Source organism: Oncorhynchus gorbuscha, linkage group LG15 (assembly GCF_021184085.1).
Source record: "Oncorhynchus gorbuscha isolate QuinsamMale2020 ecotype Even-year linkage group LG15, OgorEven_v1.0, whole genome shotgun sequence".
Taxonomy (NCBI): domain Eukaryota; kingdom Metazoa; phylum Chordata; class Actinopteri; order Salmoniformes; family Salmonidae; genus Oncorhynchus; species Oncorhynchus gorbuscha.
In genome coordinates, this window is record NC_060187.1 from 37626627 (window position 1) to 37698065 (window position 71439).

General features: G+C 43.9%; 3 protein-coding genes and 1 pseudogene across 7 annotated transcripts in view; 3 read left to right on the plus strand and 1 right to left on the minus strand.

The window, feature by feature from the left end:
- Nucleotides 1–3647: 3647 nt before the first annotated feature.
- Nucleotides 3648–33715, plus strand: LOC123997071 (histone-lysine N-methyltransferase, H3 lysine-79 specific-like). Of its 3 annotated transcripts, XM_046301054.1 has the most exons (29): nt 3648–4041; nt 13867–13910; nt 14030–14104; nt 14497–14560; nt 14749–14977; nt 15119–15213; nt 15321–15383; nt 15482–15537; nt 15680–15759; nt 16158–16226; nt 19379–19485; nt 20356–20397; nt 20572–20658; nt 20762–20984; nt 21124–21237; nt 21332–21423; nt 21695–21796; nt 21908–22045; nt 22177–22302; nt 22474–22883; nt 24168–24273; nt 24399–24548; nt 24903–24945; nt 25046–25605; nt 26574–26776; nt 26880–26953; nt 27076–27747; nt 28476–29175; nt 29463–33715. In XM_046301054.1, exons 1-28 carry the CDS (start codon nt 3961–3963, stop codon nt 29030–29032), a joined length of 4662 nt encoding a protein of 1553 aa, XP_046157010.1. In that variant the 5' UTR covers nt 3648–3960; the 3' UTR covers nt 29033–29175; nt 29463–33715. The 3 variants fall into 3 exon arrangements, with proteins under 3 accessions (XP_046157010.1, XP_046157012.1, XP_046157011.1); XM_046301056.1 differs by lacking the exon at nt 28476–29175 and having other exon boundaries at nt 3652–4041; XM_046301055.1 differs by lacking the exons at nt 3648–4041; nt 13867–13910; nt 14030–14104 and adding an exon at nt 14115–14255.
- Nucleotides 33716–35235: 1520 nt separating this feature from the next.
- Nucleotides 35236–38595, plus strand: amh (anti-Mullerian hormone). Of its 2 annotated transcripts, none has more exons than XM_046301057.1 (7): nt 35236–35429; nt 35794–36120; nt 36224–36393; nt 36716–36827; nt 36915–37023; nt 37131–37564; nt 37655–38595. In XM_046301057.1, exons 1-7 carry the CDS (start codon nt 35288–35290, stop codon nt 38074–38076), a joined length of 1716 nt encoding a protein of 571 aa, XP_046157013.1. In that variant the 5' UTR covers nt 35236–35287; the 3' UTR covers nt 38077–38595. The 2 variants fall into 2 exon arrangements, with proteins under 2 accessions (XP_046157013.1, XP_046157014.1); XM_046301058.1 differs by having other exon boundaries at nt 35797–36120.
- A 25974-nt stretch (nt 38596–64569) lies between these two features.
- On the plus strand, nt 64570–69427 carry LOC123997076 (annotated as a pseudogene). The gene is made up of 5 exons (XR_006832083.1): nt 64570–64794; nt 67389–67534; nt 67633–67808; nt 68307–68392; nt 68489–69427. The product of XR_006832083.1 is annotated as an ornithine decarboxylase antizyme 1-like (transcript).
- peak3 (PEAK family member 3) overlaps nt 69420–71439 on the minus strand; it is a 7025-nt gene continuing 5005 nt past the window's right edge. Inside the window, exon 4 of the mRNA XM_046301061.1 lies at nt 69420–70856. Coding sequence (XP_046157017.1) covers nt 69720–70856 — 1137 coding nt within the window. The 3' untranslated portion in view covers nt 69420–69719. The remainder of the gene's footprint in view (nt 70857–71439) is intronic.

The window sequence follows — 71439 nt, forward strand, 5'->3', positions numbered from 1 at the left end:
GACAAAACAGAGATGCTAGTTCTAGGTCCCAAGAAACAAAGATGTGCGGGTGGATGACAATCTTGATGTTTGTATAGTCGTCTCAAATAAAACTGTTAAGGACCTCAGCGTTACTCTGGACCCTGATCTCTCTTTTGACAAACATAAAGAATATTCCAAGGACAGCTTTTTTCCATCTTCATAACATTACAAAAATCTGAAACTTTTTGTCCAAAAATGATGCAGAAAAGATAATCCATGCTTTTTCCACTTAAAGATTAGACTACTGCAATGCTCTACTCTCCGGCTAAATCACTAAATAAACTTCAGCTAGTGCTAAACATGGCTGCTAGAATCTTGACTAGAACCAAAAATATATATATTACTCCACTGCTAGCCTCTCTACACTGGCTTCCTGTAAAGGCTAGGGATAATTTCAAGGTTTTACTGCTAACCAACAAGGCATTACATGGGCTTGATCCTACCTATCTCACCAATTTGGTCCTGTTGTACATACCTACACGTACGCTACGGTCAAAAGACACAGGCCTCCTTATTGTCCCTAAAATTTCAAAGCAAACAGCTGGAGGCAGTACTTTCTCCTTATAGAGCTCAATTTGTATGGAATGGCCTGCCTGTCCTTGTGAGACACACGCACTCGGTCTCGACCTTTAAGTCTTTGCTGAAGACTCATCTCTTTAGTAGGTCCGATACTTGAGTGTAGTCTGGCCCAGGGGTGTGAAGGTGAACAGCAAGGCACTTGAGTGAGGAACTGCCCTTTCTGTCTCTGCCTGGCCGGTTCCCCTCTCTTCACTGGGATTCTCTGCATCTGACCCTATTATGGGGCTGAGTCACTGGCTTACTAGTGCTTTTCTATGCCGTCTCGAGGAGGGGTGCGTCACTTGAGTGGGTTGAGTCACTGACGTGATCTTCCTGTCCGGTTTTGCGCCCCTCAGGGTCATGCGTTGGAAGATATCTTTGTGGGCTTTACTCAGTCTTGTCTCAGGGTAGAAAGTTGGTGGTCTGTTATCCCTCTGGTGGTGTGGGGGCTGTGGGTGGGGTTATATCATGCCTGGTTGACCCTGCACGGGGGTATCGTCGGACGTGACCACAGTATCCCCCGACCATCCCGTCTCAGCCTCCAGTATCTATGCTGCAATAGTCTATGTGCCGGGGGGCTAGGGTCAGTCTGTTGTATCTTGTGTAATTCTACTGTCTTATCTAGTGTCCTGTGTGAATTTAAGAATGCTCCATATCGCCCTCCCAGAGGACCTGAGCTGTCCCCAGTCCACCTGGTCGTGCTGCTGTTCCAGTTTCAGCTGTTCTACCTGCGGCTATGGACCACTGACCTGTTCACTGGATGTGCTACCTTGTCCCGGAACTGTGTAATTTTTTTACCCCTTTTTCTCCCTAATTTCATGGTATCCAATTGTTGTAGTACTATCTTGTCTCATCTCTACAACTCCAGTACGGGCTCGGGAGAGACGACGGTTGAAAGTCATGCGTCCTCCGATACACAACCCAACCAAGCCGCACTGCTTCTTAACACAGTGCGCATCCAACCAGGAAGCCAGCCGCACCAATGCGCCGGAGGAAACACCGTGCACCTGGCCAAATGCTCACTAACTGGGATGTTTAAAAAAATGGTACAAATTTGAAAAATAATCTATTTGTCCGTATGGAACATTTCTGGGATCTTTTATTTCAGCTCATGAAACATGTTGCGTTTATATTTTTGTTCAGTATAAATGATTATTGTATTCAAGTTCTCGTAAGATAGTGCAGATGTAATCCATCTGAGACAATCGGATGGTTCTATAATCTAAGGAATACCTGCGCTCTTTCTGTTTACAAAGCCCTGCTCAACAAACCTGACTTACTTAACGTCACTGTTAAGATTTAAAATGACAAGTTATCAAACTCGTTCACAGGGTTGGTTAACTCTGGAGACTCCTTTGATGTCTCGAGAGTTAGGTAGATCAGCCTTTGGTTTCCTTGAGCCTTGTGTGTAGAATGATCTACAATGCACTTTAAAATAGGAGGAATCGGTGCCTCTAGGACATTTCAGACAGTTGTTAAGGGACCTTTTTACAAAAGATTGTTTTGCTTTTTGTGTATTGTATGCGAATGTGTAGTTCAATGTGTTTATTGTATTTTGACATATTGTGGTGCTATACAGGGCTCATATTGAAAAGAGACTTTGGTCTCAGCTTTGACTTTTAAAATAAAAGATCAAATAAAATGGCAATGGTGGTAAATGGCACAGCTTAAGTTGAAAAGAAGTCAAGATTCACAGCTATGAAACTGAACATTGTGGGGGGGGGATGCTGAACTACAGCATTCCCTCGCTCTACATTGGTTGGCTACACTGGTGGCAGCAGAGGGATGCCTATAGGCATTTGTGTAGAACCTTACAATGCCTAAAGTCAAGCAACATCAAGAGGTTTGAACCTCTTAGCATAATTTGCAGTGACAGCACAGATACAGTAATCTTTGGTGACAGGGACCATGGTTGAGCCTTCCCCACCACCACCACCCACCCTGAATTTGAAACACTGATGTAAGAAGTGGGATAGTGTAACGGATGTGAAACGGCTAGCTTAGTTAGCGGTGCGCGCTAAATAGCGTTTCAATCGGTTACGTCACTTGCTCTGAGACCTTGAAGTAGTAGTTCCCCTTGCTCTGCAAGGGCCGCGGCTTTTGTGGAGCGATGGGTGACTGTTGTGGATGTGTGCAGAAGGTCCCTGGTTCGCGCCCGGGTATGGGCGAGGGGACGGTTTAAAATTATACTGTTACATTGATGCTGTTGACCCGGATTACTGGTTGCTGCGGAAAAAGGTCAAAAGGGGGGTGAGTGTAACGGATGTGAAATGGCTAGCTTAGTTAGCGGTGCGCGCTAAATAGCGTTTCAATCGGTTACGTCACTTGCTCTGAGACCTTGAAGTAGTAGTTCCCCTTGCTCTGCAAGGGCCGCGGCTTTTGTGGAGCGATGGGTGACTGTTGTGGATGTGTGCAGAAGGTCCCTGGTTCGCGCCCGGGTATGGGCGAGGGGACGGTTTAAAATTATACTGTTACATTGATGCTGTTGACCCGGATTACTGGTTGCTGCGGAAAAAGGTCAAAAGGGGGGTGAGTGTAACGGATGTGAAACGGCTAGCTTAGTTAGCGGTGCGCGCTAAATAGCGTTTCAATCGGTTATGTCACTTGCTCTGAGACCTTGAAGTAGTAGTTCCCCTTGCTCTGCAAGGGCCGCTGCTTTTGTGGAGCGGTGGGTGACTGTTGTGGATGTGTGCAGAAGGTCCCTGGTTCGTGCGAGGGGACGGTTTAAAATTATACTGTTACAATAGCACCCAATTGAGTGTGTCTCTTGTACAAGACCCAACACCACCTCTGAACCTGAAATAAAGAACGCAAACTACTTCGAGGTCTGCCTCTGCTCCATAACAACAAAAATATTACTTTCGAAATTCACTGTCACGGTGAGTAATCAAGTAAAATTGTATTTCCCGCCAGTTGGCCGTTATTGCTCCCAGGAAATCCCAGTCTTACATAAGATAATGACTCGTTGTTTTCGTCATGGTCACTGTTCGAAATGTAACAATCCGGTTGTACACTCCCGGTAACCGTATACTTCCCCTGCTCTGAGTCCCCCCTCCCTGACGATTGTCACTTTGGTAGAGGCCGGTTTTCCTTTTTTTTCACGCCGAGCGGAGCAAGATGGCGGCTGTACTGCCGAGGACGAGGTGTAGTAGCCGCTCGGCATGAACATTTATTTTTGAAATAAATTTATTAAAACCAGACGGAAATATTTGAACGTCGGACTACAAGGGTCGTGTACTACTTCACTTCATTACAATAATCGCCATTTTTTATATTGTGTTAAGAATTTTCTGACAACATGATCACATTGTAGTAGCTAGCTCACTAAACTAGCAAGCATAGCCAGCCTACCACCGTAGCAAACGCAGGAGAAAGTGTAGAATGGGAGAAAAGCTAGAACTCAAGCTGAAGTCGCCGGTTGGAGCAGAAGCTGCTGGTTATCCGTGGCCGTTACCAGTATATGTAAGTATTTCATCAGACCAAACACTTTGCCAGTTAACGTATAATTTGGGAAACCAAATCAGCACTGGAATTATTAATCTACAAACGATAATTCGCTAACGGCAGCTACTAGCTAATGATCCGCTTGCTAGCTAAGGTTACTTACGAAGCCACGGCAAGACATGCAGGTCAGACAGACGGCCCACCAGTGTACCACCACTGAGTTAGCAATACAGTGTAGATAATACATTTTCGGAGCTATCCAGAAGCGACAAATGGGCACTTGGAGTGAAAGTAGATATTGCATTACGGTATAACGTTATCCATCCACTAAGTGGGATAGGCACCTAATGTAGCTATAGACTGAACCTAAACCAAAAGGCCAATTAACGTTACTGTAGTAGTGTACACAAATCATTAGATAGGATTTCACAAATCACACGAGAAACATTGCACACTTAGCTAACTACATCGGTTCCTCGTTTTCATAAGTCTAGCTGACATTCCACGATAGGTCATTAAGTTAGCTTTAACAGTTTTATTTGACTCGCGTTATAATTCTGTCTAACATGCTGACCAGACCCCGTACAACGCGCGGATGTTGATTTTGTCTACCCACAGACGCGATCAAGTCACGCAGGTTGAAATATCAAAACGAACTCTGAACCAACTATATTAATTTGGGGACAGGTCGAAAAGCATTAAATATTTGCCAATTTAGCTTGCTTGCTATTGCTAGCGAATATGTCCTGAGATAAACATGGTTATTTTACCAGAAATGGTCCTCTTCCCTGACAATTAATCCACAGATAAAAGGTTAAACCAAGTTCGTTTCTAGTAAACTCTCCTCCTTCAAGCAGCTACTGCTGCTTATTCTTTGGACTTTATATGGCAGTAGGCAACTAACTTTAAGGTGCATTACCACTACTGACTGGAGTGTGTACCTCAATTCCTGTTTCAATCACCTATGTAGGTATATGGTCCTAAAAACCAATGAGTAGATGGCACGTGGGTATATGCTCCTAAAAACCAATGAGGTGATGGGAGAGGCGGGACTTGCAGTGTCACAAATAGAACCAAGTTCTATTTTAGCAGCTGGCGACTCGCGAGCAGTGTGGGTGCAATGATTGAATAACATGTATGTGTATATTTATTTTGCAATGCTCACGCACGCAACACGAGCGGTGTGGTCAGCATGTAACGTTAAACATTTAACAAACATTAGCTAGCTTGCAAACTTTAGCACTTGACCTACTTACTAGCACATGCATAAAAATGGGTTGGGTTACCAGCAAGTTTCTTTGCTAACTACTTGCCATGTATTTACATTTTACATTTACATTTAAGTCATTTAGCAGACGCTCTTATCCAGAGCGACTTACAAATTGGTGCATTCACCTTATGACATCCAGTGGGACAGTCACTTAACAATAGTGCATCTAAAACTTAGGGGGGGGGGTGAGAGGGATTACTTATCCTATCCTAGGTATTCCTTAAAGAGGTGGGGTTTCAGGTGTCTCCGGAAGGTGGTGATTGACTCCGCTGTCCTGGCGTCGTGAGGGAGTTTGTTCCACCATTGGGGGGCCAGGGCAGCGAACAGTTTTGACTGGGCTGAGCGGGAGCTGTACTTCCTCAGTGGTAGGGAGGCGAGCAGGCCAGAGGTGGATGAACGCAGTGCCCTTGTTTGGGTGTAGGGCCTGATCAGAGCCTGGAGGTACTGAGGTGCCGTTCCCCTCACAGCTCCGTAGGCAAGCACCATGGTCTTGTAGCGGATGCGAGCTTCAACTGGAAGCCAGTGGAGAGAACGGAGGAGCGGGGTGACGTGAGAGAACTTGGGAAGGTTGAACACCAGACGGGCTGCGGCGTTCTGGATGAGTTGAAGGGGTTTAATGGCACAGGCAGGGAGCCCAGCCAACAGCGAGTTGCAGTAATCCAGACGGGAGATGACAAGTGCCTGGATTAGGACCTGCGCCGCTTCCTGTGTGAGGCAGGGTCGTACTCTGCGGATGTTGTAGAGCATGAACCTACAGGAACGGGCCACCGCCTTGATGTTGGTTGAGAACGACAGGGTGTTGTCCAGGATCACGCCAAGGTTCTTGGCGCTCTGGGAGGAGGACACAATGGAGTTGTCAACCCTGATGGCGAGATCATGGAACGGGCAGTCCTTCCCCGGGAGGAAGAGCAGCTCCGTCTTGCCGAGGTTCAGCTTGAGGTGGTGATCCGTCATCCACACTGATATGTCTGCCAGACATGCAGAGATGCGATTCGCCACCTGGTCATCAGAAGGGGGAAAGGAGAAGATTAATTGTGTGTCGTCTGCATAGCAATGATAAGAGAGACCATGTGAGGTTATGACAGAGCCAAGTGACTTGGTGTATAGCGAGAATAGGAGAGGGCCAAGAACAGAGCCCTGGGGGACACCAGTGGTGAGAGCGCGTGGTGAGGAGACAGATTCTCGCCACGCCACCTGGTAGGAGCGACCTGTCAGGTAGGACGCAATCCAAGCGTGGGCCGCGCCGGAGATGCCCAACTCGGAGAGGGTGGAGAGGAGGATCTGATGGTTCACAGTATCGAAGGCAGCCGACAGATCTAGAAGGATGAGAGCAGAGGAGAGAGAGTTAGCTTTAGCAGTGCGGAGCGCCTCCGTGATACAGAGGAGAGCAGTCTCAGTTGAATGACTAGTCTTGAAACCTGACTGATTTGGATCAAGAAGGTCATTCAGAGAGAGATAGCGGGAGAGCTGGCCAAGGACGGCACGTTCAAGAGTTTTGGAGAGAAAAGAAAGAAGGGATACTGGTCTGTAATTGTTGACATCGGAGGGATCGAGTGTAGGTTTTTTCAGAAGGGGTGCAACTCTCGCTGTCTTGAAGACGGAAGGGACGTAGCCAGCGGTCAGGGATGAGTTGATGAGCGAGGTGAGGTAAGGGAGAAGGTCTCCGGAAATGGTCTGGAGAAGAGAGGAGGGGATAGGGTCAAGCGGGCAGGTTGTTGGGCGGCCGGCCGTCACAAGACGCGAGATTTCATCTGGAGATCCCTACTGCTTCTGCTTTGGTGGACTCACTAAACACATTCTTCATTTGTAAATTATGTCTGAGTGTTGGAGTGTGCCCCCAACTATCCATAAATGTATAAAAAAAAAAAAAAAAATCTTGCCACCTGGTTTCTCTAATATAAGGAATATTTGAAATGTAATCTCTATTTAACTAGGCAAGTCAGTTAAGAACATGACCCTTTACAATGGCAGCCTGGCAAAAGGCCTCCTGCAGGGACGGGGGGCTGGGATTATTTTATATATTTTTTTAAATATATAAATATAGGACAAAACACACATCACGACAAGAGTCAACATAACTACATAAATCACAGTAATCACAACTGTGGGAAGAGGGACATTCTTCCTACCAAACCACATGACCTTTGTTTTGGAGGTGTTCAGAACAAGGTTAAGGGTAAAGAAAGATAGTTGGACACTAAGAAAGCTTTGTTGTAGAGCGTTTAACACAACATCCTAGGAGGGACTATCATCTGCCTGAGCTATGTTGTTGGTGAAAATTGAGAAGAGCATGGGGCCTAGGCTTGAGCCTTGGGGTACCCCCTTGGTGACTGGCAGTGGCTGAGACAGCAGATTTTCTGACTTTATACACTGCACTCTTTGAGAGAGGTAGTTGGCAAACTAGATCCCTCAGAGACACAAATACTCCTTAGCCAGCCCACAAGAATGGAATGGACTACTGTATCAAAAGCTTTGGCCAAGTCAATAAGAATAGCAGCACAACATTGCTTAGTATCAAGGGCAATGGTGACATAATTTAGGACCTTTTAGGTTGCATTGACACATCTATACCCTGAGTGGAAACCATATTGTATCCAAGAGAGAATACTATAGACATCAAGAAGTCCAGTCAGATGACTATTGGCACGTTTTTCCAACACTTTTGATAAACAGGGTAAAATAGGATTAGGCCTATAACAGTTAGGATCAGCCTCATCTCCCTCTTTAAGTAAATGATGAACATTGGCTGCCTTCCAAGCAATGGGAACCTCCCCAGAGAGGAGAGACAGGTTAAAAAGGTTGGATATAGGCTTGGCGATGATAGGGGCAGCAACCTTAAAGAAGAAATGGTCTAAACCATCTGACCCAGTTGTTTTTTGGGGGTTAAGTTTCAGGAGCTCCTTTAGCACCTTGGAGTCAGTGACTGCCTGCAGGGAGAAACTTTGTTGTGGGGCAGGGGAAAAGGAGGGAGAAGCATTGGGGATAGTCTCATTAGAAGGGGTGAGAGATGAGGAAATGTTGGACGGGCAAGAAGGCATGGCTGAGTCAAATAGGAATCCTGACTTAATGAAGTGGTGAAATGGTTTATATTTTTACAATGGTTTATACTTTTACTTTTGGTATTTAAGTATATTGTTGAAATTACATTTACTTTTGATACTTAAGTATATTTCAAATGAAATACATTTAGACTTTTACTCAAGTAGTATTTTACTGGGTGACTCCCTTTTACTTGAGTAATTTTCTATTAAGGTATCTTTTTCAACTTCTGGAATTTCCCCTCTCATTTGCAATATGTGGAATTCAACTCATCTATGCATTTCATTTTGCCAAAACTTTCAGTAATGTTAGCTATAAAAAAGGGGAGGGGGGGTTGTTTAGCAAAATATTGTGCAGAAAAATTACAGCCACTGTAGTAGCTAGCTGGACTATAGCTGACTAAACTCAACACAATGGTGAAGGAAGTTTCTGATGAACTCCACCTACAGAGTTGATCAGAGATCAGGCTTTGTGGACTTCAGCTCTTGACGACAAGGTCAAAAGTATTTCCTTTTACTTATGTTGGTCCTCTGTATTTACATGCCTTTCTTTATTTGCTGAAATCGTACTTTTTAATAAAATGTTAATCAAATACAACCACCTACTGTTTCATCATTGCTGTTGCTCTAAGGGGGCAACTCAGCATGAATGTACATGTGCCAAATTAATCTCAATAAGGAAACATTTAGTGGCTGTATTTGATTAACGCTTTATTAAAAAGTATGAATTCCAGCCAACAAAGGCACGCAACTACAGAGTTATTGTAGATATTGACCTTAGGCGAATAGATGTAGTCGGAGCTGAATTTCACAAAGATTATTAGAAACTTCCTTCACGATGGAGTTGAATTTAGTCTGCTAGCTGGAATCCAAATGCAAATGGGTCTGCATGGTGGTCACTGCCTTTAATGACGTCTACTGTTCCTGTTATTGCATAGAACCATTTTTGCACACTCTTTGGGAATCTGGGGGATAGCTGGCGACTGGACTTGAACCGTTTTGCAACTTGTTTGGATGAATTATTACACCCCTGCACTCATGAGACAAAGCACCTTCTGTGCCAATAGGAAGAATGAGCACATCAGAAGCTATAATTTGCAACTGCATAGAAGGAACGCTATACAATTCCCCATAACTGTAGTTCCTTATATTTGTGTTTCAAAAGGCAAGTTGTGGATGGCAAAAGTCTGCACCCACTATGGTTATATTTAGCTTTTTCACTGGGTCACAAGAAAACAATGAAAATTAGGGATATACCATCCCATGTCACTCCAACATGTATCTCAAATTGTTTGATCACAAATATCCATCCCAATTTTGAAACCAGTGCAGCAAATTCAGGGAATTAGCTGAAAGAGTTGGACTTGAAACCTAGTCACGAACATAAACGTTAACATCCAATACAATATTGCGAACGGAGTTTAGTCTACTCAAACATGTTTTAGTGCAGAGGCGACTACTAACAGCCAGCAGCAAGGGTGTGTTAGACTGAATACTAATTACAACTATTTTGGGATCCAGAAATAGCCTATATAGCTTGAAGAATATATGGAGGACTAGGCTACGTTTGGGTTGTTAGATGCAAATGCCACTGGATAAACCTGTAGGGTAGGTTGAATGTGGACAATAGTCTACTGCATTCCATGGTTTTTTTTTTTTAAAGCTTTTGCAGACTGGTGATCCTGGGTAGATTTAAAAACAGCTGATTTAAAAACAATGAATCAATGCTGAGTGTTCTTTATGATGTTAACACCATGTAGGGTTGGACGGTATACCGTATTGTACTTTATACCGGTATGGGTTTTTACTTTACCTTCTATAATGCTATTTGAATGTTTGGTTTGTTAAATGTGATGTAACTTCTGTTTTTATAGTTTACTTCGCTACTTGAGTCAAATGTAATTCGAGAAAACACAATTAGCTATACAGTCTGATAATACCAGTGATGGTATAAACCTAAATCAGTATTTTGTTTGTGCAACAGTATCTTTTTAATCAAAGAGGAATACATTAAGCATGAATGTTAGCTACATGAAGAATGTAAGAGAGAACATTAAATGTAGCCAAAAATCATAGGGTCCCCAAGTTAACACTTATCAACACTTTGGTTCCTACCCTGTCACAAAAACTCCTCCCTGGCATGTTCTTTCATTTTCATGTAAAACAACACTGTATTCAAAATGCCCACTATTTATATTCTAACTATAGCATTTGAATAAACATTCTATTTCCATGATTCCAACTGTTCACCCAAGTTTTTTGATCTAATTCGCAAGTAAATATTTGCTTAAAAATAAGGCCTATATTGTTTGCCCATATTGTGCAGTCCTAGGTAGCAATGTGGAAATGATCTCAAATGAGTGCCTAAAATGCAGAAATGTATGACAATGCTGAAAATAAATTTTGGTTGAAGTTGAATTGAACAGTATAAAACCATCAGAATGGAGAAAGACCCATTGAAATCACTTAGAATGCATGTGTTAACACCCTAGGGTCACTCACTACTTATAAAGTAAACTTTTATTAATCGAAACATAAAATACTGTCAAATACCATCAAACCGTCCAATATGTTTTTTGTACCGTGATGTGGTATTTTGGCCATATTACCCAGCCCTTGGACCATTATCAAGCTTCTTTAGATTTTGCATCAATATACTTTTTAAAAATTGCACAACATGCTGCTGTAATATTTTAACCTATGTCTGACTTACTAGCTAGAACATATGTTGAAAATATTTATCCTAGTTTGGGCCCTAGTACAACTCCAACAACACATTTGCTGGCAGATTTGAGTGTGTTTAGACCTTGCATGTGCAGCATGCCTTGAACATATCCTTTAGCTGAATGCTAAAGTTTAGCAGATTGTACAAGCGAGAACAGAAATGGAAGCAGATTAAATGGTTGTGGTTTCTCTGGTGGCTTCAAATGTGTTTCAGGTGTATTTCTCATTTTATAGTAAATTGTGGCAAGACTGCTAAAAAAAATGAATAACCCAAAGCAGAATTTCTCAGAACAGCACGGTGGAGTGTTGTCTGTTTGGGGCCTGTAGTGTCACACTGGGTAATGCTCCTTTACGTCAGAGTACAGGAACTAGGCAATGCTGCTGCTGACGCAGTCCTCCACAGTTGGACTCGGCTGACATCACTCCATTACGCCAGAGACCGATAAGAGCACTGTTGCATGACTGGCCTTTTCTCAGGAAAAGGCATTTTGCAAACTGTTTAGAGCTGCTGGTGCCTCAGTTATTCTGTCGAAGTTGGTGTCTTGATATCATAAATATAGACTTAAATATCATAGGCATATGTCCTGTACTGAGTAACGTGGCAGCCAGTGCTCATTATCTGTATGTGTGGAGTCTCAGCACTGTTTTCAATAAGGACCTAGACAATTCCTCAATATGCACTTTGAGGACATGAAGGGGCGTTAAATAAGAGTAGGATTACAACACACTTGATTCTACTTGAGTCTCCAAATCACATGCCCTTGATGTCTCATTGTGGCTATTTTTGCACAGTTTGATCTATGGAAGAGGACTGTAATGACGCTTGAGCAGACTACTTCATTTCCATGACTATTCAGATTAAGTTGTATTAATAATGCCGCCCACTGCTCTCCACCACAAAAGATACATCACACATATTCCAGTACTTCTGACTCCCGAAGTGCAACCCAAATCGCCCCATTCACCCACAGACAAACAACGCACACTGTGCTCTTGTGTTGTGCAGTGAACAACAACAGAGTTGTGATATATGCTGCCTGCGTGTCTCACCACATCGACGCTGTTACCACCACATGCTTGAATACACTTTCTCTCACACACCCAGTCACCATCTGCAGATTTAAATCATCCATAACTGCTTCCATATGAAGTACACCTCTTCTGCTGTAGAGGCCTTTGTTCATTTTTTTTCTTGGTGCTTTAACTATAGCCAGAATGCCTTTAAATAAGACACTACTTGAATCAATGTCATCTTGCCTAGTTTGTGTTGTCGATAGCCTAGCTAATGGTGTTCATGTGTTCCTCTCAAGTGTGTTTGAAGTTCAACTTTGTAACAAGCGAATCACTCCTTAGACAAACCATGTGACCTGTGTTATCAGTGAATAGGATAAGGCAGTATAAGGCAGTACCACCTGCCTCCCTCACCTACTGAACAACATGCGGGTGAAAACGGATACTGATAAGGACAATAAGTCACTGGACCATAGTCCAAAGCTTTAGAAGCCTGTCACAATGTTCTTGGACAGGCAGCGCTTTGAAGAAGAGGGTTTTGACGGAGTCAGTTATTTTTCTCTGTGGTAATGATATCACTGTTGCACACGGTTAGTTATTTGATTATTGGCCGTTAGTAATGCGTAGTGAAGCAGGCGTTATGCCCGGCCGGCTGTGTGTCGTGGTGAGGTGAAGAGAGCGTGAGGGGGAGGGAGGAAGTGGGTGGTTGCATCAGTTCCGTCGTGTGCCCACAGCAGGGGGTCAGGAGGAGCGGAGGAGAAGAGAGAGTGTGGGATTGGCTGAGCGCTCCTATCTCACGTGCCACACGCTCTCTTTCTCTTAGCCAGAGTTTATTTTTAGCACCACAGTGGGTGTTGCTGCGTGCCGTCTGTGTGAGCGGCAGGAACACCCCCCTCTCGCCGCCTCCGCACACACTGCTGTCAGTCTGGGACTAGCGCGTTAACCCTCGTTTTGGCTGCATGTATTCTGTGATGGTTGCATTACTAGGCTATTCATCATAGCAGCGTTTGCTCCTCTTGTGAAACGCTTTGCCATCCTTGTGGCGGGAGATTTTATTTCATACCCTCTGTGGTGCTATAATCTCAGGCCTGGTGTTATTGGCAGCGGTGCCATGGCGGGAGTTGTGGCGCTGTTGAGCGGAAAGCGCTGAGCCTAGTAACTGGAGGCTGCTACTGTGCCAATACCAATCCAGCTGAAAGCAGCTGGGCCTGGCTGGCTGGAGGTTTCTCTCTACCTTCTTCCGTCACTCCCATCCTCCGTCCCTCCCAGGCCCTGTGCCTGAGCAGGACACAGAAAGTGGGTCACTGGGTCAGCTCAGGCTGCCAGCAGCCAGTGTGACTGAAATCCTGCAGTTCCTCCCATGCTGAAGCAGTGCTCTGACAAAACCCAGCTATCCTAAGTGATAGTGCTTCACATGCTCACAGTCTCCCAGACCACATCCAGTTAGAGAATGTCAGCTTGATAACAGTGATACACTCAGTGGTGTCTCCTGAATTGTTATGCTGGCAGTCGTACTAAGTGTGTCACACTAACGACTATGGTTTGCGCTGTGTGTGGATTATTAAGTAATTGAGTGCTGCTGGCCTTATCTGACCCGGCTGTCTGAACTCGTGTTGGTAGCTGTTAGCATATTTGTGTACATTTTTGGGATATCCGTATTTAGTTTTTGGTTCCTGCCAGTCTGTTATATACTGCAGTAAGTCAGTCTTTTTATTGCCTGTCAAGAAATGCTTTTTGCATAAACAAATTGTACTGAAAGTACTCAATCTCTCTTCTCCTGTGTTCACTTTCTGTCTCCAGGACAAACACCACGATGCTGCTCATGAAATGATTGAGACCATTCGGTAAGTAACTAGTACCGTTCTCCTAAATCTCAAAAGCATGGTGCAGTGAGTGACTGCACTTCTTCACTGAGTTAGATTAGATCAAAGTGAACTCACCATGTGTTGACCATTGTTCCCAGGTGGGTGTGTGAGGAGATCCCAGACCTTAAGCTGGCCATGGAGAACTATGTCCTCATCGACTACGACACCAAGAGGTGAGCCGAGGGTCAGACGATGAGGAACGAGGATTATGATGCTGTTCTGAAGCACAGAACACCATAGTAACATAACACTTAAGACATCCAGAGTATGAACCAAATGGACCTCCCCTCCACTTCACATTTGAAGGATAATTATTCCCAGAAGGTAATAAAGATATTAATGGCAGCGATGCTAATTTAGGAATAGTTTTGTTTCCCGTGGCAGCAGCCCAAAAGACATGAGAAGGAGTCACGTAGAGGGATGGCAAACTGATATGCAATTAGCATTCCTGTGTCCAGGGTGCTGGACAAACTCACAAATATCAGCACAAACAAAGTCATGGGCTGTTGGTTTCTTGTCATATGATGTTGGTGTTATTTCTTTATTTCTATGTGTGTTGTTACAGCTTCGAGAGTATGCAGAGACTTTGTGACAAATACAATAGAGCCATTGACAGCATCCACCAGCTGGTAAGTTGGAATATCTCCAGATGACTTGCGTCAAGCTTATTTGTCCACACATTAATTCAAACAGACGTCTTTCTTGTAGACGTATTGTCACCGTGGGTTAAACCTAGCTCACTTGAGCCCAGCAATATGTTTATGTCCTAGCTATGTAATATACTCATTCTAAACCTCTTGTCCCGTATGTGTCACAGTGGAAAGGCACAACTCCGCCCCTGAAGTTGAACAAGCGGCCGTCCAATGGGCTGCTCAGACACATCCTGCAGCAGGTGTACAACCACTCGGTCACGGACCCCGAGAAGCTCAACAACTATGAGCCCTTCTCCCCCGAGGTGTACGGCGAGACCTCCTTCGACCTGGTGGCCCAGATCATCAACGAGATGGAGATGATGGAGGATGACACCTTCGTAGACCTCGGCAGCGGTCTGTGTTTGTTTACGACGTCGATGTTTACTTCTGAATGAGATAACCCGTCTTAATGTGTGTCTCTGTGTGTTGATGTGGGATGTGTCTAAATGAGCAGGTTGGTGCTATTTTTTTACTCGCAATTATCTGTAATTGCAGGGGTTGGACAAGTGGTGCTGCAGGTTGCCGCAGCAACGAACTGTAAACACTACTTTGGTGTGGAGAAGGCAGACATTCCAGCCACTTATGCTGAGGTAAGTTCCCACATCTAGCTTAAGAGTCTTGGTTATCTTGATGATTGTCAGTCAACGGAGAAGGAACAGATTTTTAGAATGACTAGTGTTTGCGGTTTGCCTTTCAGTCTATGGATAAAGAATTTAAGAGGTGGATGAAGTGGTATGGGAAGAAGCACGGGGACTACACGGTATGTGGTATTCTGTTGTCATGACAGACGTGTGTACTCACAAATTGTCCCTGAGTAATCAATGTGCAACTCATGTTCCTCTTTATTTCATTTTATAGCTGGAGAGGGGGGATTTCCTGTCTGAAGTGTGGAAGGACAGGATCGCCAACACAAGGTGCATTACCTCTATGTACACTGGATGATACCACTGTGTATTTACACACATCTGAACATGAAGAGAAACATCAGCACAGCTTCAACTCTAAATATTTTTCTTCCTCTTCCCCCCTTCTTCCTGTTCCCCGTTTGTCTAGCAGTGTTATTTTTGTGAACAACTTTGCCTTTGGTCCAGAAGTGGATCACCAGCTAAAGGAGCGCTTTGCTAACATGAAGGAAGGTAGGTAGAAAATGGCCCTTTTGTTACCCAGTGTCAAGGACACCCTACCGTATTGTTGTTACAGCGAATGAAGAACCTGGGATCATTTCAATATGTTATTGATTCAGCTGCTTTCATGCATGCTGTAGCATAATGGCAGCTGTGTCAACTCCACACACTTCACCTCTGACACCTCAGCTGTGTGACCTCCTCCACATGACCCCGTCTTTTAAAAGACAGATATGAGAGGATGATCTATGCTACCATTGATAATGTATAGCAGACACACACAGATCAATGGTTTGATCTAGGACTCATTATAGATCCGTGTTTGTGTTGTTTTCTTTTAACCTGTCAATTTCAAACAACCTTTTGTGAAGTGCCTTCATGAAAAGTGAAACTTTGTTTCTCTCTCTTAGGTGCGAAAATTGTATCATCAAAACCTTTTGCACCTCTAAATTTTAGAATCAACAGTCGAAACTTGAGTGGTAAGTCTTCATCATGGAACAAGTTTATGTTCTGGGCAGACCCCGGAAATGGAACTGCAGAAATGTCAACAGAATTATGTAGATAATGTTATTAACATCTGTCTGTCTGATTCAAAACTAAAAGTTGCACATACATTTTTTTCTTTTTAATTATAGTTGAAGTATTTAGCATCTATTATAGCGCATCTTGGGTCATTTCTCTTGCAACGTTCCGACGTTGCTATGTTCAACCTTGATTACATTTGTTGCACACCGGTGTTTGTCGTTTCGCCAGCTCAAATAAGACGTTGCCTTCACAGATCGAGATGAACCCCGACATGAGGAAATACTTTTGGTCATGCAGTGTATGTACCTGCTCGTCGAACATCTCATTCCACAATTATGGCATTAATATGGAGTTGGTCCACCTTTTGCTGCTATAGCAGCCTCCACTCTTCTTTACACCACCCACTTGGCATTTGCGCATAGTGATCTTAGGCTTGTATGCGGCTACTTGGCCATGGAAACCTATTTCATGAAGCTCCCAACGATCAGTTAATGTGCTGAAGTTGCTTCCAGAGGCAGTTTGGAACTCGGTAGTGAGTGTTGCAACCGAGGACAGACGATGTTAACGAGCTTCAGCACTCTGCTGTCCCGTTCTGTAAGCTTGTGTGGCCTACCACTTTGTGGCTGAGTCGTTGTTGCTCCTAGACGTTTCCACTTCACAATAACAGCACTTAAAGTTGACCTGGACAGATCTAGCAGGGCAGAAATTTTAGGATCTGACTTGTTGGAAAGGTGGCATCCTATGACAGCGCCACGTTGAAAGCCACTGAGCTCTTCAGTAAGGCTATTCTACTGCCAATGTTTGTCTATGGAGATTGTATGGCCGTGAGCTCGATTTTATATGTCAGTGAGCATCAAGTGTGGCTGAAATAGCCGAATCCACGCATTTGAAGGGTTTACCACATACATCAATTTAGTATTTTTCAACTTCTTATCTTGTATTATTTGGGAATTTGTCCGGTGCATGCGTTTCCTTTCTGCAAGCATGGACAACAGAAGTGTACGTAACGAGTGTAACAATTGTATCCAAGATATAACATGACAACATCATGTTAAGGTTTACCCAAATGACCCAAAATGCTACTTTTTAAAATGTATAATATTTAATTAATGTGTAACTTTTATAAGTTGGAGAACACAAAATGATCGGTCACACATTATTTGGATAGTCCGGATAGTCCTTCTGTAGATGCTCTACAGATGGTCATACCAATAACAAACTATCTGTTGATAAGCAACTTCTTGTTAGGATTAGGGTTAGTACATAGTTAGATGAAATGTTACTGATAGTCTATCCTAATGTAGCAGGCATGAAATAAATGCTATAAACTTCACTGAACAAAAACATAAACGCAACATGTAAAGTGTTGGTCCCATGTTTCATGAGCTGAAATAAAAGATCCCAGAAGTGTTCCATATGCACAAAAAAAATATTTCTCTGGTAACATCCCTGTTATTGAGCATTTGTCATTTGCCAAGATAATCTACCTACCTGACAGGTGAGGCTGATGAAACCGCATGGTTATTACACAGGTGCACCTTGTGCTGGGGACAATAAAAGACCACTCTAAAATGTGCAGTTTTGTCACACAACCCACAGATCTAAAGGTTTGAGGGAGTGTGCAATTGGCGTACTGACTGCAGGACTGGCCACCACAGCTGTTGCCAGATAATTTAATGTTAATCTTTCTACCATATACCGCCTCCAACATTGTTTTAGAGAGTTTGGCAGTGCGTCCAGCCGGCCTCAACCTCAGACCATGTGTAACCACTCCAGCCCAGGACCTCCACATCTGGCTTGTTCACCTGCGGGATCGTCGGAGACCAGCCACCCTGACAGCGGATGAAACTGGGTTTGAAAAACCAAAGAATTTCTGCACAAATTGTCCGAATCTGTCTCAGGGAAGCTCATCTGCCTGCTCGTCTTCCTCAACAGGGTCTTGACCTGACTGCAGTTAGGCGACGTAAACGACTTCAGTTAGCAAATGCTCACCTTCGATGGCCGCTGGAGAAGTGTGCTCTTCACGATGAGTCCCTGTTTCATTGTGAAGAGCAGATGGCAGACAGTGTGTATGGTGTCGTGTGGGTGAGCAGTTTACTAATGTCAACGTTGTGAGCAAAGTGCCCAATGGTGGCAGTGGGATTATGGTATGGGCAGGCATAAGCTACGGACAACGGACAAAAGTTTGTTTTATCGATATAAATTTGAATGCACAGAGATACCGTGACAAGATCCTGATGCCCATTGTCATGCCAAACATCCGCCGTCATCACATGTTTCAGCATAATAATGCATGGCCCCATGTCGCAAGGATCCGTACTAAATGTCCCACTTCTTTCATGGCCTGTACTGACCAGACATGTCACCCATTGAGCATGTTTGGGATGTTCTCGATCGACGTGTACGACAGCGTGTTCCAGGTCCCGGCCATATCGAGCAACTTCTCACAGCCATTGAATAGGAGTTGGACAACATTCCACAGGCCACCATTAACAGCCTGGTCAACTCTGTTGGGCTGCATGAGTCAAATGGTGGTCACACCAGATACTGACTGGTTTTCTGATCCATGCCTCTACCTTTTAGGTAGAGGTATCTGTGACCAACTGTATTCCCAGTCATGTGAAATCCATAGATTAGGGCCTAACGAATTCATTTCAATTGACTGATTTCCTTATATGAACTGTAACTCAGTCAATCGTTGAAATTGTTGCATGCTGCATTTCATACTGGTCTTGACGATAAGAAGAAAAGACTGTCTGGGGAGGTTCTCTTCTGCACCGTTCAACCAATTCAGTAAATACGGAGGAGTTAAGATGGAGTGTGGCTTTGTTAATGTCTCGCTCCATTTCCCATGAGAACCATACCATCCAGTTGTTGGGAACTCAGGAGAGGCTCCTGATAGTCTGAAGATGTAGAGAATCTACAGATGGACTGTCCAAATAAACTGTTACCAAATGATGTTGACATTGTGCATTTCCGCTTCCTACCTGGGACACCACACCCTTTCTGAGATTTTTTTTTGGTGGGTGGCCCTTGGACAACATATCCTAGTGTGTATTTCAATGAACTAAAACATTTTGTTGATTTCCTTTGTTTCTCCCTAAAGACATTGGCACAATAATGAGAGTCGTTGAGCTGTCTCCGTTGAGGGGTTCAGTGTCCTGGACAGGGAAGCCAGTTTCCTACTACCTTCATACAATAGACCGCACCATAGTGAGTCCTGCTCTCCTCTTTTATACTCACAAAACGTCTTCTCTGTCCCACACACAATGTTGCAATGGCAGTTGCACCATTTAAAGAAGGGTAACCTTGAACTGAACGAATGGCCCACGCTTCAAAGGTCTCCATCAGTTCATCTGTCCTTATTCTGTATGTGTATCAAATACCATGGTAAATAACAAACCCACGTGATATTTTCTGACAATGCGTACGGTAGCAGTACTCAGAACATGTTTAGTCGGCCATATCCCTGCAGGAAACAACTGCAACTGCTGGTATAGCCCTGCAGTGGACAGAGGAGATGTGGTACAGCGACAGGTGATGGAGCAACCAGCATTCCTACTACATGTTGTACCATGAGTGTTTTCGACTTGTTTAGAAACACTGAAAACAAGACTTAGTACATTTTTTGCAAACAGTTAGCCTAACTGCAAGCAGAAAATCTAACATTTTCTGCCTGTCTGTTGTGGGAGGGCATATTTTGCCAATATAACCTAGAATATGCTCTCTGTTTTGAATATGTTTCGTTTTGATACTTGTCTATACCGGCCCGTAACAGTCTGCTTAAAAACTTAGCCAGTTGTTTCACTTGCTCATTCGAGCAATGAGACTGTTCTCAGTGCTTGAAAGTGCAAGTGAAACAACTGGCTATTTTGAATGTAACCATTCACCTGAGGCAGTGGAAACGGTGAGGTCATCGCTGCATTGTTTCTGTATCCCCCCACTCACATGCACGTGTTGGAGGGCTTATGGATAGTGTCACACAAGGTGACTGCACTAAAGAGAGAGAGGGGAGATTGTGACCTCTGCTGTCTTCGCCTCTGTGTCCATGTGCAGTACTTGATACTTTCTTTTCTTTTTCAGCTTGAAAACTATTTTCATAGTCTCAAAAATCCTAAACTCAGGGTAAGCTTCTTTTTGTTCCTTTTGGTCACTGTATTATTTTATGTTGCCCACAGATTATGTGTAATGACAATCTTAGTCACGTCCGGTTTGTCTTTGCAGTTGCACCCAGTTTATATGCCCTCCTGATCTATTCACGTGGTAAAACAACACTAAGATGTTCCTATGTGTTTTTAGGAGGAGCAAGAAGCAGCTAGGCGTCGACAAGAAAAGAATAGTAAAGACAGTAAAAACACCACCCCAACCAAGGCAAAGGAGCACAAGGTAAGTCCCTTTATCGTCTTTCATGTCTCTGCTCAGTTCTTCTCCTGATGAGATCACCACTCTATCTTTGGTTTGTTTTCACTCTGGCCTCTCCCTGTCTCAGGATTCCTGCGGGGAGGATGAGCAACCGAGGCCATTGGCAGTCGTGAAGGCGTCACCCAAACCCCGCCGCGCCAAACTCCTCAGCAAAGGCCGCAAGCTGAGCGCTCGGAAGCGCGGGCGTCCCAAGAAGGCTGCCGTGACTGCAGCCGAACGCAAGAGCAAGAAGAGCCAGAGTGCCCTGGAGCTGCTGCACGCCAAGACCATCTCTGCAGCACCCCCTCAGGGTGAGCCACCTGCTCACTCTCACACACACTCCTACCCAGGGCTGAGTCCATATACTCTTGTGCATTTCTGTTTATTTAGCCTTAAACTCTTCATTTTGGTCCATGTTTGTTTAGTTGACTTTCTTTGTTATTTCTACAGATGCATACAGGTCACCTCAAAGTCCCCTCTACCAGCTACCTCCCAAAGTTCAGCACTATGCGTCTGGGCAACTGCTGCTGGGCCCCACTCCTCCTGGCTTACAACAGCTTCTAGGTGAGCCTTGCTACCCTTCCTTATAACACAGACCTGTCTATTAGTCACAGCCAGGAGAGCTGAAGGCCAGTCCTCTCTGTCTCTCCCTCCACAGACAACATTAAAGTCCAGTACCTCCAGTTCATGACCTACATGAAGACACCTCAGTACCACAATCACCTGCAGCAAGTCCTGGAGCAGGAGAAGGTCAATAAAATGTCCAAATCACTCAATCCAATGCAAATAATCCATGTGACAACAGTATCGCCACCTCGTTAAAGAGTAATAAATGAAATTACTGCATTCAGATTCTCCCTCAGGCTCATACTTCAACTCTCAACCCTCCCTTTATCAGTCATGTTGAAGGAGACTAACCTCCTAGGAATGTTGTCTCTGCTTTAGTCTCAACCTCTAAACCTTTCCCTTTTCTCTTTTGTTCTTCCTTCCCTCTTCCTCCATCTCTCCTCCACCTCTGCAGCTAAAACACAGAGAGCTCTCTGGGCAGGCGGAGCAGCTGCAGACTGTGTGTCAGACCCACAAAGAGAAGATCAAAGGCCTCTTCCACACCAAACTGGATGAGGTAGGCAGATAACGTGGTGAATGTCTAATGAAACCAGCTGGTAATGAGAAGCCAATGTTGGGAGAGTACTCGATCGCCAAACATCTTACCCTGTTTTTGTGTTCCCCTCAGCTGGGAGTGAAGGCCCTAACTGTGGAGGACCTGCTGCAGGCCCAGAAGGAGATCTCAGCCCACAACCATCAGCTGAAGGAGCAGACCAAGCAGCTGGAGAGAGACATGATTGAGCTGAGGGACCACAGCCTCTTCCTGGTGAGACAACCTCGCTATTCCTGGGTGTCATCTCTCTAGGCCTTTTCACATTTGGGTTGATCTTCGTGTTGGGCATTCTGTCAGACATAGCCAGAGACTTGTAACTCACTAACTATAATGGCCTGTTTCAGTTGAAGTCACGGTGTGAAGAGCTGAAGCTGGACTGGAGTTCTCTGTGTCTTGAGAGCCTGCTGAAGGAGAAGCAGGCCCTACGCAGACAGATCTCCGAAAAACAGCGGCACTGTCTCGAGCTACAGGTACACCCCTCTGTGCCCCTTCCTCTCTGTTCCACCTATCTCTACCGACAAAACTTAGAAATAGTGGAGGAATCGGTCATCTACTGTTGTTGTGAAGCATAGTTTTTGTTAGCAAAGTGATGTTCCTATTCCTTACCTTGTGTAACGGCTCCCCCTGGTGTTGGTTCTCAGATCAGCATCGTGGAGCTGGAGAAGAGTCAGAGACAACAGGAGCTGCTCCAGCTCAAGTCCTACAGTCCCTGTGAGGATTCCCCTTACCGTAAGGGCCTCCCTACCCTGGACCACGACACCCCCAAACTGAGCCTGGTCGTGGCCGGCCTCAGCCCCGAACTGTCCATCAACAGCACCGCCTCGCCCTGCTTCGACAGGAGGGCCACCAAGGGAGAGCTCCTCTCCCGCTACCTGCCCATCTCGCCTGACCACGAGATTGTGCCCCCCACCCCGGACGCCCGGCACAGGCAGCTGGGTCACCCCCTCCCTGACTACACCCGCTTCTCCCCAGCCAAGATCGCCCTGCGCAGACACCTGAACCAGGACTCTAGTACTGCACACTTCAGAGGCTTGGGCTTCACTGGTCTCAGGTAGAGTCCTGCACGGGTCCGTTTTTTGGAGCCGCACCCGCCCCGCGCTGGCCACATCAATTCGGAGCCTCACCCGATATCCGACATCAGGACAGATTTTTCTCCGCAACCTGACCCATCCGCGTAGAATTGTTCCGAGAAGCGATCCGTGACCCGCCAAAATAACATCGACAACTAACAGAGTTGTAGACAATTCCCTTTCCCTGCATGAATTCATTTGTGTCTATTTATGTCTATTAAAAATGTTTATAAAAGGAAACTATGCACAATGCGATGCGGCACATTGACAACTCAAATCGCTTTGAAAAAGAGCTTTCTAAGTAACCTCCTTATTCCTTATCTAATGTAAGTCTATAGCCAACACAATAAAACAATACCTTTACATTGAGTATTGTTTCCATAATCAAGTAGTTGAATTGAAACTTAAATGAATATTTCCCAGAATCAAATAGGCTACATTTATTTAGTAGGCTATTGGCAACTCAAACTATTACCAGTCGCACAGGTGTAAAATTTCCTGCGTATGGTCTAAATGCACGAAAGCCTGAATTTATGTAATAATTAACTGACAATTAACTGAATTATTGTTAACAAACACCTGCTTGCACTTTTGCAGGCTGTGCATCCATCTACTGGGTTGTTGTCCTCCTTGTCCACAATGACTCCAAAAGCCTTCCAAAACCAAGGATTTCACTCGTGAAGCACCTGTTTCCACGATGGTGTATTCATCATAACCTTTCTTTTTATTTCTCCTGTTACGTTAACCATTTCCCGTGAGCTAGGAGTCCGGGAAAATAAACTTGCCAATGTATCGTTGTGTGGCAGAAGGGAACATAAGCTCTCTGCACGTGGACAAATTAGGAACGTTTCAGCACCACACAACAAATGGACAGTTCCTGCTCCACTCTCTCGCTGCGTGGCTGGTAGCCTAGGCTTTGTCTGCCTCACCACTCACATAGCCTAATTGAATTCACCGGACAAAATTTAACAGAACAAGCTCCAAAAAAGTATTATCTTGATTTTAAACGTTAAACGCAATATAATTGTTCTGAACCGCGAGCCGACCCGCTGGTTGAAAGAATGTTTTCATTCCACCCGCCAGCTGATTTTTTTTTTTTTTTTTTCGGATCAACCGCGAGGAACCGTGGGTATCCGACCCGATGCAGGACTCTAGTCTCAGGTTAGTTATCAACAGACTGACATAGTAGATTGTCCTGAAAACATGGAGATGTGTTCCATGTTTGTTGAGGACAGTATTCCTGACTGTGTTTCTACTCCTGCAGGGGGGGATATGGGCGCCATCACCTCTCCACTAGGCGCTAAACTGAGCTGCCTGTCTCCCAACTCATCAGACAGTCAGCAGAACAACATACTCAGGAGTGCTGAGAGGGTAACTGTCTGTCCTCTCTGTCCACACACTGACACACAGCCTACCCTGTTGACTCACACACAGTATGTACTCAGTCTGTCTGACTGGTCCTCGTGTGTGTGATTGTGTGTGTGTGTGATGTCCAGGGGGGTAAGGAGAAGAGTCCAGCAGGGGGTCCGGGTGAAGCCATCACCAGCCTGCCCATCAGTATCCCCCTCAGCACAGTGCACCCCAGCAAACTCCCCGTTAGCATCCCCCTGGCCAGTGTGGTGCTGCCCAGCCGAGCAGAGAGACTGGTGGGTACATATGGCTCCTATAACTCTGGCTTAGAGCAGTGGTTCCCAAACTTTTTCACTCTGGACAGTTGATCTGGATATTTCTGACAAGTTATAAATACTGTAGCTCACGAAGGTCTACAATGACTGGCATGACACGAGGGAAACTGTTGATTCATTATCCAATTTCGAAGTTGCACCTTGTGCATTCTACGCTTACAACTTTCCAAAGTAAGTTGAAAGGCCGACTGACTTTGGGAACCACTGGCTTAGAGAATGGCAGGGCTACAGGTAGCTTTCCGACTGGGTAGTAACGTCCTGTTTGCTGTAATAAACCACTGTGTTGATTCAAGCGCTCCGTGTTTGTTTTTGTAGAGGAGCACACCGAGTCCTGTGTCCCAGACAGGCCAGACCAACGGTAAGCAGTCCCAAATACACTCTATATCATCCATTGAATCCTGCATGTGTTGAGACATATCATGACTGACCAGTGTCTAACCCCCTCTGTCCTTCTTCAGGGTACTCCTCTAGCTTAGGGCTGATGAACGGAGGCTCTCACTCTGAGGAACAGGACGGGGCTGCCCCCTCCCCTCCCCCTCATGGTGCCCCTTCAATGGGACCAACACAAGGCCACAGCCCCCCCCTCAGCACCGGAGGGGTCCTCCAGTATGCCGACGGCACCCCCAGAATCCTCCCTGAGGACAGGGCCGAGCGCCAGGGCGAGTCTGACTCTGAGCCCCAGGACAGCGAGTCCAGACGCCGCATGTTCTTCTCTTCTTCCTCTTCATCGTCTTCCTCCTCCTCTGGGGGCGCCGCTTCTCGCCTCCGCCTCGGCTCGGCCAGACAAAGCCAGCATCACCTAGGTAGCCACAGTAACCACAACAACCACCACCACTCGCCGGGCTCCCAACACACAAACTCTCACGGCCATGGGTCTCAGGAGGAACGCAAGCGTGGGAGGAGGAAGCGAAGCTCAACGGGGACTCAACCTGCCAGTGGCTCCCCAAAGAGGAAGTCCTTTCCTGGGCTCAGCTCCACCAATCACCCATCAGGATCCCCACTCAACATCAACTCCATGGTGAGTCAAGCTACGTTCAGGTTGCTTCCCTGTTCTTTAAAACGTGGTACACTGCTTCAATGGCTAAGTTGGTTGCAGTGCGGTACTTGCTACAAGAGTTGTTTGATTCCTTAATATCTAGGCCCTACTGAATACATATTTTAACTGTAGGCTGAAGATGCACAATGTACAAATCTCTCCACCAATTCTTGGTTTCTAAAATTCTAAGTTCGCCTAATTTCAGTTTGTGACAAAACAAGGAAGTATAGAGTAGACAGTAATTGTACCATCCAAACCACTGTGAAGTATCTTTTCCATAACCAAAAAAGTTTTTTCAGCTTTTTGAAGCTGGTGTACAAAACCGAAAGTAAGATGCAAAAACAAAACTTAAAAACGGAAGCATAGAGGTAGTGCACATAGAACAGATCTACCGCTTCTTAGACTTGTTTTCTTTGAGAATGACAGATCTATAACTTTGTGAATTTTGTCAGGTCGACCAAAAAGTTACATATTGTAGCTTTAGGGTTAGGGCATGGTTTCCCGAACTCGGTCCTTGGGACTTGAATGGGGCGCATTTAGTTTTTTGCCTTAACACACAGCTGATTCAATTAGTTGATTATTTGAATCAGCTGTGTAGTGTTAGGGCAAAACCCAAAACGTGCCACACTTGGGTTCCCGAGGGCCGAGTTTGGGAAACCCTGGGTTAGGGCTCATTTATTACTCCAGTGTTAATCTGCTAAATTGTAATTATTCGCTCCTATGGCCTATTTATTTCCTACCTCCTCATGCCTTTTGCGCACACTGTATATAGACTTTATTTTGTTTCTACTGTGTCATTGACTTGTTTGTGTTATTGGCTGTGTCACACTGCGTTGCTTTATCTTGTCCAGGTCGCAGTTAAATGAGAACTTGTTCTCAACTAGCCTACCTGGTTAAATAAGGTGTGGGGGGGAAAGGGCTAACCCTATTTTCTGTGTTTGTCGTGTCAGGTGAACAACATTAACCAGCCTCTGGAGATCGCTGCCATCTCTTCCCCGGAGCAGTCTGGATGTAGCCCCTGTGGTCCAGACATGGACCAGCCCCCTGTATTGAAGCGAGAACGCCCCCTGGAGATGAATGGCTCAGGATGCTACTCCTCCGCACCCAGCTCTGATGATGACTCTGGCTACCCTGCGGACAGCTCCAGCTCAAGGTATAGTAAACGGTGAAGCAAAAAAATAACATGTGGTTGCACACTCATTTCTATAGAAGAGTACGTTTTGAAGTTGAATTTTCTTGAATTTGTCTTGTTTTAGAATTGAAAGGAAGATTGCCACTATTTCCTTGGAGAGCAGAGATGGACCAGGCAGACCAGGGGACAGGGAGCGCGGTAAGGAACGTCCCAAAATGTGACTGCTGAAGCCTGCATAATTAACATGATATCACTGTCAGCTATCTACTGTGCTTTTTCTTGTGCTCTTTTTAAAATAAAATACTCTATTGGGTTAACAGGAAGGAAGTCAGGAGGCAGCAGCAGTAACAGCACAGGAAGTGAGGTCTCCTCTTCATCTTCCTCCTCATCCAACAGCAAGTGGAAATCCACCTTCTCCCCCATCTCCGACCTCAAGCAGCCCCTGTCCGAGGTGAGGCAGGGGGGCTCCCCCTTTGGCACAGGGAGAGAGCCGCGGGGCCTGGGCATGGGTACGGACTCAGACTCTGATCACAAACCGCAGCAGCAGAGGAGGGGGTGCGAGGGGGCCGGGGACGAGCCCTCTGGGTTTCAGGACATCCCCCTTAACCCCTTCCTTAGCCAGGAGTCTGGGGGCCGGGCAGGGGCAGGGGCCCAGGGAGGAAGCAGCTCTGAGAGGCAGGCCATGCCCAAACAGAAGCCCCGGGGTGAGTGGGAGCTGAAGACATCCAGCAGCATGGGCAACAGCCAGAATCTCTTCATCTCTGCAGCCGTCAGCGGGGGTATCCTGAGCGGCAAGGTAGGGGGCATCCCCGTATCTTCAGCCTCAGGGGCCTCTGTTGGACATTACCTGGGGGCCCAGTTCCCCCTTGGGGGCGCCTCTGTCCTCCAGTCCCTGTTCGGAACCCAGCCGTCCGGAACCTCTGTGAGCGGGGCCCCGCGCCTGGTCAACGGACACTCTTCCCTGGGGAGCTTCTCCAGCGCTGGGCTGGCAGGTGAGGCCCACTTACACACCCACTCTAACCAGTCTCCTTCCATTCAGCAGTACTATTGGGTATGGTTTGGGGTAGACTGAGATCAGAGTCCTCAGATTGGGTGTGTTAGACAGTGGTACAGAGGAAGTCAATCGGAGAGGCCTACTGATGGACACAGGTAAGTGGGAGCCCTGTCCTGCTGCCTGTCTGAATGCCCTTGCTGCTTTGCTTTGCCATGGACTGGCTGAACAGATGCTGAGTTGGACACCCTTGGAAAATGCCTAACATTTTGAAGAGAGCAGATCTTAAGAATGATATACTTGGCTACGGGCATGGATAATGCCCTTCAATCTGTATACTGTGATATAGCCTACAATTGTCTGTGTTGGTTAGCTATACTGTAATACTCTGAAGTATTTACAAATTACAGTGTTTAGTAATTAATTAAAGGAACTTGATCTGCATTTTCTTTGGGTGTTGGTGTTAATGCTGCTGGTCATGTGTGTGTAATTCAGAGACGTTTCACTATGATTAGACTTGTTTTATTTGCACAAAACATTAGTTAATTTCAGAGGAACGGCCTTTGGTCTATAACAGCTGATTCAGTCGACCCTTTTATAGTGACATGTCTCTGTCTGCTTTCTGTGTGCCTGTCTGTAAAACTCGCTTGGCGCTATACAAATCCTGGCTGAGTGTCTCTCTCTCTGTGTCCTCCCCCATCTCTCCGTCTCTCGCTGTTTAATCCACAGGCATGTTTCACCACGTGGTGCCCTCAGTGTCCTCCCATCAGTTTGGGGCTGCGCTGCCAGCCTCAGGAGGCCTCAGCTCTCTGCTCAGTCTCTCCTCCCAGCAGCACCAACATCCTGCCCCACAGTCAGGCTCCTCCTTCCTGGCCTCTGTATCCTCCTCCCTCCCCCTCTCCCATTCCCAGCACACCCGCACCCAAACAGTGCTGCACACCCCTCCACCCCCCACGCTCTCCCTGCCCCCTCCACCACCACATATCAACGTCTCCTCCTCCTCAGTCTCGTCCTCTGACCCCAGTACCTCGTCTCGCTCTGAGGCCTCCCCCTCTTCTCTCCAGCAACAGAGAGTACAGTCCTCCTCTATCTCGGTCTCCTCCTCTGCTTCTGTCTCCCCCTCTTCTTCACCTTCCTCTCGTAGCTTCACAGTGCACTACCCCCCTCATCTGCCCCCTCCAACCCAGACCAGTAGCTCAGGAGGTGGGGTCAGCATGTGGAGGACTCTGGGCTTGCCTACTTCCTACACGTCGTCCTCTCAGCACCCTGGCTCCCGGCCTAGATAGGGCATAGGGTGAGGGGCGGGTGGGGGATGTGGTATGGGGGGTGTGGGTCAATCAGAGGGATAAGAGGAAGAGACTGATAGGGAGAGACACACAGACAACCTGGTTTTCCTGTGCTTCCAAAGCTGCTATTCAGTTATAACAAGGTGAGTTCTACTCCTCTTTCCCGCTGGGGCCACCCATACGAAAAATGTATGATGCATGACGCTTTGGCTAAAAGTAGCTTTGGAGAAAAGCGTCTGCTAAATGGCATTTATCATTATTGTAGGTTTGTGAATAAATCATAACAATACCTGTTATAATCTAAACATTTATTTTTGGTGCTTTTTAACTCTGACAAATCCACTCTTCAGGAGCAGTCTCCTGTCCTGCTTTTATATATGCTAATTGCCCGAATTTGGTTTTGACCCTGGCTCTTTCCTCTGCCTGGCAGGTAACTGAAGAATATCTACCTCAACCCAACGTAACCTATGCAAATGGACAGGTGTGGACCAATGGACAATACTATCTCACTCGTGCTCCTAAGCCTGCTAAACCGCCACTGTACTGGGACTCACACACACACACACACACACACACACACACACACACACACACACACACACACACACACACACACACACACACACACACACACACACACACACACACACACACACACACACACACAGAGCTGAGCACACATACACACACACTGCTTCGGCAACTCACGCTGACACATACTCGCAGCATGGCGTCCTGAGCAGAGTTGAGCGGTCACAGGGGTGTTTGTGTTGTGGGTTGAGGCTGATAGTAATCACTGGGTTTTGTTCATCCCATCCTTAATGAATTGGTATGCTGCCTACTCTTAACATTATAGTGACACATGAAACGCACTGTTTCCATGGCAGTAACTTGTAAAGGTACATCACTGTCACCATGTAACGTGGTGCAAATAAGACTTACTAAATATACATAGTTATTTGTTAAAGACTCAATTCACACAGTTGACTACAGAATAAGTCAGTCAGCAGTGTAGTTTTACATATCACTGATGCCGTTATATTAGTAAAGGCAGACAGTGTGTACAGTGGGAGATTCGTGTGGGCGGCACTCATTCTAGTAGACGGCACTCTCCTCTTCTGTCATTATCTGACCACCGGGTGCTATGTTAGACCTCACCCTCCACGCACACCATCACACACACGCTAGACCAGTCTAACCCAGCTCTGATCAGGACTAGGGACCATGCAGCTGTGCCTCACTGCATCTCTAGCACCCTGCTACCTAACCTTGAACCCTGATCATTTGTTCAGTGAATGAAATATCATTTGAACACATTAGCTTTTGGCTAATGTTAGCTTTTGGCTAAGTATAAAACAGGGGGAAGCTGTTTGTTCAAATGCACTGGGTAACATATCTGTGTACCCTGTGACAATGTCCCTGGTGCAGGGACAGCACTATAGTCAGCCGTCAGCCCAGAGTAAAAGGTTCTTAGTTATATTGGTGTAATTATGGTCTGTGTCAAGTCAAAGGATCATTTATGTGAATAACGTTCGTGTCTGGACATGAAATGGTCGGCTCAGAGGTTCTCATTCACTTAAGTGCTGCCGGCTGAGCTGTGCATCAACACATGCATGATGTGAACAGCAGAAGGACTGGAGGATAGAAAGCGGAAACAGGATTCAGTTACTGAGACAGTCCGTTTATAATCACTACTTATAGAGCCAGCTGGAGTGCTAGGGGCGTAGGGACCCGCAACACAATGTGCATTCTTCACAAGTAGGAATCTCAACTACTCTTAATCTAAGCTTCTTTGTTATGTTTTTATATCCCTGCTGAAACACTGATATGATGAAATGAAATGGAGGTGTAATTTTGGGACTCAAATGTTGTTTGTGTTGTATTCAGGCAAGTCTCTGGAGTCACATCTCACTGAGTTCACAGGGTAGAAATGCTGTCTGTACGTGTCACCTTTTGTCCACTAACACTGTAGTGGCGCTTTCTGCAGCCACTTCAACCTGCACACACTGATATACAAACACCGCTCACACACTGGGAAATGCATGACTAACAAAAACTACTGGGCCATTTCCACAGCTTTTCATTGGATTTTCTATTTCATTTTTGTAAACAGTATTGTACTGTGAATAAGAGACATTCTCTGACTGTATAATTGTGTATAATTTAGATTATTATATTTATGCTGTCAAGTTTCTCCATTTTGTAAAGTTGTGTTTTTGTTTTCCTGAAACATGTGTAACAGTGTAGAATGCAATAGGTTTAAGTGTGTACTTGACTCACAGTCTGAAAACAATGGTGCTACAATCTGTATAACTCTGGACTGTGCCTCATATTATTTATACAATATTAAGAACATCAATAACTGTCAATACTTGGTGCTTGTCCACAGGGACATTTTAAATGCTATTTTCTGGCATTCTTTCTCGTATTTAAAATGCAATTATCCAATTGAATTGTTTTAAACCTAGCGTACAACTGTAGACACTGCACGATTTGATAAAGCTATCTTCAACCTACGGCTGACTCCGAGTTATGAAAACAGGTAACGCTCTCATTAGATGTGATTTTTCACAGTATTGTTTTGGCATACTGCGAAACACCCTTTTGCTTTCAGAAACTTGCAAATTGTTCAGGACTATTTGTAAATGCATGTGATGCTGTGTTTTGTACAGATAAGTTTGTGTTAAGAATGGTGTGTAGGTGAATAAGAAATGCCTAGATTGATTTTGAGGTATTATATTTGTATGTTTTTTAAATTTTCATTTGGTGCTGATGTGTGACCCACATCTACAAGCCTGTCAAACTGGTTGGGCTTGGAAACAAGGGAAACAGCAGTGCGGAGTTGTTTAAATCAGGGCCTTAATAGAGTGAGTGAAACACCATGACTGTTCAGTGTCAATGAGGGCATGCCTGTCACATGGCACCGTCTCCTCTGATATACACAGGGAAACTCTATGCTTGTACTATTATGTGGTTAACACATACAGAGGGAGAGATTTGTGCTGCAACTAGACTGTCTTGATTTGTTCTGGATTGTAAATCAGATTCACTTCATGCTTTTTAAAGAGAAACCTCTACTCTGTGAAACAACATGTCTTTCAGTCATTGTAAAATACTATATTTTAAACTAGAAAAGGTGCTGTTTCAACCATACAAACTGATTTCAGATAAGGTTCTGGGTGCATTCAAAAGCCAAAACTCATCTTTCAAATCTGCCTGTCCTGGAGTATGTCTTAAAGCCGCCTCCTTCCCATAGTATGAGCATAATACATCTGTTGTAATTACAAGTGAATTGTTCCAATATAACTGTTTGTAGAATAACTAGTATGCGTTACGTGGGTTTGCAACAACCAGGCTCCATTTTGATCTGATTGTCATTTGCCAGTCCTTACTAATTGAGGATGTGAAGCAGGATATTAATTTATCTTCATTGTTTTGTTTGTTTCATCTGTATCTTTGAGGAGAAATAAGACATCACAGCATTATAGTCACAATGTTGTCCAGTAGACAACAGTGCTTTGCAATCAGGAATGAGGACAATGATTTGCTCATGTCGGTCATGACCAGAGAAGCTGTTATCAGCACTGACAGGTCTTTTATAATTACTGTTATTGTTGATGTTTTCATTATTATTTTTTGTTTGGTATAATTGCAGTTGGTATCAATTATGCTTTTATTATGACATAAGATTCAGATCAAATTGGAATACTCTTAGACAGACAGTACGGTGCTCTCCTACACTTAAAACAAGGAAAATGCAGCTACTGATTAATACACTTCCTCTCCTGTTGTGCTAGAGGAGGGAAAAGGTTTAATAAAATTCAACACAAGCTCGCTTGTTGACTTATTATTAATGTCCCATCTGAAAATATACTTCCTAGTTGGCTGGAGTGGCAATGTGTGTGGGAGAGAGAATAATATTGTGTAGTGAATATTGTTACTTCGACGTACCCCATTTTAAATATTTCACCTAAAGAAGTACACATGATCTCTGGCAAATTTGGATACATATTTAATACCGTAGTGCAGTATACTGCTCTATTAACTTTACAATTAAGACTGTTTCACATAACAAGACTCTGAATCCTGCCAAAGGTCTCACTCAGGAACATAGCAGATATCTTGAAACGATAAAACACTACTGTATACGTCACACTTATCTATAAACTGTGACTTCATTATCTCTTTCCCTAACTCAGGACCAGGGACCTCTCTTATATTTTGATGTAACTTGAAAAATCATATTGGTGCTTGGAGTTGACAAACTTCCTCGAAGATGTATGTTTGTCTCCTCAATTTCTCACTGTCGCACACATCCAGCCACTCCAGCAAAAGATTACAGCTTTGTGTTCGACTGGTCTGACAATGTCGTGGAAAATCCTCTTCTTACACTCTCACAAATGCCTCGTCTCACTCCCTCTCTCTGAAAAGGAATTAATGTCCTACATAGGGAGAACGCTGTGAAGTTGGACTGAATTTGAACTCTATGTGGATCAGTAGAACTAAGGGCAGGTTTGAGGTGTAATAACAGCAAACCCACCTTTCAAAACGCCTTGGGCTGTCATGGGAACTCTTGTCTGGTGTTGGTGCTATTATCTTAGATGTGTAATGACAAATTGAAATTTGCTTTTGTTTATTTGCCTTTTTATGATAATTATAAATAAAATGGTTTATTATAAAGTATTTAATTTGCATCTCTGCTTATTGGTGATGTTCTGCATGTTGAAAAGGTGATTTTATGCTTTTTATTCAAAAAATTGTAGGATTTGTATATGGTGCATGATATTTTAGTTTGTTTTCAATGAAGGATTCAGACTATGTAGGGGTGGAATGAGTGTCATTTGTCTACTATCATTATAGTAGTTCTGGTACATTCTGTAATAAAGCTAGGCTTATCATGGTTTTGACCAAAGCTGGACAGTAGTGTTTTGAGAATTGTTCTTCAGTTCTGTCTTTAGTGGGGAATACACATTTATGTCCAAAATGTCCACTATTGGGGAATAATTCAACATTCAACGTCATCTTTATGAATACTCTCTGAAATAGTGTTCTGTGATGTTACGTGCATGTTTTCAAGCCATTTAGAAATGATAAACAATTCTTGTAATTTTTAGTGGATGATTTGTGAATCCTTGACTTTATCACTTGGCGCTGTTGTCCACCAAGCAGGACAGACTGAACTGAACGACCTTGATCGTGTGCAAAACAAAGCTGCAGCTGTTGGATTTCTCCATGAAACCAAGGCCGTGAGGCACTTTTCAACCCGAGAAGTCTCAACAGCAGCATCTCATAGTCTGTCCATAGATCCTTTAATCCGTCAAGAACTCTTATTTAGCCAACACTTCTTCTGTATCTATCTGGCATGCAGCACATCCATATTCCATCCACTGTACTTAGTCCAATAACTGCTGAGAGAACTTTTTAAAGCCAACGTGTCTGTAATCAATCGTCAATTTGCAATCGCATCCTTAGAATTGCATCACAAAAGTCGCTCTGGATAAGAGCGTCTGCTAAATGACTTAAATGTAAATGTAAAAAATGGCTACTTTTATGAAGAACACTCCAATATCTGTTTGTTTATTGGGGGGGGGGGGGGGTTCCTAAGCATTTTCTTGTATTTATTATTTTGGAAATCTGTAAAGTATTCCTACGCAAGGTGTGAAATTAGCATGTTTTAGTCAAATATACCTGTTTGGGCTTCTTGCGGTCAATTTGCAGTCTACAAATGATTTTGTCATTTGTGTATATTCTGTTTTGCCGCTGAATCTAGTTGATCATCCCTGAAGAAGAACTGTATGTAAGAAATGGCAGGACACAGAAGCAATGATAGTGTTGATTGATATGCTGTAATAGACCAGACATTACCTATGAAAGGCCTTTATAGAATTGTCATTACACGCATGTTTTTTCTGTCTCCTTCAAACATCCTCCCTTCCTTTTTGGAGGTGCTTAAATCGCCAGTCTTTTCTCACCCACAGGGAGGGCAGGTGTCTGTCTGCCACACACAAAACACTCCATTGTCTGTCTTGTGCTTCCTTTCCCTAGCGTTATCTCAACCCACCGTAGTATTCACTGTCCCTCCACTTCTTACAACATAGGATAGTTTCTCAAGGACACATCACATAGTATGAGCTGTGTATTTGGCAGCCTGTCCTCCTTAGCTGAAAGAGGGGCGGTACATAAAACCCATCTCCCTCGCTGACCTGACCCAAAACAAGTGTTCCATCCAGACGTGACTGGACAGACAGGGTTACCATGAGGCTATGGTGCATATTCTGCTTGATACTGCTGCTGCCCAGCACAATGGTCACTCTGCCACACCAGGGCAGACTGAGTGACAGCCTGCTAGGCCGGTGTCAGGAGGACCCCACGCCAGACCACCCAGGAACAGGGCCAGGTCAGTCACACTATTCACCATCCCAATTACACTGTCCGTACTGCTGTTTGTAACTTGTTGCATTGATATGAATCTGTATGCCTGGGACCTGGCCATAGCTGAGACCAAACATGGATTCTTTAGCATTTGCAAGAAAATATTGTATGCTTTGTAATGCACAGTTTTTTACTTTGTGCTCTATTTGTTAATTGCATTAACTAACTGCTTATTATAATTTTCTGTAACTTAATTTATCACATTGTGAATGATGCAATATCATCTCTGAATAAGGTCATCTTTTGGCCATCAAATTATACATTTGTCAAAATATTGTTATGGGAATACAGACTTCTGTGACTACATTTAGTCTGTTCTTTCATCCAAGGAGACAACCGTTCAGTGGAGGTTGGAAAAGGTTTGGGAGAGAATGCCTTAACAGTGAAGGAGACCATAAACTCCCATCCCAGCGCTTCTCACCTACCTGGGGACACTCCATGTTTCGGAAGGATACCGTCTCATGGAGAGGTTATTGAGGATATGTTTTCAGCACTTCGTGAAGGTTGGGGCCAGGAAAGCGACCTGAGAAAGGAGGATTTGACTCGATTTGGCGTTTGCTCACACTCTGATGGTGCTCCAGTACCTGCCTTATCCACACTAGCGGAAGAAGCCAAAAAAGAGAAACATGGGCTACATGTTTGGCACCCAACCAAAGGTACATTTTTGTCTCTTTCCAGATTTCAGCTTTGTAGGTAATGGCACATATATGGATCTGATTCTGAATGTACTGAAATGGGATGTTATGTCTTGTCTATCAGAGCTCATGGAGGGTGAAGTGGAGGGAGGGGGTCTTGTGTTGACCTTCCACCTCCCCCGGCCTCCCCTCTCCAATATCAAGCCCATACTGCTCCTTGCCTTTAGAAACCCCAGAACAGGAGCGCTCGGTGCCATCACTTTCACCAGTCACTCTCTGCAACCTTACAAACAGGTTTGAATTCATTACCTGCTCAAGAACAACATTCCTGAACTTCTTACTTGTCTCTCACATTTTATAAGTCTTGTCTTTACCATGATGTTTACAGACCATTAAAGGAAAACTCCACTCAAAAACTATTTTTTCCATAAGTCCACTGTTGATACAGTCTCAAATGTTTTGTATGTCAGCTGTCAAGTTTTCAAGATATTGTGCTTTTCGCGAAGCAGTGTCACTGGCCACATCATCGCCATGACAATGTGGCAGGTGATATTTTGCTTCTTTAGTTTTTGATGTTCTGCTATTATCTGACTCAACCTTTTCCCACTTCTCCCAGACGGTATGTATTTCAGAAGGAACACAGTTCCTCATCCTAACGGGAAAGCAACCCGAGGGCAAAAGTCAACTGCAATGGAGATTCAATGTTGACACAAAAACACCAGAGACAGGTAAGAACATCTTGTACAGCTTATCGTGTTCAAGTTAATATGCTTTCCTTCCATCAACATGTCTCAAGATTATTCACCTTTCGGCAGGACAAAAGCTGTCTGAACTACGAGGTATCCTGATTGGTGACGGAACAAGAAGTGATGTCAGTGTCATTCCCCTGGTGCTTTTCTCTACAAATAGAGGAACTGATGAAAGGTCAGTTAGCATAGTCTTTTTTTCGAATGCGGTACCTATTACTGTCTTTTTCTTTCAGTGATTGAAGCCATAGAGATTTTTTAAATGAGTGTAATTGTCTTCCCCAGAGTGACAGAAAAGCTGAGTCCCTCCCCTGCTCCCTCTGGGACCTACACGTTTCTGTGTGAGCTGCAGAAGTTCCTCAGTGACGTCATGCCACCACAGACGCAGTCACAACCATGGGCTGCTTCGGTACCTCTGTACTCTCTGGACTCTCTTCCCCCCCTGTCCCTTGGGGTGTCGTCCAGTGAGACCCTCCTTGCCAGGCTGCTCAACTCCTCAGCTCCCACCCTGTTCTCTTTCCCCACACAGGGCTCTGTGCTCCAGGGGCATCGCGGGGAGCTGTCCCTGCAGCCTGCCCTACTGGAGGTGCTCAGGCAGAGGCTGGAGGAGGTTCTGGTCCAGATGAGGGTGGAGGAGGTGGGAAAAGCAGGAATGGACAGACTGAGGAGACTCCAGGAACTCAGTGTCCTTCCTAAAGAGGGCGAGGAAGCACCAGCAGGTGAGCAGGCCTCAATGTAAATTCATGATCAATGTCTGGGCATTAATTGAATTGCAAAGTCATTTAAACTTTTTTCTTTCACTCACATAGGTGTTGGGAGCCCCAGTGAAACGCAGTACCGAGCCCTGCTTCTGCTGAAGGCCCTGCAGACAGTAGTGGGAGCCTGGGATGTGGAGAGGGGGCAGCGGGCCACCAGAGCAGGCCAGAAGGGCCCAGGGAACCGGCACCTTTGTCGACTGCACAGTCTCACCGTGTCCCTAGAGAAATACCTGCTGTCTCCTCCTGAGGCCACCATCTACAACTGCCAGGGAGTCTGCAGCTTTCCCCTGACCAACGGGAATAACCATGCTATCCTGCTTAACAGCCAGATCCAGAGTGGCCTGGCCCTGGAGCGCTCGCCCTGCTGTGTGCCTGTGGACTATGAGGACCTCAAGGTGGTGGAGTTGGATGAGCATGGAACCAATATCTGCTACAAACCAAACATGGTGGCCAAGGAGTGTGGATGCCGCTGACTCCTCCATGTGGTGCAATGATTGGTATTAAAGGGCCAGGGCACCTGGGTTGTTGCACCATTACTCAATAAAAGTCAAGTAGAATTGCATGTTTTAAATCATTGAGTGCATTTATTTTGTTTATTGTAAATACATTATCACATCTAGTTGTCTACAATATTAGCTGATTTAATACACATTTTGTCACTTAGTTATGTAAATAGAAAACTCATTGGCTCAGTGCACATATTGGATCTTTCAAGTACAATTTGTGCATTATCAATTTGCACCACATGATCGTATTGAAGGCTGAAAGAATATATTGATCATCAAATACGAGATAGGAACCAGCTCATCTTATTGATTTCTGTATACCCTTTAAATATGAAGAACATTTATGCATGATCAGATAAGACTGTATGGTGCATTTAAGATCATTGTGATGTACTGTAAATCTTTTTTTTTTTTTTTTTACAGTAGTAACATTTTAACTACAATATATCCTTATATTTCAACATAATAAACACACTTTGATTAGTCCTTCAGAAAATGTTTTCCTTTTTTGTTGCACTATCCTCCTCTTTCCCCTCCTTTACCATTCTCCATAATGTATTCCCTCTATCATTCCTTTAACAGCCCTTTGTCAGACACATCTCGATTTCTGATTCTCAAGATTCCCCCTCTTCTCTTGGGATTTCCTTTTCTTCCATCGTCTGAGCCCCAGCTCAGCAAGCTGTCCCACAGAGAGGCTGCAGGCTGCAGGGAGGGAACAGGATCATTACATAAGGTTCCAACGCCCAGCACGTCATTATGTGTTATTCACTGTGTTAGTTATACGAGGGTCACGGGAAGAAAATAAGCTAGGAGCTCCAATACCTGAGCTACGCCGTCTGGTTGTAGACCCGTGCCTCCAAAGAACATCTGGGGAAGATCCTTCTCCTCTAGAAGTACATCCAGAGCATCTGAACCACAACAGATAGTGCATGAGCTAGTCTGTGTGCATTGAGGTTATGAGAAAATGACAAATGTTTCAGCACTCACCATGTATTTCATTCACCCCTGAGCTCACAAGCACAATGATGATGGCAAACACTATGCAACGGTTCAGAGTAATGCTTTTCCATGGGTTCTCAACCTCACTCAAACTTTGGATGGACAAAATGCGTTCATATGACACTAGAGGTAAACAGAGAGAGTAATAAGTCAACATGGGACAAAATATATTATTACTGAATGTAGAAATGTAAATATATTGGATAAGGATTGTATTACTCCCGAGGCTCTCAGATGATAATGTTCTGGGTCTGTTGCGTCCTGTAAAGTCAGGTAATATTGAGGTTTTGCTACTGCAAGATATTTAAAGAGGAAACTACTAACACATTGTGTATTCTGCATTCTCAGTAAAGGTTATGACTAAATCTACATTTTTCAACTGAAAATCCACTCTTAAACCACATAGGCTAAAAGGATAGAGCTGAGTACACACATGCATTGGGTTACATTGCATGTTTATGATGAGGCGGTTTAGTCCGATTTAAAGCATATGTGGCATAGACCATGTAGCATTGCTAGAAATAGACATCTTGCTGAATCAACAGATCAGGAGTAATATACAGACAGATAGTCTTTGTCAAATAAATGATTCCTAAACTAGATTATAAATGCAAACCTTTAAAAACCCATGCATGACAGATTGAGTCTTACCTGGGTTGATCTTTTTCTCCTATGGAAAGCAATTGATTTCCGTTCACTGGGGTCGGAAAGTGTCTTATAGCCTGCCCTGCTTCAGATGACATGGTCCCTGACAGGCAGGCACAGCTGAGAGCTTATGACAAAAGTAAAAATACATCACTGGAGGGATTGCTGCTATACACCCTGTATGCTATGGACCGGCCGCCCTCATAAACACCATACCATTCTGATCCCTATCTTCGAAGTGTGCCATTGTAGGCTATGGCAAGGGGAAATAGGCAGTATAGCTACAGTTTGTATGCCAGAGACGTGATAACTATGTTTCCATTAAAGGGCATTACATGTCGCTTGCATGAATTATCAGACTGGGTATTTTGTCATTAAAATCATCATAACAACAACAAATATAGTACAAAATACAATAAATGTAAGTACCTGACGATAGACACAAGGAAGTACATTAGCTGTGCAGGACAACGTTATATTGATGGCTGTAGATTCGTGATTTGTTTGTTAGCATGGAAATAACTGTGAATTAGCAGTTAGAAAATGCGACCATTACAATTAGAGCATGCTACCTAACTCATCTCTTACAGCAATAAAATACAAACGCACATCCCAGGATGGCCCCGATATCTAACAAGTACCGTACACGGTGGCCAGTTTATTAAGTACACACCACCCCGTTCACCAAAATGGTTTGTTTCGACAGACAGTGAGTCACGTGACCGTGGCGTTGTTCACGAAAATTTACATTTACATTACATTTAAGTCATTTAGCAGACGCTCTTATCCAGAGCGACTTACAAATTGGTGCATTCACCTTATGACATCCAGTGGGACAGTCACTTAACAATAGTGCATCTAAAACTTAGGGGGGGTGGGGTGAGAGGGATTACTTAACCTATCCTAGGTATTCCTTAAAGAGGTGGGGTTTCAGGTGTCTCCGGAAGGTGGTGATTGACTCCGCTGTCCTGGAGTCAATCACCACCTTCCGGAGACACCTGAAACCCCACCTCTTTAAGGTGGTTCACTCCTACAGACAGTGAGTCACGTGGCCGTGGCTTGCTATATAAAGCAGGCAGAAATGCATCAATGTATTCAGTTACTGTTCATTGAACTTTAGAATGGGCAAAACAAGTGGCCGAAGCAACTTTGAGTGTGGTATGGTCGTCGATGGCAGGCGCGCCGGTTCCAGTGTCTCAGACACGGCCAGCATCCTTGGCTTTTTACGCACGACAGTGTCTAGGGTTTACCGAGAATGGTGTGACAACCAAAATACATACAGTCAGTGGCAGTCCTGTGGGCGTAAAACAGCTTGTTGATGAGAGAGGTCGAAGGAAAATGGCAAGATTCATGCAAGCGAACAGGCGGGCCCCACAAACAGGCAATAACCACACAGTACACGGGCTATTGCAGCAGACGGACACCGGGTTCCACTCCTATCAGCTAAAAACAACAAGAAGCAGCTCCAGTGGGCATGCGATCACCAACACCCCATCCTCCCTGGTTTCAACGGTACAGGCTGGTGGCGGGGGTGTAATGGTGTGAGGGATGTTTTCTGGCACACATTCGGTCCCTTGATACCAATTGGTCAACACCTTGTATAATCAATACCCCATTGAATTCAGGCTGTTCTGGAGGCAAAGGGGGGGGGCACACCCAGTGTTTGTGATTATATCCTGATGAAGACAGTTTGGCTGTCGAAATGTTGGTAATTCAATTTTTGCATCTGAGCTCCTAGTGTGCGGCTCTCTTTTATTTTCAAGTTTTCTACTCCGCTAGCCAGCACCTCATCTTAATAGGTGTGCATTTATTTTTAATCTAGAGGGGTCCGACCCAGTCCCTAATAAACTGTAATATGAGTGTATATACTGTATATACACACATCCGGACATGTACATAGTGAACTCGTACACATTGTAATTGCGTAAATAGAATTCACTATTTCAGAACGTGACCTACCATGAATTATCAGACTGGGAAGAATTGATGTTCGCAATCTCCCCGTAACTGCAAGCGTAACCAATGACATAACATCTTATTGATATTTGAATGTGACCAACCAATAGGAATACATAACCTTCGAATACATATGTCTGCAGTGGCAAGTGGAAACATAACCAACCCTGTTACACAAGAAACCTCTTTGCGTAGTGCAAAACATGAATTGAATAATTCTAGGTTCTCTTTGGTTTTTGTAGAACCTCCAGCAACTGGAAACTGACATTTATAGGATAGCCTTTTTACTAAATCATCAACGAAGACAGTATCACCAAAAGCAGGTTAGTTGAAAAATCTACAGCTGCATTTTGCCTAAGCCTAACCAGTAACACCCAGTAGTGGAGACATAGTTATCACATGAATGGTGTACAAACTGCAGCTAAGGCAGTAGCCTGTGTTAATTATAACAACAAAGTGCTCTCCAACCATCCTGGACAGTCTGTGGTGCAACGTGGCGTTGGTGGATGGAGCGAGACATGATGTCCCAGATGTGCTCAATTGGATTCAGGTCTGGGGAACGGGCGGGCCAGTCCATAGCATCAATGCCTTCCTCTTTCAGGAACTGCTGACACACTCCAGCCACATGAGGTCTAGCATTGTCTTGCATTAGGAGGAACCCATGGCCAACCGCACCAGCATATGGTCTCACAAGGGGTCTGAGGATCTCATCTCGGTAACTAATGGCAGTCAGGCTACCTCTGGCGAGCACATGGAGGGCTGTGCGGCCCCTCAAAGAAATGCCACCCCACACCTTGACTGACCCACCTCCAAACCGGTCATGCTGGAGGATGTTGCAGACAGCAGAATGTTCTCCACGGCGTCTCCAGACTGTCACGCCTGTCACATGTGTTCAGTGTGAACCTGCCTTCATCTGTGAAGAGCACAGGGCGCCAGTGGCGAATTTGCCAATCTTGGTGTTCTCTGGCAAATGCCAAACATCCTGCACGGTGTTGGGCTGTAAGCACAACCCCCACCTGTGAACGTCGGGCTCTCATACCACCCTCATGGAGTCTGTTTCTGACCGTTTAAGCAGACACATGCACATTTGTGGCCTGCTGGAGTTCATTTTGCAAGGCTCTGGCAGTGCTCCTCCTACTCCTCCTTGCACAAAGGCTGAGGTAGCGGTCCTGCTGCTGGGTTTTTGCCCTCCTACGGCCTCCTCCATATCTCCTGATGTACTGGCCTGTCTCCTGGTAGCGCCTCCATGCTCTGGACACTACGCTGACAGACACAGCAAACCTTCTTGCCACAGCTTGCATTGATGTGCCATCCTGGATGAGCTGCACCACCTGAGGGTGTCTTACTAATTGCCTATAATTTCCACCTGTTGTCTATTCCATTTGCACAACAGCATGTGAAATGTATTGTCAATCAGTGTTGCTTGGACAGTTTGATCTCACAGAAGTGTGATTGACTTGGAGTTACATTGTGTTGTTTAAGTGTTCCCTTTATTTTATTTTTTTGAGCAGTGTATATATATTTACACAGGTTGAGGTTGGAATAATACTATAAAATGGTGAGAATGTCCTTTTGGTATAAGAGCTGTTTGAAAAGACTCCCTGAAATTTCAGCCTGTTTTGGTGGGATGGAATTTTGGCCTGTCTGGTGACATCACCAGGCGGTAAATTAGTTAAAGATAGACTCATCGAAGTGACGATGCTACGAGTACTGCAGATATTGAGATGAGCTTGATGCAAGACTTTTCTCTCAGTCACACACAGTACTTGCAAGTGGAGCAGCGGTCTAATGCACTACATCTTAGTGCTAGAGGCGTCACTACAGATCCTAGTTCGAATCCAGGCTGTATCACAACCGACTTATTGGGAGTCCCATAAGGCGGCGCACAATTGGTCCAGTATTGTCTGGATTTGGCCAGTGTAGGCCATCATTGTAAATAAGAATTTGTTCTTAACTGCTTTGCCTAGTTAAATAAAAAAACATTGGAGAAGTTGAACCTCACGTTTCAACGCTAGTAGAAATTAATCCACTATGCTGTTTATTTTCTACGTCATATCCTTGAGTCTACCTTTAATATAACCTAGGGAGTCTCTGTCTAGGCTTGATGTGCATTACCGTGGACTGGCTTGTACATAAAGCATCCTCCATTCAAGCTGAAAAGACAAAACATGAAGCATGACATTATACAGAACATTAATAGACAAGAACAGCTCAAGGACAGAACTACATCAAAAAAATGAAAGGCACACGTAGCCTAAATATCAATACATACACTATCCAGGCCATCTACGTAACATTGCAAAAATCAGAAACTTGATGTCCAAAAATGATGCAGGAAAATTAATCCATGCTTTTTTGTCACTTCTAGGTTAGACTACTGCAATGCTCTACTTTCCGGCTACCCGGATAAAGCACTAAATAAACTTCAGTTGGTGCTAAATACGGCTGCTAGAATCCTGACTAGAACCAAAAAAATTCATCATATTACTCCAGTGCTAGCCTCTCTACACTGGCTTCCTGTCAAAGCAAGGGCTGATTTCAAGGTTTTAGTGGTAACCTACAAAGCATTACATGGGCTTGCTCCTACCTATCTCTCTGATTTGGTCCTGCCGTACTTACCTACACGTACGCTACTGTCACAAGACGCAGGCCTCCTAATTGTCCCTAGAATTTCTAAGCAAACAGCTGGAGGCAGGGCTTTCTCCTGTAGAGCTCCATTTTTATGGAACGGTCTGCCTACCCATGTCAGAGACGCAAACTCGGTCTCAACCTTTAAGTCTTTACTGAAGACTCATCTCTTCAGTGGGTCATATGATTGAGTGTAGTCTGGCCCAGGAGTGGGAAGGTGAACGGAAAGGCTCTGGAGCAACGAACCGCCCTCGCTGTCTCTGCCTGGCCAGTTCCCTTCTTTCCACTGGGATTCTCTGCCTCTAACCCTATTACAGGGGCTGAGTCACTGGCTTACTGGGGCTCTCTCATGCCGTCCCTGGAAGGGGTGCGTCACCTGAGTGGGTTGATTCACTGATGTGGTCATCCTGTCTGGGTTGGCGCCCCCCCCCTTGAGTTGTGCCATGGCGGAGATCTTTGTGGGCTATACTCAGCCTTGTCTCAGGATGGTAAGTTGGTGGTTGAAGATGTCCCTCTAGTGGTCTGGGGGCTGTGCTTTGGCAAAGTGGGTGGGGTTATATCCTTCCTGTTTGGCCCTGTCCGGGGGTGTCCTCGGATGTGGCCACAGTGTCTCCTGACCCCTCCTGTCTCAGCCTCCAGTATTTATGCTGCAGTAGTTTAAGTGTCAGGGGGCTAGGGTCAGTTTGTTATATCTGGAGTACTTCTCCTGTCCTATTCGGTGTCCTGTGTGAATCTAAGTGTGCGTTCTCTAATTCTCTCCTTCTTTCTTTCTTTCTCTCTCTCGGAGGACCTGAGCCCTAGGACCATGCCCCAGGACTACCTGACATGATGACTCCTTGCTGTCCCCAGTCCACCTGGCCGTGCTGCTGCTCCAGTTTCAACTGTTCTACCTTATTATTATTCGACCATGCTGGTCATTTATGAACATTTGAACATCTTGGCCATGTTCTGTTATAATCTCCACCCAGCACAGCCAGAAGAGGACTGGCCACCCCACATATGCTCTCTCTAATTCTCTCTTTCTTTCTCTCTCTTGGAGGACCTGAGCCCTAGGACCATGCCCCAGGACTTCCCTGACATGACGACTCCTTGCTGTCCCCAGTTCACCTGACCGTGCTGCTACTCCAGTTTCAACTGTTCTGCCTTATTATTATACGACCATGCTGGTCATTTATGAACATTTGAACATCTTGGCCATGTTCTGTTATAATCTCCACCCGGCACAGCTAGAAGAGGACTGGCCACCCCACATAGCCTGGTTCCTCTCTAGGTTTCTTCCTAGGTTTTGGCCTTTCTAGGGAGTTTTTCCTAGCCACCGTGCTTCTACACCTGCATTACTTGCTGTTTGGGGTTTTAGGCTGGGTTTCTGTGCAGCACCTTGAGATATCAGCTGATGTACGAAGGGCTATATAAATACATTTGATTTGATTTGAAATAGGGGAGAGGCGTTGTGCCGTGAGGTGTTGCTTTGTCTGTTTTTTTTAAACCAGATTTGCTGTTCATTTGAGCAATATGAGATGGAACTGAATTCCATGCAATAACGGCACAATTTAATACTGTATGCTTTCTTGAATTCGTTCGAGATTTGGGGACTGTGAAAAGACCCCTGGTGGCATGTCTGATGGGCTAAGTGTGTGTGTCAGAGCTGTTTGTAAGTTTACTGTGCAAACAATGTGATTTTCTTCACATCACTGTTTCTTATAGAAAGAAGTGATGAAGTCAGTCTTTCCTCAACTCTTAGCCAAGAGAGACTAGCATGCATAGTATTTACAATGAAGAGCAAGACGTGGCGCACTGTTCTGGTCCAGCTGCAGCTTAACTAGGTATTTCCTTGCAGCACCTGACCACACGACTGGACAATAATCAAGATAAGACAAAACTAGAGGCTGCAGGACTTGCTTTTTGGAGTGTGGTGTCAAAAAATTAGAGCAGGGAGGATGGTAGGGGACGCCATGTGCGACTGACGTGTTTTCCATTTGCTCCCGTGGTATTCTTAAAGTTTACGTGAATTCTGCAGCAGAACCGTATTTCTTTTCAAATATTAATTTGGTGATCCCTTTCCGTAAAAAAACAAGACTACTTTGCTTCCGAATGTCAGCATGTCGACCAAACATAAGGCCAAAAGCATGACTTTGAGAAAACCCGGCCTACAAGACCCGCTCTCATCACCGCCCTCTCCTGAGTCTGAGGGCCTGGGGACGCACACTTTAACCGGGGGCGCGGCTTGGCCTGGCGGTGCTGAAATGAACATTCTCGAGGCCATCAAACTACTACGCTCTGAGATAGTTGAAATGAAAACACAGGTGGTTGCTACGATTGAGGTCAGAATACAGGAGGTTTCTGATACTTTAAAAGCAGATTTAACCATCCTGCAGAACGAGACTGTGCCAGCAATCACAATACTCAAAACAACAACTGCGTCACACACTACAACGATTGCGGCACTGGAGGCCTCCGCTACTAATGTCTCCGATTTAACTACATCCCTGGAGGCTGAAATTAAACGCCTAGCTGCGGATTTGAAAAAGGTGAAGGAGAGCTGCGTGAGTCTAGAGGGATTCTCTCGCTGCTTGTATCGGTCCCAGAGTCCGCCGAAATGCATCATGCCACGGATTTCCTTTCGGGGCTGCTGAAGGATGTTCTTGCCTTAGATGAAAAGCCCCTGATTGATCGAGCCCACCGGTCGCTGCGCCCAAAGCCCCGGGATGGGGAGAGGCCCCGTGACATAATTCTTCGAGTGCACTTTTTTCATGAGAAGATGGAGATCCTCTGACGAGCCCGCAATACCCTTCTGAGCTTTCAAGGACAGAGCTTTTCCATCTACCAGGACTACTCCCCCACTGTTTCCAGGCAGCGCGCAGCTTTCGGACAGGCCAAACGAGTACTTCGGGACCATCCAAGTGTGAAGTATAGACTCGGCCTGTTTATGGATATCTCACGAGGGTAAAGACTACACATTTGAATCTCCGGATGAGGCTATGGCTCACATTCAACGTCACATCAAGAAGTCTTGAATATGCTCACAGTTCAGCAACTGTTGCTTGCGTACTGTGGATAGTAAGTAACCCACTTGTGGTACAATTATGCTTAGACATAACAGGGTAGTCTTGTATAGTTGGTGAAACTATTCAGGCTTATTTGAGGTGATCTAATGTTTTGATCGTCTAGTGTGTGTGCCTTATCTCGCTCACCTATTTAGTTTAGTACTATTATAATTACTATTATTTTTGATTGTCTTACTACGATTTACTTACTTCAAATTAGATTTTTGTCTGAGAGCCTTTATACATTTGATTTATTTTCCCTCTCAATGCCTGTTATTAGACTGGGAATACAATTATATACATCTACAAGTGGTGCTTTTGTCATTCCGTTTGCACAAGGGATTCGCCTTTTTTTATTTGAAAAAATACATACAAATCTTAATTTTTGCTGCTTGATCCACTAACAAAACGCGACTTTAAAGAGTGGGACTGTGGGTTTAGGTTTAAGACCGCACTCTCACAGACATACTGTGCGAAGAGAACATGTTCTATTTAGGCTTGTACCTCGTTTGGGGAGGTATTGTCTGGGATGGGGGGGGGGGGGGGGCAGGTCGAATTGTTCAGTTCTAATGTTGTCATTCTGTCTTTTTAGTTTTTTTTATCTGTTTTTTTCTGTACTTTTTCCAAACATTTACCACCGTACATTATTATTCTGAGAGGTTCTGGGGGTTTTGGGCGCTCATTGCTTTTCCATTCTATGCTCTAATGACAGGGTTGAATAACGGGAATGCCCAGAGGGGCCGAAATAATACGATCAAGTACATTTCTTGGAATACCAAAGGGGTTAACAACCCGGTGAAGCGTAAGAGGGTGTTGACACACTTAAAGGGTTTGAATGCAAATATTGCATTTCTACAAGAGACTCACTTGAGGACTGGTGAGCATTTTAGGATGCGTAAGGACTGGGTTGGTCAAGTGTTCCACTCGAACTTTCATAGTAAATCAAGAGGTGCTGCTATTCTGGTTGATAAAGCTACTCCCTTTGTAGCTTCTGAGGTTATTGCTGATCCTAAGGGACGATACGTCATAGTAACCGGTGAACTGTTTTCTACCCCTCTTGTTTCGGCTCATGTTTATGCTCCCAATTGGGATGACACAAGTTTCATTTCTTCCTTTCTGTCTACTATTCCCAATTTAGATTCTCATTTGTTGATTTTAGGGGGGTATTTCAACTGTAAAATGTCTCCAGTTCTTGACAAGTCCTCACAAACAAATACAGGCCCATCTAAATGTGCCCTACTTATTCAATCCTTTCTTCAGAAATATGCTATGTTTGAGGCCTGGCGTTTCCTACATCCTACAGATAGACAATATTCCTTTTATTCTCATGTTCATCAAACATACTCCCGGATTGATTACTTCTTTTTGGACAAAAAACTTCTGCCTAACCTTCGGCAGTGTACTTACGAGAGTATTGTTATCTCTGACCATTCACCATTAGTGCTTGAACTAGAGTTTCCCCAGTGACCTCCTATGTGTTATCAATGGCGTCACAACCCCATTTTACTCTCAGATAAGGAGTTTGTCAATTTCAGCTCTTCTGAAATCACCTTATTCCTAGAAACTAATTCAACACCAGGTATGTCCTGCTCTACCATATGGGAGTCTCTCAAAGCATACCTACGTGGCCAAATTATTTCTTATACAGCCAACCAAAACAGAGTTCGCTCCCAGCGACTTCGGGACCTGAGCGAGTCCATAGCCACACTGGATGAGAAGTATGCTACGGATCCTTCCTCTGATCTGCATAAAGAGCGCCAACTACTCCAATCTGAATTTGATGAGCTTTCTACCAGGCAAGCTGAACAGTTACTCTTGCGAGCTCGATACAAAGTCTATGAACAAGGCGACAAGGCCAGTAAACTCCTTGCGCATCAGATCCGTAAATCTGAGGCCTCACGTTTAATCCCACAAATAAGGACCCCGTCTGGTGCCACCACAGTTATACATAAAGAGATCAATGATCAATTTAAACTATTTTACTCTGCGCTATACACCTCTGAATCCCCTCAAGACCTCTTGCTGATTGACGCATTCTTTAATGGCTTGAATATGCCTTCAATTGATACAGACTCCCATGACTATCTAGAAGAAGAATTTACGCTTGAGGAGATTGCAACAGCAGTGTCCGCAATGAAAAGTGGTAAATCACCGGGTCCGGACGGTTTTCCAACCGAATTTTACAGGACGTTTTCTGGTCTGCTTTGCCCATTCTTGTCTCGACTATTTGCAGAGTGCCTCAATACTTCAAAGCTACTGCCTAGTCTTTATCAGGCTTCAATTTCATTACTACTAAAGAAAAACAAAGACCCCCTGGACTGTGGATCCTATCGCCCAATCTCACTTTTAAACTGTGATTACAAAATCCTAGCTAAGCTTTTAGCCATCCGTATGGAAGGCTTGCTGCACCAAGTAATACACTCTGACCAGACTGGCTTTGTGAGAAATAAGCATTTATTTTTCAATATTATGCGCCTTATGAATATACTGTACTCCCCAGCGTCGGAGGACCCGGAGGTGGTGGTCTGACTTGATGCCGAAAAAGTGTTTGACCGCGTTGAGTGGGATTACCTAACAGCTGCCCTTTATAGATTTGGCTTTGGCCCCAAATTCATTGCGTGGATAAAGATTCTTTATTTTTCCCCCATGGCTTCGGTACGGACTAATAACTTGTCCTCTGACTATTTTCCCTTGCACCGCGGATCCAGACAGGGTTGCCCACTCTCCCCCTTGTTGTTTGCTTTGGCAATCGAGCCTCTCGCCATTGCACTACGCTCTAATGACGCCATTCAAGGCATAATCAGGGCGGGCTGGGAGCAGAAAGTCTCGCTATATGCTGACGACCTCCTTTTGTTTATCTCCAAGCCTGATACATCATGGCCACGTGCCCTATCTGTTCTTAAAAAGTTTGGATCAATCTCAGGGTACAAGCTGAATCTAGGCAAGAGTGAGCTTTTTCCGGTAAACAAGGCTGCTTTAAAGTGCTCTTTTACAAGTTCTCAGTTTAGGATTGTCCGGGATCAATTCACTTACTTGGGAGTAAAAGTGACAAGGAAATATTCAAATTTGTTTCAGGAAAACTTTGTTGCTCTAGCAGACAGATTGAAACAATCTTTTACTTTTTGGAATTCGCTACCCCTTTCTCTTATCAGAAGGATTAATGTCATTAAAATGAATGTGTTGCCCACATTTTTATATTTATTTCAATGTTTACCCATTTTTATTCCAAAATCTTTTTTTATTTCACTGGATCAAACATTCATGCATTTTATTTGGGATGGCAAGGTACCACAGATTGGTAGAAAACATTTACAGAAGCATAGGTCATTGGGGGGTTTAGCTCTACCAAATTTTCAGACATACTATATATATATATATGTATATATATATGCCATTTAGCAGACGCTTTTATCCAAAGCGACTTACAGTCATGTGTGCGTTCTGTACTGGCTGCAGACTGATCCTACTGGCCCTAGACCACTCTGGGTCCAGATGGAGTCTGAATAGTGCAAACCTGCAGCACTTTCCTCTGTGCTGTGCTCGTCTCTCCCAGTGTCCCTAGGCAAAAGGTGTGTCAACCCAATTGTAAAGCAGTCTCTCAAAATTTGGAATCAGTTCCGTTTAGCCTTTAGCCTCTGAGGCTTTTCTCTATCAGGCCCAAACAATCAGAACATTTTTTTTCCTCCATCTTTGAATGATGGGGATTTTGGCATTTGGCACTCACTAGGCCTCTCCTCGCTAGCCCAATTATTCTTTGATGATACATTTGCCTCTTTTTCTCAGCTGCAGGAAAAGTTCAATCTCCCCCAATCCCACTTTTTCCGCTATCTCCAGACTAGAAACTTTGTCAGGGCTAACACACCTGGATTTCCCAATAGGCCTGCGAATACAGCTATAGAGAGCATCTTGGAGCTGAACAAGCTTCCTAGGGGTGCAATTTCAGATGTATATGCAATCATTCATGACTTACAGAACCCTTCTTTGGTGCCTTTAAAGACTCGATGGGAAAAGGATTTGGGGGAGGAACTTGGGGAAGACGCCTGGGAATCTGTGCTGCACAGGGTGCACTCGTCCTCTTTTAGCACTAGACACAGCCTCATTCAATTCAAGGTGGTTCACCATATCCACTGGTCGGGGCCAAACTTAGAATATTCTCTGATTTTGATCCTAACTGTGTCAGATGTAAAGTGGAACCAGCCACACTGTTGCATATGTTTTGGGGCTGTCATAAACTGTCAGGTTTCTGGGAATTAATATTTAAATGTTTCTCTGATATATATGACACTGTTATAGATCCGTCTCCCCTTACAGCCCTTTTTGGAGTACTGCCCATGGGTACCCCCCTATCAAGAATCCAGTCGGACACTGTTGCTTATATAACTCTTTTAGCTTGACGGCTAATACTACAGAACTGGAAGATGGCAGCTCCCCCATCTTATAAATATTGGGTGAGGGATGTGTTGTGCTCTCTGAAACTAGAAAAAATCTAATTCAATTCACGTGGGAACCCCAAACTGTTTGATGAGGCTTGGGCTCCATTCCGGTCTTACTTTAAACAGTCCATCCTCTGATCGCATTCCAATTAATACTAAAATAAGTCTGTGACTTAAGGGTTGGAGGAGCCTCTCTCTGTGTTTTTGCTGGGGGGGGCATTAAGGTCCATGTGCTTATTGATTGTGATCCGCAGATGCCTTGTTCATCTTGCTCGGGCAGAGACTGAAGTGTGAGCTTGTTTTTCCCAGTTATTTTTACACTTTGTTCATGCCTACATGAATAATCATTTTTTTATTTTATTTTAAAGCATTGTACCTGTCCAGTGGCTGGTCGGTCTGTGGCCATGACTCTCTGTGAGTGGTTGCATTTCTCCGCCCTTATCCCTTGACTGTTTACAGGAACAATGGTGAGGTGTTTGCTCTGTCTCTGTACTATAGATTGCCCTTTAACCTCTGTAGCCTTCTGCCTGGTATGTTTAACTTGTCTAAAGTATGGTATCTTTAAAGCTATTTTTTTATTTGTATTTTTATTTGTATTTTATTTTCTAGTTGAGTATATTATTTATATTGCTTTGTCTTGTCTATGTGTGTGTGCGTGTAAAACTTAATAAACAGAGTTTAAAAAAATAATCATAATATTTGAGCATCTCTTTATTACGGACAGACCTCTCCCCATCGTTACAACCATTGGATCTATAGGTTGACCATGACAGTTTACAATCTAAGGCAGTGGTCACCAAACTACGGCCCGCGGGCCGGATAAGGCCCGTCAGCACATTTGGCCCGGCCCTCTGAACAATACCAGAGACGCTATCTAATTTTTTTCCTATTTGGCCTCCAGAAAAAAAATCCTAGGCCCGGCCCTGTCAAAGAGAGAACGGAATAATGGCGAAAAGGTTAGGTAAGAGAAAAATGGATTCAGAATGCAGGGTATTTAACCTGCAGTGGACAAACAATTATTTTTTTGTTCAATGCAAAGAAAAGGCTGTTTGTCTCATCTGTCAAGAGACGGTGGCGGTATTCAAAGAATACAATCTTCGCCGACACTATGAATGCCGTCACAAAGACAAGTACGATAGCTTGCAAGGCCAAATACGAGCAGACAAACTCTCAAAGCTAAAAAGTGGACTACTATCTCAGCAGAATACATTTGTACGCCAAGCTCAGCTGAACTAGGCATCCGTTCGGGCCAGCTTTCGGGTTGCTAAACTGATAGCAAGAAGCGGTAAGCCTTTCACTGACGGAGAGTTTGTTAAGAAATGTATGGATGCTGTCGCGGAGGAGGTGTGTCCCGAGAAGAAAGATGCATTTAATGCCGTAAGTCTGTCGGCGAGTACAATCACCAGACGCGTTGAAGAAATCGGGAGTAATGTATATGCCCAGCTGCAGCAGAAGACGAAAGAATTTGACTTTTTTTCATTAGCACTGGATGAGAGCACGGACGTGCAAGACACAGCGCAACTGCTCATTTTTATTCGTGGAGTTAGCGCAAACTTTGAGATATGCGAGGAGCTGGCAGCCCTCCAAAGTCTCAAAGGGACTACAACGGGAGGGGATATTTTTGACAAAGTGTGCCAAACCATGGAGAAGTTGGACCTGGACTGGTCAAAGCTAGCTAGCATCACGACTGACGGGGCTCCTAGCATGGTGGGCGAAACTCGCGGTCTAATAGGACGCATGAACCGGGAGTTGGAAAAAGGGGTCTCACCGCCCCGCTACGAGTCCACTGCCTAATTCACCAGCAAGCACTGTGCTGCAAAGTGTTGACGTGGGATTCTGTAATGAAGGTTGTGGTGTCGTGCATAAACTTCATCAGAGCAAAGGGACTTAAACACAGGCAGTTCCAAGAATTCCTGTCTGAACTGGAGTCTACGCACGGAGATGTGCTGTACTACACAGAGGTCCGATGGCTGAGCCGGGGCAGAGTTTTGAGGCGTTTTTACGAGCTGCTACCCGAAATTAACGCATTTCTTCATTTAAAAGACAAAACGGTCCCAGAGCTGATCGACCCAGAATGGAAATGGCACCTCGCATTTTTAACAGACGTGACAGAAATACTTAACAGCCTTAACTTGCAGCTACAAGGCGAGGGGAAACTCATTTGCGACATGTATTCACACATAAAAGCATTTGAGGTGAAATTAGCGCTGCTTTTGGAACAAGTGAAAAGCGCAACTTCGTCCATCTTCCTGCTACCCAAAACCTGTCGACAGAGAACCCAGCGGTCCCGTTCCCAGCTGAAAAGTGCGTGGAAGCACTGGAAATGCTGAAGGCGGAGTTCGGTGTGCGATTCAGTGAACTACATGTTCATGCAAAAGAAATCCGTCTTTTTCAGAACCCCTTTGTTGCCGACATTGACGAAGCCCAGCCTTCATATCAGTTTGAGTTGGCTGAGTTACAGAACTGTGATGTTCTGAAAGACGCATTCAAGCCCAACAGTCTCATTGACTTCTATGCCGCCCTCCCAAACGACACATATCCAAACATCAAAAAACACGCAATGAAAATGTCCACAGTTTTTGGCAGCACGTATATCTGCGAGAAAACCTTTTCTCGCATGAAACTGCTGAAAACCCCGATGAGATCAAGATTGACAGATGAACATTTGCATCAGTGCTTGAGACTGGCTGTAACTAGAATGGAACCTGATATTCAACTTCTCACCAGCCAGATGCAGGCCCACAGTTCACACTGATGAACATACATAGGTAAGCTCACTTTTCTGACTTGAATGAGTCATTCTGAGCATAAACAAATATAATCATAATAAAATCTACTGGGATAAAATCCATCTTTACAACCATACTGGTAGTGAAATGTATTGTGCTGTGTAGGTGCTGTATCACTTAGTTCAGTTTCTCAACCTGCTTCTTTTGTGGTTTTCACAGGGAAGTTGATGAGAGAGAGCTGCAAACAGCGGTGTCTACAAGCCTACTGGAACCTACAAAAGGATTATAAGGAAGGAACACAAGAACTTTAAGAGACTGCTCATATGTGTCAGAGAGATTCTGCTCTGACAACTGAGCTGAACTTTTATCTGTTAAGATTGTGCATGGCACGACAGAAAGTTAATGTCCCATGGCTTTTTTTTCTATGAAGAACCCAGAGAGAGTTATTTAGTTATTATTTATTTCCTGTTTTTTCTGTGAAGAACTCAGAGAGGGTTATTTAGTTATTATTTATGTCATTAATAGTGTTATTATTTGTTTCCTGACTTTTTTTCTGTAAAGAACCTGGAAAGGGTTATTTGGTTATGTGTGGCTTTCTGGAAAACAATACATTTTTTAAGCTCCCCTACGATCGTCACACTTTTTCTGTTACAAACTGACACCGGCCCCCCATCAGAGAAGGGAAAAGTTATGTGGCCCTCACAGGAAAAAGTTTGGGGACCCCTGATCTAAGGTAACACCAAGTAATTTAGTCTCCTCAACTTGTTCAACAGCTACACCATTCATTGCCAGATTCAGCTGAGGTCTAGAACTTAGGGAATGATTTGTAACAAATACAATGCTCTTAGTTTTAGAGATGTTCAGGACCAGTTTATTCCCTACCACCCATTCCAAAACAGACTGCAACTCTTTGTTAAGGGTTTCACTGACTTCAGTAGCTGTGGTTGCTGATGTGTATATGGTTGAATCACCAGCATACATGGACACACATGCTTTGTTGAATACCAGTGGCAGATCATTGGTAAAAATAGAAATGAGTAGAGGGCCTAGAGAGCTGCCCTGCAGTACACCACACTTACATGTTTGACATTAGAGAAGCTTCCATTCAAGTTATATTAGCTAGATAGCTCTGAATCCACAATATGGCTGAGGTTGAAAAGCCATAACACATTTGTTTACAGAGAAATAGCATTGCAATTGGTCAAACACCATTTTTTCCAACAGTTTGCTAAAAGCTGTCAGCAATAGGTCTGCTGTTAGAACCAATAAAGGCCGCTTTACCACTCTTGGGTAGCGTCATTACTTTGGCTTCCCTCCAGGCCTGAGGCCTGAAGACAAAGACTTTTCTCTAGGCTCAGATTAAAGATATGACAGATAGGAGTGGCTAAAGAGTCAGCTACCATCCTCAGTAGCTTTCCATCTAAGCTGTCAATGCCAGGAGGTTTGTCATTTTTGATCAATAACAATTTTTCCAACTATTCCACACTAACTTTACAAAATCTAATTTAACATCTAACATCTTAACTAACATCTAACTTGCAATACTTTTCTTTCATTATTTGTTTTTTGTATGCATAAATACGATGGCTCACTGTTCGTTGTTGGCATCTCCTGCCTAAGCTTGCCCACTTTGTCAATGAAGTAATCATTCAAATAATTGGCAACATCAAATGGTTTTGAGATGAATAAGCCATCTGATTCGATTAAAGATGGAGTTGAATTACCCTTTCTGCCCATAATAAAATGTATTGTACTCCAACATTTTTTCCCATCATTCTTTATATCATTGATCTTGGCTTCATAATACAGTTTCCTCTTCTTTTTGCTGAGTTTAGTAACATAATTTATCAATTTGCAGTAAGTCAGATGTGCAGCCAGACTTATTAGCCACTCCTTTGGCCCATCTCTTTCTACCATGCAGTTCTTCAATTCCTCATCAATCCATGGAGCCTTAACAGTTCTAACAGTCAGTTTCTTAACAGGTACATATATATGCTATTTAGCAGACGCTTTTATCCAAAGCGACTTACAGTCATGTGTGCATACATTCTACGTATGGGTGGTCCCGGGGATCGAACCCACTACCCTGGTGTTACAATCGCCATGCTCTACCAACTGAGCTACAGAGTACATGTTTATCAATAACTGGAAGAAGCAATTTAATAAATTAATCAAGTGCAGCGTCTGGATGCTCCTTATTAATCACATCAGACCAACAAATATGTTTAACTTCATCCACATAAAGAGGCACAGCAAAATCTTTTGTATGATCTCTTATCAACTATTTTAGGACCAGCTTTTGGAACTTTAGCTTTTTTGTATATAGCCGTTATATTGTGATCACTGCATCCAATGGGTATGGATACAGCTTTAGAACAAAGTTCTACAGTATTAGTGAAAATGTGATCGATACATGTGGATGATCTTGTACCTGTAGTGTTTATAAACACCCTGGTAGGTTGATGAATAACCTGAACCAGATTACAGGCACTGGTTACAGTGAGAAGCTTCCTCTTGAGCAAACAGCTTGATGAAATCCAGTCAATATTCTGGTCCCCAAGAAAGTAGTCTCTGTTTACATCATATACACTATCAAGCATTTCACACATATTATTTAGATACTGACTTTTAGCACTTGGTGGCCGACATCAACACCCCAAAAGAAAGGCTTTAGATGTGACAAATGAATCTGCAACTATAACACTTCAATAACACTTGATATAAGATTGAATCTAAGTATTACAGGGATATGGCTCTGAATATGCACAGAAACACCTCCCCCATAAGCAGTTCTGTCTTTTCTGTAGATAATATATATCCTTGTTTTGCTACTGCTGTATCATCAAATTAATTATCTAAGTGAGTCTCAGAAATTGCTAATATATGAATGTTATCAGATGTTAGCAAGTTATTGATTTCCTGAACCTTATTTCTAAGGTGACATACAGTGCCTTCAGAAAGTATTCAGACCTCTTGACTTTTTCAAAATGTTATGTTACAGCCTTATTCTAAAATTGATTAAATCGTTTTTCCTCCTCATCAATTTACACATAATACTCTATAAAGACAAAGCAAAAACAAGTTTTTAGAAATATTTGGTACTTTATATATATTTTAAAACTGAAATATGACATTTATATAGATATTCAGACCCTTTACTCAGTAATTTGGTGAAGCACCTCTGGCAGCAACTACAGCCTTGAGTGATCTTGGTTATGACACTACAAGCTTGGCATATCGATATTTGGGGAGTTTCTTCCATTCTTCTCTGCAGATCCTCAAACTCTGTCAGGTTGGATGGGGAGCGTTGCTGCACAGCTATTTTCAGGTCTCACCAGAGATGTTAGAACGGGTTCAAGTCCGGGCTCTGGCTGGGCCACTCAAGGACATTCAGAGACTTGTCCCAAAGCCACTTCTGCGTTGTCTTGTCTGTGTGCTTAGGTTTGTTGTCCTGTTGGAAGGTGAACCATCGCCCCAGTCCGAGGTCCTGAGCGCTCTGAAGCAGGTTTTCATCAAGGATCTCTCTGTACTTTGCTCCATTCATCTTTGCCTCGATCTTGACTCCCAGTCCCTGCCACTGAAAAACATCCCCACAGCATGACGCTGCCTCCACCATGCGTCACCGTAAGGATAGTGCATGGTTTCTTCCGGACGTGATGCTTGGCATTCAGGCCAAAGAGTTCAATCTTGGTTTCATCAGACCAGAGAATCTGGTTTAGGTGCCTTTTGGCAAACTCCAAGCGGACTGTCATGTGCTTTTTACTGAGGAGTTGCTTCCGTTTGGCCACTCTACCATAAAGGCCTGATTGGTGGAGTGCTGCAAAGACGGTTGTAATTCTGGAAGGTTCTCCCATCTCCACAGAGGAACTCTGGAGCTCTGTCAGAGTGACCATTGGGTTCTTGGTCAACTCCCTGACCATGGCCCTTCTCCCCGATTTCTCAGTTTGGCCGGGCGGCCAGCTCTAGGAAGAGTCTTGGTGGTTCCAAACTTCTTACATTTAAAAATGATGGAGGCCACTGTGTTCTTGGGGTCCTTCAATGCTGCAGAAATGTTTTGGTACTCTTCCCTAGATCTGTGCCTTGACACAATCCTGTCTTGGAGCTCTGTGGACAATTCCTTCAACCCTCTTGGCTTGGTTTTTGCTCTGAGATGCACTGTCAACTGTGGGACCTTAAATAGACAGTTGTGTGCCTTTCCAAATAATTTCCAATCAATTGAATATACCACCGGTGGCCCGAAATCAAGTTGAAGAAACATCAAGGATGATCAATGCAAACAGGATGCACCTGAGCTCAATTTTGAGTCTCATAGCAAAGTGACTGAATACTTATGTAAATAAGGTATTTCTGTTATTTCTTATTTAAATAAATTTGCACAAATTTCTAAAAACCTGTTTTCACTTTGTCATTATGGGGTATTGTGTGTAGATTGCTGCGGAAATAGTTTTATTTAATCCATTTTAGAATAAGACTGTAATGTAACAACATTTTGAAAAAGTCAAGGGGTCTGAAGGTTAGAGCGTGGGGCCAGTAACCAGAAGATTACTGGATCGAATCCCGAAGCTGACAAGGTAAAAATCTGTCATTTTGCCCCTGTGCGCTGAAGACGTAGATGTCGATTAAGGCAGCCCCCTGCATCTCTTTGATTCAGAGGGGTTGAGTTAAATGCGGAAGACACATTTCAGTTTAATGCATTCAGTTGGACAACTGACTAGGTATCCCCCTTTTCCGAAGGCACTGGATATTAATATGCTGTGGGGTTGAAGCTATGTCACCCATAGGCTTGGTGCTCTCATCCCTGCCAGGCTTCTGGGAGGAAGGGGGGGACAATGAGCCTGTCATAGCAGATGTAAGCAATGTCCCCGCATGCTCTGGCAGCTTTCATGGCTGGGATAAGTTCTTTCCTACTCTGGCACACAGCTTCAGGATAGTCCTCGTTGAGGAAGATAAACGTTCCTCTCAAGTTCTTGGCTCTTTCCAGAACAGCTACCTTGTCCTTTAACCTCAGGAACTTGACCACTATCGGCCTGGGCATGTCACCTGGGCTGGGGATGGATTTTCCAATCTTCCTGTGGTCCATCTTCAATTTCTCAGAGATCATTCCCTTCATTCAGACTCGGCCCAGGTCTCATGTGGAGATTCTGCAATTCCATCCACAACCATGTTGTTCCACATTGATTGTCCCCCAAAAATAATCTGATTTCTCTGTCATTGTTATCATGGATTCAAACACAGAACTGATGTAAGAACCTTATGTACATATTCTTTATCCCCTTAAACTGTGTATAAGACAGTAGTTTTGGAATTGTTAGTTAGATTACTTGTTGGTTATTACTGCATTGTCGGAACTAGAAGCACAAGCATTTCGCTACACTCGCATTAACATCTGCTAAACATGTGTATGTGACAAATAAAATTTGATTTGATTTGATTTGGTCGGCAGCATCACTAAACAGAGAGTAGCAGTCCCAGCAACTGATACCAACTGCGTTGCAGAATTGACAACCCCCCCCCCCCCCCCGCCCTCATTTTTTGGTTTTTACAATGCTGCTACGGGCGGTCTTATCTATGCATAGTCACTTTACCACATGCCTACATGTACAGTGGGGGGGAACAAGTATTTGATACACTGCCGATTTTGCAGGTTTTCCTACTTACAAAGCATGTAGAGGTCTGTAATTTTTATCATAGGTACACTTCAACTGTGAGAGACGGAATATAAAACAAAAATCCAGAAAATTACATTGTATGATTTTTAAGTAATTAATTTGCATTTTATTGCATGACATAAGTATTTGATCACCTACCAACCAGTAAGAATTCCGTCTCTCACAGACCTGTTAGTTTTTCTTTAAGAAGCCCTCCTGTTCTCCACTCATTACCTGTATTAACTGCACCTGTTTGAACTCGTTACCTGTATAAAAGACATCTGTCCACACACTCAATCAAACAGACTCCAACCTCTCCACAATGGCCAAGAGAGCAGAGAGCTGTGTAAGGACATCAGGGATAAAATTGGAGACTTGCACAAGGCTGGGATGGGCTACAGGACAATAGGCAAGCAGCTTGGTGAGAAGGCAACAACTGTTGGCGCAATTATTAGTTAAAGATCACCCTCGGTTCTGGGGCTCCATGCAAGATCTCACCTCGTGGGGCATCAATGATCATGAGGAAGGTGAGGAATCAGCCCAGAACTACACGACAGGACCTGGTCAATGACCTGAAGAGAGCTGGGACCACAGTCTCAAAGAAAACCATTAGTAACACACTACGCCGTCATGGATTAAAATCCTGCAGCACACGCAAGGTTCCCCTGCTCAAGCCAGCACATGTCCAGGCCCGTCTGAAGTTTGCCAATGACCATCTGAATGATCCAGAGGAGGAATGGGAGAAGGTCATGTGGTCTGATCAGACAAAAATAGAGCTTTTTGGTCTAAACTCCACTCGCCACGTTTGGAGGAAGAAGAAGGATGAGTACAACCCCAAGAACACCATCCCAACCGTGAAGCATGGAGGTGGAAACATAATTCTTCGGGGATGCTTTTCTGCAAAGGGGACATGACAACTGCACCGTATTGAGGGGAGGATGGATGGGGCCATGTATCGAGAGAACTTGGCCAACAACCTCCTTCCCTCAGTAAGAGCATTGAAGATGGGTCCGAAAAACACAGCCAGGGCAACTAAGGAGTGGCTCCGTAAGAAGCATCTCAAGGTCCTGGAGTGGCCTAGCCAGTCTCCAGACCTGAACCCAATAGAAAATCTTTGGAGGGAGCTGAAAGTCCGTATTGCCCAGTGACAGCCCCGAAACCTGAAGGATCTGGAGAAGGTCTGTATGGAGGAGTGGGCCAAAATCCCTGCTGCAGTGTGTGCAAACCTGGTCAAGAACTACAGGAAACGTATGATCTCTGTAATTGCAAACAAAGGTTTCTGTACCAAATATTATGTTCTGCTTTTCTTAAAAATCATACAATGTGATTTTATGGATTTTGTTTTAGATTCCGTCTCTCACAGTTTAAGTGTACCTATGATAAAAATTACAGACCTCTACATGCTTTGTAAATAGGAAAACCTGCAAAATCGGCAGTGTGTCAAATACTTGTTCTCCCCACTGTACAAATTACCTCGACTAACCTGTACCCCCGCACATTGACTCGGTACCGGTACCCCCTGTATATAGCCTCGTTATTGGTATTTTATTGTGTTTTTGTGTTTTTGTGTTTTTGATTTTTTATTTTGTTTATTTAGTAAATATTTTCTTAACTCTTTCTTGAACTGCATTGCCGGTTAAGGGCTTATATAGTCGAAGTCGGAAGTTTACATACACCTTAGCCAAATACATTTAAACTCAGTTATTCACAATTCCTGACATTTAATCCGAGTAAAAATCCCCTGTTTTAGGTCAGTTAGGATCACCACTATATATTAAGAATGTGAAATGTCAGAGTAATAGTAGAGAGAATGATTTAATTCAGCTTTTGTTTCTTTCATCACATTCCTAGTGGGTCAGAAGTTTACATACACTCAATTAGTACTTGGTAGCATTGCCTTCAAATTGTTTAACTTGGGTCAAACCTTTCAGTTAGCCTTCCACAAGCTTCCCGCAATAAGTTGGTTGAATTTGAGTCAGGTAACTGAGTCAGGTTTGTAGGCCTCCTTGCTCGCACACGCTTTTTCAGTTCTGACCACAACTCTTCTATGGGATTGAGGTCAGGGCTTTGTGATGGCCACTCCAATTCCTTGACTTTGTTGTCCTTAAGCCATTTTGCCACAACTTTGGAAGTATGCTTGGGGTCATTGTCCATTTGGAAGACCCATTTGTGACCAAGCTTCAACTCCCTGACTGATGTCATGCCTTCAACTCCCTGACTGAAATTACTTGTCATGCCCAAAGTAGATGTCCTAACCGACTTGCCAAAACTATAGTTTGTTCACAAGAAATTTGTGGAGAGGTTGAAAAATGTGTTTTAATGACTCCAACCTAAGTGTATGTACACTCTACAGTAAGTAAGCATTTCAAGGTTAGGTTGTATTTGGAGCATGTGACAAATAAAATGTCATTTGAGCCAAACTTAAAAGTTAGCAAGCTACTAGGTCTCTCTTTATGTAGTGTTGTGGTGTCTCTCTTGTCGTGATGTTTGTTTTGTCAAATATTGAAATGTTTAATCACAGCCCCCGTCCCTGCAGAAGGCCTTTTGGTAGGCCGTCATTGAAAATAATAATTTGTAAACCTTTCAATACAATTTCAAAACATTAAACCGAGCTCTCCCTCATGTAGTCCAGGGTTGCTAGGGCAAAAACTAAAATGTGTATTCCTTGGAGTCCCGATGACTGAGTTTGGGAAATGCTGATGTAGTCTAGTTAAGTTGACAAGTTCTACAGGTGCTTCCTCGATGCCGGGTGTCTTTTGCTGCCATTGCATTGCTGCTCTAACTAGGTGTTGCTCACTATGCTTGCTGTTTTCTGATATCCCACCACCCCATTATCCACTTGGTTCTGTGTTTCTTCCTTCGGGGAATTTGGTATAGAATATCGTGCTCACTGCCTGTAGTTATTTTATCATATTTATTGTCAGGATTTGGCCAGGGTTGTTCCGGTTTTTGGTCACTAGATGCCCCCATTGTGCCTTTTGACCTTTTGTTTTCCCTTGATCCCCATTATTATTTGCACCTGTGCCTCGTTTCCCCTGATTGTATTTAAACCCTTTGTTTTCCTCTGTTCTTTGCTCTGTGTTTGTATGTTAGCACCCAGCCCTAGTAGCGGGAAACTTCTGGTGACACTGGAGGGCATGCAATTCAAATAAATAATCATACAAATTATGAATATTAAACATTTAGGTACATACAAGTGTCTTATATAGGTTGAAATCTTAAATTATTGTTAATCTAACGGCACTGTCCAATTTACAGAAGCTATTACAGCGAAAGCATGCCATGCGATTGTTTGAGGATTTCATAAATTCACAAATAGCGTTTAAATATTCACTTACTTTTTGAAAATGTTCCTCTGATTTGTCATTCAAAGGGTCCCGCTATAACATGTAGTGTCGTTTTGTTAGATAAAATCCTTCTTTATTTCCCAAAAAGTCAGTTTAGTTGGCGCCATCGATTTGAGTAATCCACTCATTCAACATACAAAGAAAGGAGTCCGAAAATCTACCCCTAAACTTTCTTTCAACAAGTCAAAATGCATTTCTATATATTCCTTAGATACCCTAAAATGTAATCAAACTATAATATTTCTTACGGAAAGAAGTATGTTCAATAGGAAACTTTAGGAAATAGGAAATTTTAGCAGCTGCGTCTTGTCTTGGTGCGCGCAAACACGGATTTCCAAAATCTGTACTAAAACTGTTATTTCTTATTCGTTATTCAAGTTTCAAGCCTGAAACCTTGAACATAGACTGCTGACACCCAGTGGAAGCCACAGGAATTGCATCCTGGGAGGTAGAATTGAGTATGCCCTTATATCGGCCATTGGAAGAGCATGGTCTCTCTCTCTCTCTCTCTCAAAAAAACAATATGGTTGGTTTTTCTTTGGATTTTCTCTTACCATATCTATTGTGGTATACTCTCCTACATAATTTTAACATTTATACAAACTTCAAAGTGTTTTATTTCCAATGGTACCAATTATATGCATATCCTGGCTTCAGGGCCTGAGTAACAGGCAGTTTTAAGAATGGAAATGATGCCGTTGCAGCCTTAATGGATGATGCTTTATGTACCTAGGCTAACTTTAACAGACCAATAAGAAAGAGTTCCAAACCTCTCTGCCAATAACAGCTAGTTTTCAGTTTTCCCCTCCCTACTCCCAAATAGTCCTAGCAAATTTCTTGCTCAAGAAATTGCTCTTTGCTAAGAAGCTATTTTTGTTTCTTTTTGACCATTTAAATTTAAAACAATCAGAGTAATGTACTTAAGTACTTCATTGTTACCAAGAAATTATTTGTTGAGATAAAAACGGCTGCATTGGACCATTAATTCATCAAACGTCATGTATTTGGTACACTCCCTCTCCTTTGGGACCTCTGTCTCGAGCAGCCCTCCCCTTGTGCTCTGGCAGCCTGAGCCTACGTAAAACAATTTGGTGAGGAGAGAATCAAGAGGGATATGCTGGCTTGAACGTTGGCCTTATGGTTAAATCCAAACGCAAGACGATATTAAATAGCCACTGTTTTGTCAGAGAAAAAGAGAAAACGATATCTACAATGCCAGTTATCGAACTGCCCAGTAATAACCCAGAAAGTGAAAGGTGAGTTATGATAGTGTAATTTAGTTAGTAATTTATAGCTAGCTAACTCCAGAAGGGCTATGCTAATTCATTAGCCACAGAGGCCTACGCAGCTAACGTTAGTATATACATGCCACTTGTTTACTCTTTTTACAGAGGATATTAGCTATGTATCGAATAACGAGTCCGTGGAACAATATTGTTCTAAACTGACTTTCGTTCTTTATCTTAAAGTTGAATAACTGTATTTAGCTTTGATCGATGCCTGTATAATTGTGCTTATTAAAGTTGGCTGCGGTTTATTGCGAACAATAATTTAGCATTCTGCGGATGTTTTTGGCTAAGGACAGGTGTTCTGTAGCTAACTAGCTAGCCAGTTTACCAGCTAATGTTCGTTTACTAGCTTTGTCGACAATGTACTGTTTACTTGCTTCATATGTGAGATTAAGAAACAAACGATCTAACGTTACGGCAATATGTTTCTCAATAATTGCGGAATTAATGGACTGACCCATGTTATTTCGTCGAATGTTCTGGAAGATGTTAGCCAGCTGGCTCGCGATTTTAAAGCAATAGGCACACAGCTATGTCGTTGTCTATCCATTTCAGGCAAGATGTAGTATGTTACCAGTAAAAAAAAAATATTTTAAAAAGGCAATGTTTCCTAAATACATTTTTTTTACTCCATACATTTTCCCTGACACCCAAAAGTACTCGTTACATTTTGAAAGCAGGTCAAGAAAATTGTCCAGTTCACCCACTTAATGATCGAGCAGACTCACTAAATACAGATTTTTGTCTGTATATGAAATGGATACTAGCTACTGTTACTAGCCATTATAGCAAATATTTAACTTACAACCCTTCAACACTTGTTAGCTGCTCACCTGCCGGTATCAAAATCATATCTGTTCACTCACATTCAATGTGATTTATTAGCCAATAATTGTTTGGCCAATTTAAAGCCTTGATGGCTTGACTGACTGTTATCCTAGTTTAAGAATAACATGAGTGACAGCTAGCTAACTTACCTATTGGCCAGTTTCCAGTCAGTACTTGTGCCTAAAAACCTAAGTACCGGATGTACAGTCTCTAAAAGTAGGTAATTTAGCTAAAAACAACCTAGCTATTTGCACATTTTGTTATTTATTGTCTGTTATGTTGGTGGGGCATTGGGCAGCAGTCTGTTTACTAGATGAAGAGGCCTCTTGAAACTTAGTCCCCACCATTTTAAGTGATTTGAGTAGAGGTTAGGTGTCCATGAATGCCTCAAAATGATTTCCCTTTGGCCTAATATCTATTTGTATTTCTCTGCGAGACAGTATTTTTCCACATCACATTCATTCAACTGTTAATGGCTCTTATGCAAGTGGTGGAGACTCATCTCCCACCTGACTAAGCCAGTTGTCACAATTTAAGCCTCTTCATGAATATTGCCTACTGTGTAGCAGAGTGTAATGGGGATTTTAAGGAGTATTGTGAAGAGGCTTAACTTGGCATAGAATAGCAGTGCTGTTGAATCTGCGGGAACAACGTGCAGGTGGAATGCGAATGGACAGGGATTTGACATAAGGATGCTAGTTGGATATTATTTGCGATCTGGTCATGCAGTTTCCAAAGGAACCTTATTCACTAGAACCGCTTATTAGGGTTTCCAGTCAATATGCCGCACAAATGATGAGCCCATGACGCCATCTTGACGATGGTTGAGGTATATCACTGTTACTCAGAGGTTGAGCTCCAAGGTTGACACAATGCTTCTTACTTTGCTTTCACATGCTTGCTCCACATATAACGCTGGAGTGGTGTTTGCGTAAGAGCGCGTCCGTGAGCAGTATGCCACCCCTAATGGGGGTTGTTCATTTTTCGACCTCTGAGAATTGGCATACTCACCTCTGCTAGCGCAACCCCCACACAAAAGCTTATTCTGAATCTTAACTAGAACACACACTCACGTTGTGGCTTAAGCAAAATGGCTGATCAGTGGAGTGGGTAATCTGGCACATGTCTCAATGACGTAAGAGGTTGGTGTTTTTGTCCTAAATGCAGACTTGAATTAGGCCAAAAAAACGACACGCTATTGTTACCACCCTCATATTTAGCTGAAATTGTTCTCAGTATTTTTCCATTAATGTTGTCACCACCTTTTTTGCCACAAGTAGCAGTCATCTCTCCCCATAGGCTACTCCTACTGTGACGGTCCTCTCTGATTAATCAGTGATGTCAACTGGGAATCAATTACAAAGGTAGCAATCAACCTGAAGGAAGGCAGTCATTTTGTCATAACTCATTGGGACATCCTGTTAACGAATGTGCTTTGTTGCCAACAAAGCAAATAAAATATATCCTGCCTGTTACTTATTTAGCCTCAAGCAAAGTGTTCCATTCAGACATGTATAGATTTAGTTAGTGGAACAGTTTGAACTTCATCCTTTGTCATTTGAATAGGTACCCTAACCAGGACAATGTTTTACCATATTAGTCATGTGAGTTACATGGACTAGAATGATGATACATAGACTTCCAAAGGGACATTTTTCCTGGTCTCCAGTTAGGCTAGCTCATAGTCAATGAATCCTTGAGGAATAATGGCTCAGTTCTTCTGTGTCCTCCAGTCCGAGGCGGTGTTCCCGCTGTTGCAGTAACCCGTGTCCGGGGCCTCTGTGGTGTTCCTGATGCCCCTCACCCACCCCTAAAGATCCCAGGTGGGCGAGGGAATGACCAGCGGGATCGCAATCTTTCAGCTAAGCTATTCTACTCTGTGAGTCCACTCTCTTCTCTTTCTCCTTCATCATCTGGTGTTAAGCTACCTGTATCAAACCTCTCTTCATACCTGCTAATTTCTCCATTCTCCTGCAGGATGCTCGGTTGCTGGTTCTTGAGGAGCCGCCTCCCGCCAATGGCAGAGTGCGTTTCCTGCTCTTTGAGCCTCGTTGCTCAGAGGGCAAGCACTGTGTCTGGAGGGGGGTGCTGAAAGGGAGGAACATCTACATCGAGATCCCCCCTGGAGCTCTGCCTGAGGGCAGCAAAGACAGGTCAGTGATCCAATGCAAGTTCAACCTCTTGTTGTCCTCTGGTTTTACTTCAGACCATTTTTGTTGTCTTTTAAAGGCGCAATATGCAGAAATCACTCTGCCATTGCCGGTGTGTAAAATTCTAAAATGTTTGCCGAATTTCAGGTGACAACTAGTGTGGAGAGTCATTGTACCATCTAAACTGCTGTGAAATCTTTTCATTAACCAAAAATATAGTATATAGTATATCCAGATGCAAAAAAAAAAATGAAATTTTCAGACAGGGACGCATAGAAATGGCACACACAGAATGGATCTACCGCTTATCAGACTTGCTTACAATGAGAATGTCAGCTCTAACTCAAATTTCTATGTGAATTTGGTCTTGTCGCGCACAAAGATACATATTGCGCCTTCAACTTGTTTGATGTTGTTTCATGGTAGATGGACTTAGTTTCTATTGCTTGCTGACTGCAATGCACTTCCTTCATAACTCATTGACTTACTTAATCTCTCCAGTTTCGCTCTCCTGTTGGAATGTGCGGAAGAGAAGCTGCAGGTTGACCATGTCTTCATCTGCTTCTACAAGAACCGAGATGACAGAGGTAAGTCACTGTGTGTGTCTGCTTCCAGTCAAACACCACTGTTAATACTTTGCTTTGTTATGAGGCAGTTCTCTCACTGTCCTTTTCTCTCTCCAGCATCTCTGCTGCGTACCTTCAGCTTCCTGGGCTTTGAGATTGTGAGACCGGGTCATCCACTCGTCCCTACCCGCCCCGATGCTTTCTTCATGGCTTACAGAATCGAACAAGACTCCTTCGACGATGACTAATGGGTCACGCACATGCCACAAATGCACGTTAGCTTTTACATACCCTTCCCCATCCCACTTCATCACTTAGGGAAAATAAATATGATCAAAATTCATTAAAGTCAAGGTTTCCTGTGAAATAGTTTATTTACTTTGATGTGATGTATTACAATGACATTTGAACTAGTGTGTAATGTTAAACCAAGAATGTATCCTTATTAAATCTGGGAAATGTTTCAACACTGTACTAATTTCCATGTGTAGTACTGATTTCCCCCATCCACTACAATGTTCATCTCTAGGCTGTACAATTTATGGTGAAAATGTCCATGCTGCATATTCATGTTATGTTGTGTTTTCTTGGGTATTTCAAGTTGATTTTCATGTTTTATATTGATTTGATTTTAATGTGTGCATGAACTTTGATTTGTAGTTTTGATCCACTTGACTGAAATCTGCATGTTGTAACAAGTGCCCGAATAAAAGTGCTCACCTTAACCATAAGGCATAAATCCACTTGTTATGTGTGTAGGAATTGGGGAAAGGGCATTGAAATATGTGTAACGATTTACAAGACGTTGTATTTTGTGGGCACACGTACCAGAGTTGTAGAAGCATCTGTTTAAAGCATCAGTCTGTTGAATTTAACCTAATGCACTTTAAGTTGATCTTTTAAAATCTTTAATGGGGCTCCTTGGATCCATGAAATGTTAATTATAGAACACAGTGCATATACATTTGATTTGGAGCTGATATGTAATTTGCCCAATATACTTGGAAAGCAATTCTGTGGAAAAATGTCTAATAAAAAAGCAAACGTTTTAATGCATTCCAGATGTTCAAGATAGATTCTGACAACATGAATGTTAAATATCATCCACATTTTACATTAGATTAGAGCAGGGTATCCCTAAGTCTGGGACCCCACCTGGGTGCACATTTACTCTTTTGCCCTAGCACTACACATCTGATTCAAATAATCAAAGCTTGATGAGTAGTTATTTTAATCAGCTGTGTACTTCTAGGGCAACAAACAAAAACGTGCACCCAGGGGGGGGCCTCAGGACCGAGTTTGGGAAACCCTTGATTGGACGATCATTAATTCAAGCAGTGGACTTCAATTAACAGACATGAGTAATCACAACTTCCTGTCCGCTATTGTGGAGTCCTAGTCGAGCTGTGGCCCTCATCACAGTTTCAGAGTCAGTGAAGGAGATGTACTGTAGACACAGGCAGTGCTCCCAGTCCAGACTGGGCAGGTCCTGGATCAGCCCTCCCTCTGCCAGCTTCAGCATCAGAAGGGCCTGCTTGACTGACAGCCAGTTGTGCAGAGTGGAAGGCACGGTGGGATTTACCCTGAAGAGCTCAACACGTGGACCCCAGAGCAGAGCCTGCAGGACCCCCACTACGTCTGCTATCTGTAGCCCACTACCCTCATCCTGAAGCCAGGATGCTAGTTGGAGAAGCCCTGGTAGATATGGGGAACTCTGGATGGCGCCATCTGAACGCTGTGTATGTTGAGAGGGAGCATTGTCAGAGAGGTACAGGCAGTACTCTAGCAACACTCCGAACTCAGACTGGATGGATGGAGGTGCATGAGCAGGCTGAAAGGGACTGGGGTCACTGTGACTGGTGTGATTGGTCAACGCCACACGAGGGGTTCCCCACTTTCTCCATAGCTCCTGAATCTCTCCTTTTATCTTCTCTTTTTCATTCTCCAATAACTCAATTTCTTCACTTCCACTTTCTTCTGCTTTGTCTGCCTCTGTTCCCCCCCCCCTCTCCCTTGGCCATACCAGCAAGATGCCTTGAGCCTTCAGCTCAGCGCAGGTGGCTGCATTACTGCACAGGTGTTGTAACCCCAAGGCTAACTGTAGCAGCAGAATACTCAGTTGCCTTTCATACACTAATGGTTTAAAGCTCCGCAGGAACCTTCCCTCTTGTACAAAGTCTTCCAAAGTAGCCTGTGGTAAGTCTCTCTCAATTGTCACTGCATATCCCTTGAGCAATAGTGAAGCAACTGTAGGTCCACTGCTCTCCTCAGACTCCGCTTGACTTTGGTCTGCCTCAATTCTGCTCTCATCTGGTGATTCTGTCCCTGTCTGATCAGACTGTGAGGAGTCTGAAGTGGTTGTGTTTTTGGTTCCAGGTTCTTTCTCCAGTGCTGGGCATGATGGGAAAGATACAATGACCTGCTGAATGTTAACATTGGGCGGCACTGAGGTAGGTTGAGACAAGGGGCCAACGTCACTGCTTACCTGGGAATGAAACCGGGGAGGAAATTAGAACAAAAAAAACTTTCACTTCCTTAACAAGGCTTAGTCACATTAAAAGTAGTTTTTCTCCTCTATTGTACAGTCATATCTGATTAATTCACAGTCTAACAAAATACCCCTAATCTAAAATTAGGATTCCCATTAGCTGCTGCTAAAACAGAAGCTACTCTTCCTAATGCTAATAAGCCTTTCTAAGACATGGATGTTTGCTGTTGTCTGTACAGTCTGTTGGGTTGCTCAACACCTGTTGACAGTTCAGAGGAAATGTGTCACTGGAGTCGCGGGTTGCCAAACTCGCTATATAATGGTGCAAAACATGACTGTTGCTTGAGGTATAGCTTAGAAATGAGCCCTTTTGTTGATGATCTCTTATCTTTGTCTTTTGGCCTTATCGTGGCTTTTTACATTTGGTGCAGCTGTGTTTGCATTCTGCTTGACTTTTGCATTGTGCACATAACTCAAGTGTGAATACTGCTTGAGCATGAATCATAAATTCTAGATCACCTGTACTCCACACACAGAGACGTGCACAAAGCTCTCCCTCGCCCTCTATTTGGTAAATCCG

Bases quoted from the DNA above. Each gene is read 5' to 3' on its own strand.
- amh (XM_046301057.1), top strand. From the start codon at position 35,288: ATGAGGCTATGGTGCATATTCTGCTTGATACTGCTGCTGCCCAGCACA. The intron at 36,394-36,715 runs GTTTGAATTCAT...CACTTCTCCCAG, and splicing joins CTCTGCAACCTTACAAACAG to ACGGTATGTATTTCAGAAGG. The intron at 37,565-37,654 runs GTGAGCAGGCCT...TCACTCACATAG, and splicing joins GGGCGAGGAAGCACCAGCAG to GTGTTGGGAGCCCCAGTGAA.
- LOC123997071 (XM_046301054.1), top strand. From the start codon at position 3,961: ATGGGAGAAAAGCTAGAACTCAAGCTGAAGTCGCCGGTTGGAGCAGAA. The intron at 15,760-16,157 runs GTAGGTAGAAAA...TCTCTCTCTTAG, and splicing joins CTTTGCTAACATGAAGGAAG to GTGCGAAAATTGTATCATCA. The intron at 25,606-26,573 runs GTGAGTCAAGCT...TTGTCGTGTCAG, and splicing joins CACTCAACATCAACTCCATG to GTGAACAACATTAACCAGCC.